Source organism: Gossypium hirsutum, chromosome D13 (genome assembly GCF_007990345.1).
Source record: "Gossypium hirsutum isolate 1008001.06 chromosome D13, Gossypium_hirsutum_v2.1, whole genome shotgun sequence".
Taxonomy (NCBI): Eukaryota; Viridiplantae; Streptophyta; class Magnoliopsida; order Malvales; family Malvaceae; genus Gossypium; species Gossypium hirsutum.
In genome coordinates, this window is record NC_053449.1 from 45,430,924 (window position 1) to 45,503,012 (window position 72,089).

General features: G+C 32.4%; 2 protein-coding genes and 1 long non-coding RNA gene across 3 annotated transcripts; 2 read left to right on the forward strand and 1 right to left on the reverse strand.

Moving 5' to 3' along the window:
• Positions 1–5,490: 5,490 nt before the first annotated feature.
• Positions 5,491–6,582, forward strand: LOC121224975 (uncharacterized). The gene has a single exon (XM_041108634.1). It carries the CDS (start codon positions 5,491–5,493, stop codon positions 6,580–6,582), a length of 1,092 nt encoding a protein of 363 aa, XP_040964568.1.
• A 13,579-nt stretch (positions 6,583–20,161) lies between these two features.
• Positions 20,162–20,850, reverse strand: LOC107894738 (uncharacterized). The gene is made up of 2 exons (XR_001683240.2): positions 20,583–20,850; positions 20,162–20,470 (listed from the first exon to the last, which is right to left on the reverse strand). It is a non-coding gene; the product is annotated as an uncharacterized lncRNA (long non-coding RNA).
• Positions 20,851–36,468: 15,618 nt separating this feature from the next.
• Positions 36,469–38,117, forward strand: LOC107895138 (uncharacterized). The gene is made up of 3 exons (XM_016820377.2): positions 36,469–36,746; positions 37,311–37,588; positions 37,850–38,117. The coding sequence occupies exons 1-3, from the start codon at positions 36,654–36,656 to the stop codon at positions 37,890–37,892; spliced, it is 414 nt and encodes a 137-aa protein (XP_016675866.2). The 5' UTR covers positions 36,469–36,653; the 3' UTR covers positions 37,893–38,117.
• The last annotated feature ends 33,972 nt before the right edge of the window (positions 38,118–72,089 follow it).

A 72,089-nucleotide genomic window follows, 5' to 3' on the forward strand; every position in this document is an offset into this window, starting at 1 on the left:
ATTGATGCTTACTGAATTGGGTGTAATTGGAGTATCTCAATTACACTTCCAATTTTTAAGGGAATGGTGAGAATTAGAATAATTATGCAGGTAATTATACCTAAATTTAACATTTTAAAATTATTTTTATAAAAGTTATAAGTATGAATACGTATGAGTATTTTAGATGGTTATGGAAAAAAAATTTATATTATAAAAATAATTTGTATACTAAAATTATAAAAAATATATTTATTATTTAAATCCTAAATTTTTTTATAGTTATGGCAAAAAAAATTATCATAAAAAATAATTTTCATGTTCTAAAAGTTTTATAATATATTTATTTATAAAAAGTTATGGTTAAAAAGTAAAGACATAAATTATTTATATGTCCGTGTTATATATTATAAAAATAATATATTTATTTATAAAAAATTGTTATAATTTTTTTATCATAACTTATTTATAAAAAATAGTTTTCGAAAGTTATGATAAAAGTTATATTGTTTATGAGAAGTGCTATGTGATGTTTGTACAATTTATACATCTTTTTTTTTTGTAAAGGTTATATATTATAAATTTTATATTATTTCTATTCAATTTACGTTCTATAAAAAGGGATATGACCTAACATAAATCTTTCTCCAAGTTAAGTTTATATAAGTTTTTATAATTAAAGTTACAGATTATTTGGGCTATATACTCAAATATTGTAAGGTTGGTGCTAATTATGAAAATAGAAAAGGTTTTCTTGCACTATATCATCGGGTATGATACCATTTGAGATAATGATGTCAGACACAAGCATCATAAACAACTCGCGAACTCTTTCTTTTTAGACATTAAGGCTTTGAAATGCAGACTAGAAGATACTTGTTCTAAAAAAATATTTCCCATAACATAAAAAAGGTTGGGTCATAGTAACATATTGAGTATTTTATAATTTCAATCATAGGTAGAATTGAGATGATCCATACATCAAATCTAAAAAATATTTCCCATAGCATAAAAAAGGTTGGGTCGTACTGACATATTGAATATCTTATAATTTCAATCATAGGTAGAATTGAGATGGTCTATACTTCAAAGAGTACATGAAAAAAAGGAAATCTTGAAAATATTAATGTAGATTCAAATTCAGATGATGATGATGAACTCAACCAATGACCAACATATGATGATAAAAAGTATATTGTAAATATTAAAGATGGAATAACCTAATAAATATGCACAAGTACAATTCCATAAAATTGTATATGGTTTTTATTTTTATTTAGTAATCATATTATCAAATATCTTTTTATACTAACATAATAAATATGATGATTTGACTTTAAACTTTTTATTTGTTTAGAAATTAACTTTATCATACTAATAAAAATTTATAGTAATTAATATTTTTTTAAAATATAAATTATATAACTATGTAATTATATTTTTTACTATCAAATATAATATATAATTATGATGTAATCACAATTTATTAGCTAAATACGTATAAAAAATTATAATTCTTTATAATTAATAATTACACTTTCATTAATTAGGAAAATTATAAAGAGTGGTATTTATTTATAATGATTGGAGTCAAAGAAAGGTTTTCGGACTAAAGAATGGAGCATTGGTATAGGGTTTTAACTTCCAATTTCCTTTGATATAACTTTTTCCACTTTACTTTAAAAAGGAAAGATTTGCATTTTAATATAAATAATAGCTTAATTGATCTTAATAATTTTGATTTTTTTAAAGTTCAATCTTGATTTTAATTCTAACTGGTTTACATTTCTGTCTGAGATCATATTTATTTATTAGAGTATGTTATATTTATTCTTTCAAATATTTCTCATTTTATTCTGTAAGCATTTTCTTATTCTATGTAGGTGATATATAAATTGTTGTCTACTATTTTAACGTTAATTTTTTTAAGGAGGTGATATATTAAAAATGAAATTTAAAATAGAAAATAATAAAATTGAAATAAATACAGCCAATAACAAATATAAAAAAAAAACCCGGTTGAATACACAAATTCTATGGAGCCTTTGTTTCAATTTTTAAAAATGGTTATATGTGATTTTCAGAAAGAAAAAAAAGAGAGGTTATATGTGTAATGGTGTATGTAATACTCATTTTTTGCCCGGCCCCTAAACTAAATATAAAAACAAAATTAAAAGTCCAAATAAACAGTCCATTTTACATATACAGCCCAGTTACAAAATAAAGAAATAAAATAAGCCCAACTCAGCCCAAAATTACCTAGACCCAAATACCAACATAACACCTAGCCCTAACGCGAACCGTTAGCCCAATACAACCCAAGTCTGAAACTCCAGCACTCAGTTCCAGCCGCCACAGCAATAGCTTCCATGCACCGCGCCGAGCAGTGCCACGTCACCGTACGGCCTCGCACCTGCAACAACCTGTAAACAGAGCCAACGACGCAGCAGAAAAGAGAAAAATTGTATTTTTCATTTTTTTCATTTTTGTTTCACTTTTTCCCGGCCTATAAAACGAATGTCGAGGCCTCTGTACAGTTTTTACAAGAAAAATACAAAAGAAATAACAGAAAGGAAATCAAAGAAAAATTGCTAAAGGTGACTTTTTTTTTCTTTTTTCTTCTCCGTCTTCTTTGATGTGTGATTACTAGTGATAGTTTTGCAAAATAAAGGAAAGGGAGGGGAGATTTACCTTTGGGACAGTGTCAATCGAAGCCTCGTTCACTTCGTCACAATCGAAGTACGGACGAGGGCTATGAGGCCAAAAACCGGCGGAGCTTTCGGCAATGGGAAACTAGGGCGAGACCCTAGCATAGGTGAGGAAAAGGGGGCGCCTCCTTTTTCTATGTTTTTGCTGTTAGGGTAACTGAGTTACCAAATTTTTTTAGTTTAAATAGGTAGTCGCACGGCGTCGTTTTGGGCTAGGGTTAACAGCTCTCGAAATGGCGCCGTTTAATCTTAACCCAATGACCCGACCCAGAAGCGGTTGAGATCCGCGCGTCATGGTCTTGGTAGGGTTATTTGCTTATTCGATCCCCTTTCTTCCGGGGCGTTTTCAAATCATTTTCTCCTTGTTCTGTGAATTTAGCGCTACATTTTGCCTTTATTCCATCTGGGTCCAGATTATGTGCAGCGTGGTGGAGAGACAGGGATTATTTCCCACTTGGTCCTCCAGGTTGTCCGCGCATTGTATTTGCTCCCTTTTTCTATTTTATTTTCATTCGAGTTCTTTCAATTCTATTTTTGAGTTGATCTGATTCATTTCGTTTTTTATAACAATTAATCTAATAACAATATTAATATTATTAACCCTAGTATTATTTGTATTATTATTAAATGCTCATTTCGTATGCATGGTAACCTATTTAGATTAATATAGGTATGTTATTGGGTATGTCGTATGTATTATTTTTTTTATCATTTTAAAATTTATTTTGTTTTTATAATTTCAAATGGTATTTCTTTCATCTTCCTTTAAATTTATTTTAAATTCGTATGTACATATATATTGTTTGCGATGGAATTTTATGCATGTGATTTATTGATATTTTTTATTTTTCATTCTTGCATGTTATATTTTTTAGTCCATTTCAAAAATTGTATATATTAATTTATCCGATATTCCATTTGATTCTTATTATTCCACCAGCATATAATATGAGACTCTTACCTTTGATATATTGTATTGTTTATATATATTTGATTGTTTGACATGCTTTAATATATGTTTAGGTTTATGAATCGTCATTTTCCATTGTATATCGTATTTTTAACCTTTTATTTTATTTGGTTTAAAAGAATTATGTTTAATATCATTTGAGTATCAAAACCAATTTATACGAGAACTTTCAAAATAAAGACAATACCCGATATTTGGAATCCCCGAGAGAATCGCGCCCTAATGTATTGGGTTCTATTTCCCCTCGTTGAATCTAAATAATCGAAAGTTTTCTTTAATCAAGATACATAAAACTCAATCTCAGGAATTCGATAAGTCGTGTCCTAATGTATTGGATGTGATACGTCGTTTTCTCGAAATGAGGATTTTAAAAAATAATAAGGGCAATATTCAATGCTAAGAACTTTGAGAAATCGTGCCCTAACGTATTGGGTTTCATTCTTTTCATCGGACTCAAAACAATTGAATATCCTTTGAAAATCTCACCACACAAGTTTTGGAAATCAAAAGACGAGCTTATTCTCGAGGACTAAAAATGCCGTGCCCTAACGTATTGGGTGTGTCATTTTGTTTTCTTTGAAATAAGAGTGTTTTATTAGTCAATTTATTCAAAATAAAAGGATCGTATTTTAAAATCTTTTCAAAATTTTGACATTAAGACGTTAAACAATCGATTCGGTACCAATCTTGGGCGTTACGAGGGTGCTAACCCTTTCTCGTGCGTAGCCGCCTCCCGAACCCGTTTTTCTCAAAATTCGCAGACCTAAAATTATTTTCAATGTGATCCGATCACACCTCCTTAAAAGGTCGGTGGCGACTCCTCATTTTCCTTTTTAAGTCGATCTTTTTTTTAATTTCAAAAAAATGGTTTCGGGAGTGAGGAACTATTCCTTCGTGAGATTTTCACCTCCGTGCAGGATAGTGGATCGCTTCCGGGATACATCCGCACCTATGTCTTCGTGAGATTTTCATCTCCGTGCAGCCATAAGGAAATGTATTCCCCTGAACCGAACTTGGTCCATTTGAGCCTATAATGGGTGAGGATCGAGGAATCTGCTGGTTCGGGTACCTCGACTTTAGAACCAAACTGCATGTAGAAAAACCTAGGAGCCCATCCTTGATCGTACTGCGGAAACCCTAGCGATTGCCCTGATAGGTGTTTGATTTTCTTACTTAAAATTGTGTTTTTGTTTCGTTGCACTAACTTATGTTTTTATGTTTGCATGTCATTTCATATACAAATGGTGTCGATTCAAGTTCGATTACTAAGTTAGAAAGCTTGGCATGGAGAACGGATTTCTTGATAAAGTAGAGGGCAATGCTACTGTCCGTGTGTGGTCAGAGAAAACACGATCGGAGAAAGGAGATAGTCTAGCCAAGGGGTATACGTCGGAGTTATTGGACTACACCCGTATCAGTGTGACGCAAAACAACCTTCAAGATTTAAAGGTAATATGGGACCATTGGAATGACAAAACTAAGCAATTGTTTAACGCAAGTTATGGAAATTTGTCATATCTACTCGACATTAAGGTAGACGGGCATTTGTTCCGGGCCATCGCTCAGTTTTGGAACCCCGCGTATGATTGCTTTACCTTTGGAGGGGCTGATTTGGTGCCCACTATAGAAGAGTATACAGCTTTGCTACGTTGTCCAAAGATCCAAGTTGATAAAATCTACTCTAGGGCCGTTAATGTTCCGACCTTTATAAAGAAGTTGATGAACATCACTGGAATGAGCGAGCAATGGGTCACGGCACGGATCAAGCAGAAGGGGGAAAGCAAATGTATCCCTTGGAAGAGCCTGTAGGAGTTGATTTTGGGGCACCCTGATATGAGGAAAGGGGTCGATACCTTTGCTCTGAGCATTTATGGGCTAGTAATTTTCCCTAAGACACTAGGGCACATAGATGAGGCAACTTCTGATCTCTTTGACCGACTTGATAAGAGAGTTACGCCTGTTCCGGCAATTTTGGCAGAAACCTTCAGGTCATTAAATGCGTGTCGAAGGACAGGGGAAGGCAGATTCATTGGGTGTGTGCAACTTCTATTGGCAGGGTTCCACAGTCAGTTTTGGCAAATTGATAAGGTTTCGTATCGAGTTTTTTCTGAAAATTATTCGTCGTTAAAGGAGATAGCAGCTACACCAAGAAGAGATGACATCTCGGAGGAGAAATGGCTACTCATTCTTCAAAATCTCCGTGAGGAGGATGTCGAGTGGAGAGTCCCATGGTTGTTTTCGGATGAAATCTTGTACCGATGTGGTAGCTTTGATTGGGTCCCGTTACTTGGAATCTGGGGAGCGGTTGGTTATGCTCCATTGATGGTGCTAAGACAGTATAGGTCAAGGCAGTTTATACTTGCGACCGAAGGCTTAGCTGAGTTCGAATTCTCATATAAGGACAATGGTTATAAAAAGAAGATTCGAGAGATAACCAGTGCATGGAACCAGACTCGACGAATGAAAAGATTAGCCATAAGCCCGACAAGGACTTCTGAATATAATGAATGGTGGGTCAGAAGAATCAATGATAACATCCCAAGGCCAAGTCATGGGGATAGTCAGTCAATAGAAGAACATTTGCGGGTTGTTCCCTCCAAATTGGAAATTATGAAGCACGATTTTGAGAAGAGAAATGCAGAGCTTGAAAAGAGGATTAAGCAGTTGGAAGAAGAAAAAATGCACTTAGGATTAGATGTAGATGTTCAAAAGTTAGAGATGGAGAAATTAAGAAAAGGAAAGAATAAGGCTGAGGAGGATTTGGATAGTTTGAAGACAGACTACAAGAATTTCAGGTTGTCAATAAGAACCGCTGGGCTGGAAAAACTCCAGAGCAATGGCGCTAAGAGATTCGGGAGGAAAGGATCAAGGCTGATAGATGGGAAAGGAAATTCCAAGAGTTTCAGACGCGAAATGGAGCTTTAAAAAGGAGTTTTTTAGAAAGCCAAAAAGAAAAATACGAATTAAAGGATAGAGTGGTTGAGTTGGAAAGATCTCTTCATCAGTGTCGAAGTCAAAATTCTATGATAGAATTAAGGGCGAGCTTGGAAAAAATCGAAGAAATGAAAGGAAGAATAGAAGAATTGGAATCGGCATTGCGAAGTTGTGAGATCCGGACTGAGTACTTGGAAACCAATGAAAGTCGCCAGAATGAGCAACTTTACCATATTCAAAATCAAGTTGAAAATAGAGATCGTATCATGGGAGAAGTCGTGGTTCAGATCCGGGAAGTAGCTGATCACTTGCAGACTTTGGCGGTACAGGCTGATGCATTGAGCGTAAAGTATGAGCTGGAATCAACTCGAGGACAGAAATTAGCTTCATTGCTTAGGAAAATTAAAGTTTTGAGCATTAGGGCAAGAGCATATATGTAACCTGTTTTATGTAAAGAATTTTGTTTTCTAGTAAAAGTTTTCTAAATGAAATTGAATCAGAATCGACGCTTCTTTGCATTCATGCATTGCATTACAATACATCGATGCATTAAGGACCATTGAAATAACCTAATTGATTAATCATTACAGTTAATCTGGAAACCAACAAAAACTCGTTAACCGAACACCGTTACGGTACCCGTGCAAAATTAAAAATTATGGATCAACGATTGGAAAAGTTAGAGCGTTTTCAAAAAGAAATGCAAGATCAATTACAGATGTAAATGAAAGAACAATTAGAGAAAATTCAACATGACATGACAGAAAATATGCTAGAGACTCAAAAGAATATGATGACTGAGCTAACGCAATTATTAAAAGGATTATATAAAGGGAAATGACCTATGATCAATGATGAAGAAGAAGACAAGACTGGACCTACCTATCCTCCAGGCTTTACGCCCCCGCATGCGCAGGTTCAGACGGAGGTGCCGCCGCATAGATCCTCTGTTTTCATAAAACCTCAACGGTTTCAGACCGATACTCCAATACCGATGAACTCTTAAGTTGGATCAGGTTCTAATCCTGGTGAAACCCCAATTAATCTTGCTATCCTAGACTTCGATGAAGTAGCTGAAAAGGATAAAGAAAAAGAAGAATTACCAAAACAGTTTGAGGAGAAATGGAAGTGGATTGAAGAGAAGTTTAAGGCGATAGAAAACACGAAAAGCTATCATGGAATAGATGCAAAAGATCTGATTCTGGTCCCGGATTTGGTGCTTCCTTACAAATTTAAGATGCCAGAATTCGAGAAATATAGTGGGACCAGTTGCCCGGAGGCCCATATTACAATGTTCTGTAGGAAAATAACCGGGTACATTAACAATGATCAGCTGTTAATACATTGTTTTCAGGATAGCCTCGTTGGGGCAACGTCTAAATGGTATAATCAGTTAAGCCGGGCCAAAATCAACACTTGGAGAGATTTGGCACAGGCTTTTATGAGACAATACAGTCATGTATCTAAAATAATGCCTGACAGAATTACTTTGCAGAACTTGGAAAAGAAATCAAACAAAAGTTTTAGACAGTATGCACAGAGGTGGAGAGAGATTGCAGTTCAAGTTCAGCCACCACTATTGGAAAAAGAAATGACGATGCTTTTCATCAACACATTGAAGGCGCTGTTTATCACGCACATGCTAGGAAGTGCCTCGAAGAGTTTCGCGGATATAATCATGAATGGCGAAATGATTGAACACGCTATTAAAAGTGGAAAGATAGATGATGGGGAGAATAGTCGAATGTCAGCTTCAAAGAAAAGAGAAGGTGAAGTAAACAATATGAACACATATAGTAAATCAATTACAGTGAATCAACCAGGGAAGATGGTTGCTAATCAGCAAGGCTCATCAAAACCAGAATCGGGGACGAAGCAAAATACTGAGAAGCCTCAGGTCACTCCCATTCCAATGACATATAAAGAGCTGTATCAGAAGTTATTTAATGCACATGTTGTTGCCCCTCGTTACTTGAGTCCTCTACAACCCCCGTATCCAAAATAGTATGACACGAACGCTCAGCGTGACTACCATGCGGGGATTTCAGGACACTCAATAGAAAATTGTACCGCTTTCAAGAAGGTTGTAGAAGGACTTATAAAATTGGGTATTGTTAAATTTGATGATTCACCCAACACCGAGGTCTATTTCCCAATCATGATGATAAGGGAGTGAATATGTTGAGCGATAGTACGAGAGAATGAGTTAAGACTGACGTCGCTGAAGTAAGAACTCCATTGAAACGGGTATGGAAAGAGATGGCAAAAATAGGGTTAGTTATTTCAGATTTAGAGGAAGGGTATGAGATGGAAAATTATTGTGAATTCCACCGTAAAACAATGCACGAAATTCAGGAATGTGAAGGTTTCAGGGCTTTGGTTCAAAGCATGATGGATAACAAGGAGATGAGGTTCTATGAAGATGCGAAAGAAAGGAGGAGCATATGCGCAACAGAGTCAGGAGCAAGGACCCCAAAAATAAATCATCCTGTGGTTATTATCTCACGCCCTAAGAGTAATGAGGCTAGGGCTCAGGTAACACCAAAAATCGTAATCACGAAACCATCAAGTTTCATATACAAGGATAACAAAATGGTCCTGTGGAATTACGGATGCAATGTGACAATCTCAGGGAAAGAAGTTGAGGGTAATATGGTAAAAGAATACCAGGAAAGGGGTTCTTATACACGTAGTGGGAAACGTTATGACACTCGAGTAGAACCGCTAAGAGAAAGGACTCTGACGGTGGAATAAAGGAAAGGGAAAGCGGTGGAATCCGAGCCATTGGTAAATGAACCAATAAAAGAAGAGGAAGCAAAAGAGTTTTTGAAGTTTTTGAAACACAGTGAATACAGTGTTGTGGAGCAACTGCACAAACAACCGGCCCGTATTTCTGTATTAGCTTTGCTCCTAAGTTTAGAAATACATCGAAATGCGCTGATGAAAGTACTAAACAAAACATATGTGGCCGAGGACATCTCAGTCAATAAATTGGATTGCTTGGTCAACAATATAAGTGCTGACAATTTTATCTTCTTCAATGATGATAAAATACTATTTGGAGGAAGAGGTTCTACTAAAGCTCTTCACATTACTACCCGTTGTCAGGGGGACACAATACCAAGGGTTTTGATTGATAATGGATCCGCATTGAACGTATTGCCGTCGTCCACTCTTAATCGATTACCTATTGACAGTTCATATATGAAACCCTGCCAGAATATAGTAAGGGCATTTGATGGAATAGAAAGAAGAGTTGTAGGAAGAATTGAAATACCGTTGAGTATTGGCCCAATTACTTATGAGGTGGACATTTTAGTAATGGATATTAAGCCTTCCTACAATTGTTTATTGGGGAGACCATGGAAACACTCAGCTGGGGCAGTGCCTTCATCATTACATCAGAAGGTGAAGCTAATATCAGAGGGTCGACTAGTGACAATAAATGCAGAGGAGGATATTATCGCAATGGTAGCGGTTGATGCGCCTTATGTAGAGACCAACGATGAGGCAGTGGAATGTTCTTTCCGGTCTTTGGAATTTGTGAACGCAATGTTTATCGCTGAAGGAAACAGGATCTCAGTACCAAAGACATCCAAGACTACCGAATTGGGTTTGCAGTTGTTGGTAGGAAGAAGAGCTTCGCCAGGAAAAAGGTTGGGGAAGTACTTGCAAGGAAGGGTTGAAGCACCCATGCTGAAAGGGAAGTTCGATCGTTTTGGCTTAGGTTACAAGCCAGATTTGAAACAAAAGAAAAAAGAAATAGAGAAAAGGCAGGAGAGAAGAAGGGCACGACTAAGCGGAGAGGAAGTCAAGTGGGAGCCTTTGACCTTCCCTCATATATCTAAATCTTTTGTGTCAGGGGGATTTATTTACCCCGAGCGAGGGGTGTCCAGAAGTGAAGGCATTGAAGGAATGTTGGAGAAAGTTCATATCAATACTATAGAGACAGTTGAAAGAAGGTCTTTCCTGGAGATCGGCCCATACGAACCTGGGAGTGAGCTAAACAATTGGACTGCGGAAGAAATACCTGTAGTCTTTAGAGCATATACAGAGTAATGTTCAAAACATTGCTGTTGTTTTTAGCCTAAGAATAGCAAGAAATCCTTTGTGAACTAGGCTTAAGTCTGAATATTTTTATCCTAATAAAATACATCTTTGCATTCATTTTGAGCAATTATTCTTTTATTCTTTCCAAGTAAGTAAATATCTTCCATTTGATTAATTGTTTCCAAATATTTTATTTATAACCTAATCATGCAAATATTTATTCATAAATTTATTCTTTGGTGTATCCTCATAGGTCCTCAAATATCAATGACATGAGTGATGTTGTTTCAAACACGGAGTCTCTTTTTGTGCAAGACATATGTTTGGAATGATCTCATGACTTTGAAAATAACGAAGACTGTGGTGTATCTCCGGACTTGTTAAGGATGGTGGAGCAAGAGGATAGGTGGATTCTACGTCATAAGGAATCATTACAAATTGTGAGCTTAGAGGAAGGGAAAGAGGTGAAAATCAGAACTGACATCACTGCAAGGACGAAATATGACCTCATTGAATTACTCCGAGAGTTCAAGGATGTTTTCGCATGGTCCTACCAGGACATGCCAGGGCTAAATACTAGCATTGTGGTACATCGTTTACCTATAAAAGAGGATTGCAAACTAGTTCAGCAGAAGCTCAGAAGAATGAGACCTGATGTTGTGCTGAAAATAAAATAGGAGGTCAAAAAGCAATTCAATGCTGGGTTCTTACAGGAGGTTAAGTACTCAGATTGGGTAGCAAACATCGTCCCTGTTCCTAAAAAGGATGGAAAGGTACGGATGTGCGTGGATTATAGGGACCTGAATAAGGCAAGTTCAAAAGACAATTTTCCGTTGCCGTACATTGACACTTTGGTAGATAACACGGCTGGCTACTCATTATTTTCTTTCATGGACGGATATTTTGGATACAATCAAATAAAGATGCACCCGGAAGACATGAGGAAAACCACTTTCATTACCCTATGGGGAACATTTTGTTACAAAGTAATGCCCTTTGGATTGAAGAATGCAGGAGCAACATATCAAAGGGCAATGGTCACCCTGTTTCATGACATGATGCACAAAGAAATTGAGATTTATGTTGATGATATGATTGCAAAATCTAGAACTGAAGAGGATCATCTCCGAGTCTTAAGGAAGTTGTTCTTGAGATTGAAAAAATTCTAGCTCAAACTCAACCCATCCAAATACATATTTGGAGCCAGATCAGGAAAGTTGTTGGGCTTCATTGTCAGTAAGAAGGGGATTGAGATTGACCTGGATAAAGTCAGAGCAATACGAGATTTGCCTCCTCTAGGTACTCAGAAGGAGGTCTGAGGTTTCCTAGGAAGGTTGAACTACATTGCCCGATTTATTTTGCAATTGACTGAGAAATGCAATCCAGTGTTTCGCCTTCTGAAGAAACATAACCCGGGAGAATGAGATGAGGAATGTCAGAAAGCTTTTGGCAAGATAAAACAATACCTAGCTAATGCTCCAATACTATTACCGCCTAGTCTAGATAGGCCATTGATATTGTATCTAACGGTGTTTGATAATTCCATGGGATGCGTCTTGGGCCAACACGATGAAACGAGAAAGAAAGAAAGGGTGATATATTATCTCAACAAGAAATTCACTAGCTGTGAAATGAAATATTCGTCAATCGAGAAATTGTGTTGTGCTTTAATCTGGGCAACACGAAGACTAAGGCAGTATATGTTGTATCATACGACTTGGTTGATTTCAAGGTTGGATCCTTTAAAATATATGATGGAATCAACTGCTTTAAACGGGAGAATGGCTAGATGGCAGATCCTGCTCTCTGAATTCGATATAGTATACGTAAGTCAGAAGGCCATAAAGGGGAGTGCAATAGCTGATTTCTTGGCTAGTAAAGCCTTGGAGGATTATGAGCCTTTGAACTTCGATTTTCCAAACGAGGATTTGATGTATGTGGCAAGTACTGAAGAAAATCCTCGAAGAGATCACGAATGGAGGTTAAATTTCGACGGTGCTTCGAATGCTATGGGTAATGGAATTGGGGCAGTCTTGGTATCCCTGAGTGGAGATCATTACCCTGTGGCTAACAAGTTGGACTTTAATTTTACAAGTAATATGGCAGAATATGAAGCGTGTATTATGGGCATTCGTGCAGCCATCGAGCAAAACATCAAAGTGCTAAGAGTATATGGGGATTCTGCATTGGTGATATACCAGCTTAAAGGGGAATGGGAAACTAGAGACCCTAAGTTAATCAGTTATGAAGGCTGGTCCGCGAGTTGGTTGATGAGTTTGACGATATCACTTTCAGTTATCTCCCACGAGAGGAAAACCAAATGGCTGATGCATTGGCTACTCTAGCTTTGATGATTCAAGTGAATAGACTTGAAGTAATGAGGCCTATTCAGATGAGTATCTATGAAACCCCGGCTCATTGCTACAATATTGAGGAGGAGAGAAAAGATGATCACCCTTGGTATCAGAGTATCCTACAATATGTGAAGAATCGGGAGTACCCTAGCCAGGCAACAGTTAACGACAAAAGAACTCTGAGAAGAATAGCCATCGAATATGTCTTAGGCGGAGAAGTGCTATACAAAATAAGGAAAGATCAGGTATTGTTGAGATGTGTGGATGCCGTGGAAGCTAAGAAAATTTTGGAGGAAGTCCATGAGGGTATTTGTGGGACGCACGCCAATGGATTCACCATGGCCAGACAGATAATGATATTTGGGTACTATTGGTCCATTCTGAAAGGGGATTGCATTAATTACGCCAAGAAAAGCCATAAATGTCAGATTTATGGAGAAAAGATGCATGCACCCCCTTCGCCACTTCATGTTATGACCTCTCCATGGCCATTTTCCATGTGAGGTATGGATGTCATTGGGCCGATATCACCGAAGGCTTCTAACGGGCATCGTTTCATCTTCGTAGTCATTGATTACTTCACCAAGTGGGTAGAAGCTGCTTCATACGCAAATGTCACAAAGTTAGCAGTTAGTAAATTCTTGAAAAAGGAGATTATTTGTCGATATGGAATGCCTGAGAGAATCATATCTGACAATGCATTGAATTTGAACAATAGCACAATAGCTGATGTTTGCAGCCAATTTAAGATCAAGCACCATAACTCATCGCCGTATCGTCTAAAAATGAATGGCGTAGTGGAGACGGCCAATAAGAATATTAAAAGAATTGTAGGGAAAATGACTGAGACTTACAAAGATTGGCATGAGAAGTTATCATTTGCTCTCCTTTCCTATCGAACATCTGTTAGAACTTCTATCAGGGCAACACCTTTTTCTCTAGTTTATGGAATGGAGGCAGTATTACCCATCGAAGTTGAAATACCCTCTCTACAGGTATTATCCGAACTCTAGTTGGATGAAGCTGATGGGTCCAATCTCGTTATGATCAGTTGAACCTAATAGAGGAAAAGAAGTTAAAACCTATTCATCATGGGCAAATGTACCAGAAACGAATGACGCGAGCCTATGATAAAAAGGTTCGCCCCAGAGAATTTAGCGAAGGAGACTTGGTGCTAAAAAAGATTCTTTCGATGCAAAAGGACTTTAGAGGAAAATGGATGCCAAATTGGGAGGGTCCTTATGTCGTAAAGAAGGCCTTTGCTGGTGGAGCTTTGATTCTAAGTGAGATAGATGGAAAAGACTTGCCCAATCCTGTAAACTCAGACTCAGTTAAGAAATACTTCACTTGAAGAAAAGGAACCAAAGTGAAAACCCGCAAAGGGCGCTTTGATTTCTAAAAAATATGAAATGATGATAAAAAATGGAGAGGCTAAGGGGAAAACCCACAAAGGGCACCTTAGGCCAAAGGGGATTTGAGTTGAAAACCCGGAAAGGGCGACTCAAATATTGATCAGATTGGAGCCTGGATGATCTTGCTTTACCTGAACCAACAAGAAAGAATATGTGATGTCTTGGAGCATTGACGGAGTACTGCAGATCTCCTAAACACATGTCAAACTCAAAAGGGCCTTTAGAAAGTTTGTTCAGAGGAGTTCAAGCTGCGATATCTGAGGAACTTCATTCTCCTATTATTAAATTTGTTGATTCTTGGAATATTTTTTCTTTCTCCCTTTTCCAAGACATACAATCTCAATCAATTTCTTTATTATCTTTCTCTACTATTTGTGATAACTTATTCATTTTGAGTTATGCTTAGAACCAACTTTATTCTTATCCATTGTTATGACCATTTTGGCAAGCATGTTGCATTGGAATAATGATTAATGGACTAATAAAACTTTCACAAAGGAAGTTTTGCATATTACTCCGAAAAATTTCTAAATAATATAGGAATCTAAAACAGGGCTATTATTTAGAACATACCAAATTTAAAGGCTAAAAATGTGAAAAGAAAGAGTCTAAATTAAGATTTTCTCTTTGGATTCTATTGTCAAATGCGTTGATCGAATAGAATAACAAGATGTCATGTTAATGATAAAACTTAAATAAACGAGTAAGCAATGATCATCAAGTAGTGGGAAAGGGTTACCTCGGAGAGAAGAGCCTTTATTTTCGCATAAGCCTCTGGTACGGTACCCTAGGAATGTGTAGGGGACCAAAGGGATGTAGATCTTGTATCCTTGATGTGTGATAAGAAAGGATTGAGGAAAAGTCATATATTTGTATCCTTGGATTACAGTAGGAGAAGGATGGTACAAATTTAGTGCCCCAATGGTTTAAACTTTAAGGTTTACAGTGGGGCCATCTGATTAAGTGATCATTCGAAGAAGCCGGTCGAGCGAGAAGGCGTTGTAGCACGTCAGTCACAAAGCCTTGATAAACTTCGAGTAATGACAACCTCAGTGGGATCATTCTCAGAAAAAAGTAAAATTCTGCATTCATGCAAACACCATTCACTCGTCTAGTTAGGAGCTTTTGATTCAAATTGATCATGCCATCCTAATCATTAGGCATAATTAGGGTCATTATACATAATCTTATCTCTCTGAAGTTACAGCAGAGTAGATCGCATCAGATTGAAAGTCAGATCTTATCTTCCTGAGATTACAGTGGAGCAGATTGAAGCTAGTAATCCTATCTCCTTGAGATTACAGTGGAGTGGATTAAAATAAAGGATCTTATCTCTCTGAAGTTACAGCAGGGTAGATCGCATCAGATTGAAGTCAGATCTTATCTCCCTGAGATTACAGTGGAGTAGATTGAAGCTAGTAGTCCTATCTCCTTGAGATTACAGTGGAGCGGATTAAAATAAAGGATCTTATCTCTCTGAAGTTACAACAGAGTAGATCGCATCAGATTGAAGTCAGATCTTATCTCCATGAGATTACAGTAGAGTAGATTGAAGCTAATAATCCTACCTCCCTGAGATTATAGCGGAGCAGACTGAAGCTAGTAATCCTACCTCCCTAAGATTACAGTGGATCGAAGCTCCAATTCTTATACCTCTGAAGATGCAGTAGGATGGAATGAGGCTACTTGAAAAAGAAGAGCACCAAAGTCCAGTACGACCGGGCAAAAATTGGTCATTTTAAAGTCTTTGCTCCATTCTCATTATACGGCAATGAACAAAGAGGGGCAGCTGTAATACCCATTTTTTGCTCGGCCCCTAAACTAAATATAAAAAATAAATTAAAAGTCCAAATAAACAGTCCATTTTACATATACAGCCCAATTACAAAATAAACTAAATACTCAGAAATAAAATAAGCCCAACTCAGCCCAAAATTACCTAGACCCAAATACCAACATAACACCTAGCCCTAAACCGAACCGTTAGCCCAATACAACCCAAGTCTGAAACTCCAGCACTCAGCTCCAGCCGCCACAGCAATAGCTTCCATGCGCCGCACCGAGCCGTGCCACGTCACCATACGGCCTTGCACCTACAACGACCTGCAAACAGAGCCAACGACGCAGCAGAAAAGAGAAAAATTGTATTTTTCATTTTTTTCATTTTTGTTTCACTTTTTCCCGGCCTATAAAATGAATGTCGAGGCCTCTCTAAATTTTTTACAAGAAAAATACAAAAGAAATAGCAGAAAGGAAATCAAAGAAAAATTGCTAAAGGTGACTTTTTTTTCTTTTTTCTTCTCCGTCTTCTTTGATGTGTGATTACTAGTGATAGTTTTGCAAAATAAAGGAAAGGGAGGGGAGATTTACCTTTGGGACGGTGTCGATCAAAGCCTCGTTCACTTCGTCACAAACGAAGAACGGACGACGGCTATGAGGCCGGAAACCGGCGGAGCTTTCGGCAATGGGAAACTAGGGCGAGACCCTAGCATAGGTGAGGAAAAGGGAGCGCCTCCTTTTTCTGTGTTTTTGCTGTTAGGGTAACTGAGTTAACAAAGTTTTTTAGTTTAAATAGGTAGTCGCACGGCGTCGTTTTGGGCTAAGGTTAACAGCTCTCGAAACGGTGCCGTTTAATCTTAACCCGATGACCCGACCTAGAAGCGGCTGAGATCCACGCGTCATGGTCTTGGTAAGATTATTTGCTTATTCGATCCCCTTTCTTCCGGGGCGTTTTCAAATCATTTTCTCCTTGTTTGGTGAATTTAGCGCTACATTTTGTCTTTATTTCATCTGGGTCCAGATTATGTGCAGTGTGGTGGAGAGACAGGGATTATTTCCCACTTGGTCCTCCAGGTTGTCCGCACATTGTATTTGCTCCCTTTGTTCTATTTGATTTTCATTTGGGTTCTTTCAATTCTGTTTTTGAGTTGATCTGATTCATTTCGTTTTTTATAACAATTAATCTAATAATAATATTAATATTATTAACCCTAGTATTATTTGTATTATTATTAAATGCTCATTTCGTATGCATGGTAACCTATTTAGATTAATATAGGTATGTTATTGGGTATGTCGTATGTATTATTTTTTTTATCATTTTAAAATTCATTTTGTTTTTATAATTTCAAATGGTATTTCTTTCATCTTCCTTTAAATTTATTTTAAATTCGTATGTACATATATATTGTTTGCGATTGAATTTTATGCATGTGATTTATTGATATTTTTTATTTTTCATTCTTGCATGTTATATTTTTTTAGTCCATTTCAAAAATTGTATATATTAATTTATCCTATATTCCATTTGATTCTTATTATTCCACCAGCATATAATATGAGACTCTTACCTTTGATATATTGTATTGTTTATATATATATTGATTGTTTGACATGCTTTCATATACGTTTAGGTTTATGAATCGTCATTTTGCATTGTATATCGTATTTTTAACCTTTTATTTTATTTGGTTTAAAAGAATTATGTTTAATATCATTTGAGTATCAAAACCAATTTATACGAGAACTTTCAAAATAAAGACAATACCCAATATTTGGAATCGCCGAGAGAATCGAGCCCTAATGTATTGGGTTCTATTTCCCCTCATTGAATCTAAATAATCGAAAGTTTTCTTTAATCAAGATACATAAAACTCAATCTCGGGAATTCGATAAGTCGTGTCCTAATGTTTTGAATGTGATACGTCGTTTTCTCGAAATGAGGATTTTAAAAAATAATAAGGGCAATATTCAATGCTAAGAACTTTGAGAAATCGTGCCCTAACGTATTGGGTTTCATTTTTTCATCGGACTCAAAGCAATTGAATATCCTTTTAAAATCTCACCACGCAAGTTTTTGAAATCATAAGACGAGCTTATTCTCGAGGACTAAAAATGTCGTGCCCTAACGTATTGGGTGTGTCATTTTGTTTTCTTTGAAATAAGAGTGTTTTATTAGTCAATTTATTCAAAATAAAATGATCGTATTTTAAAATCTTTTTAAAATTTCGACATTAAGACGTGAAACAATCGATTCGGTACCAATCTTGGGCGTTACGAGGGTGCTAACCCTTCCTCGTGCGTAACCGCCTCCCAAACCCGTTTTTCTCAAAATTCGCAGACCTAAAATTATTTTCAAGGTGATCCGATCACACCTCCTTAAAAGGTCGGTGGCGACTCCCCATTTTCCTTTTTAAGTCGATCCTTATTTTTTTTTAATTTCAAAAAAATGGTTTCGACAGTGTATTTATGAAGGAATTTAATATTATATTAAATAATCATCAAGGTTGCCTACACTTGGGCAAAACAATTTATATCTATCCAAAATGAATTAGCTATGAGATTAAGTGAAATAGTAATAATCTTTCCTATTTTAACTAGTAACTAAAGGTTCGATTTTTTTCTTAAATATAGAATAGTTTTAAAATTCATTACGGATGAAACTACGTTGATGGTAGAGTTGCCTCTATTTGTTTTCTCTTAACAATACTAAGTAGACTATAAATATCTAAATTTAAATATTAATTGGCTCCAAGTTTTCTTACTCTTAAAAAATACTATAAATTTGTAGATTTAAATATGAATTGGCCCCTATAACATTTGACATTAGTTTCATCTCTACCCCAACAAAAACTCAAAAACTCTTACATGGTGGGAATTAAATCAAAAAAAAAATTGAATTAAGAATCCATGCATAAATTTACAGTTAAAATTTCACAAAACATTTAACTATAAATTCTTTGAGATCAATGGAATTTTTATTTGTTCAGAAGCAATTTTTGCTTAAAGGGGTGAACTATTTGTTTTCCATACAGTACAAATGGTGAAGGAGATAAAAATATTAGGGTTTGAAAGGGGGTCCTTGAGGTGTCAATGAGAAAGCTTTAATCGTTGCTTTATGTTAGTGAACCATCCTGTAACATAAGCTACAAAAGACATGCACATGCACTGCCTCAACATTTTTCTTTATTAGAGGGGATGCCCAGAAACTCCTGATCTAATGTTAATCAGAACTTATCTTTTGTTATTATACTAATGACTCAATTAGCATCTCTTTAAGGAGAATTTGTACATGCCATTCATTTTGCTATTTCTTAAAAGAAGTGATCGAATGAGTAGCTCATTCCATATCAAAGGGGTAGAGTGAATCTTAGTTTTTGGCAATTGACTTTGCTTTCGGGATGTTACTTTTAGAAAGAAAAATAATTGCCTGAATTTTAAATTTTAAATTTGTTTTAGTTTTGTAAAATTGAAGACTTCGAATTTAAGTTAAAACAATCACCTCGACTTTGAATTTTAATTTTTATTATAATTTAATGTGTAATTGTATACAGGAACTTTAATTTTGTGTAATTTTATACATAAAATTTTGATTCGATCCAATTCTTATAAATTATTAACACAATTATTGATATAACAATATTTTATGTTTATATATTGCGTACATAAATAATTATATTTATCTAATATTAAAATAAATTGATGTATTTATTTAAATATATATGATTAAATCGAAATTAAAGTTTCAAGTATACATTTGAACCACAATTAGAGTTTCACGTATATAATTACATTAAATTAAAATTCATATATACAACTGGACATTAAATCAAAGTTCATGTATAATTTTAAAATTTATCAAAAAATATTTTAATTTATAAATTTTCTTGAACTATACTAATTGCTGGATGTCAAATATGTTGTAGATTTGGGTAATATGAAATCATATATAATAACCAAATGGAAGTCATAATATGAAATAAATGCAGCATTATACTGTGTGAAACATATAATCACCGGATCCAAATCCATTATTCTAAACTAAACTTAAAAGTAAAGGTGAAAACAATAGACAAGTAGCAGCCATAGAGACTACTGAAAAAACAAAGCAGAGTTTCCTTGTTCACGCATTAAGGAGAACTTGGATTGAATTTTCAAGAACTTTTGGTGGACTTCTTTTTGCCCTTCTCTCAGCCTGTTTTGTTCTTCACAAATCATTGCCATCTCTGCTTTCAATTCCCTCATACTTACCCTTTTTTTCCCTTTCCGTTTTCCTCCCTGACCCTGTGTGAGTACCCACAAATTTCACATAATAATTACATTACTTTATACTAAAAACCAAAGGAAAATAACGCAATAAGTACAAGGGTTTTTCTTGACATGGATATTAAAATACCAATTTTTTTTTGTTATCTGGATTGGTGCTGCTCCCTTCCTCCATGTCTCTTTATTTTCCTCAGCCTGGGAAGTTCCGAATGTTTTGTCTCTTTCATCTTGGCAGCCTATTTATAGATGATATATGAGGCACAAAAGTCGAGATAACGTAAGGGTTGTGCCGCACTCGCAATCGAGAACGATCGCGCGATTTTTTTATCTTGACTGGCGGAGGAGTGTCGCGATTTATAAAATTAAACCGCATCGCGAGGCAGACAGCAAATGTTTTGATAGGGCCTACCGCTTTCTTTAATATTCCTTCCTCTTTCAATGAGCTTCTACGTTGGGTAAGCTATTTAGTTGATAACCAAATTTTAGGTTTACAATCTTGTCATTCAACCTTTAAATCTTAACGATGATTAATTGTACATGTTACATCATGTTCATATTTTCATTTTGGTTATTCAATTTTTAGGTTGTTTCATTTTAATGACTCAAAAAATATTCATTTTTAAGGGATTGGGTTAAAAAAAGAAAGGATTAAAATGAAAAAACGGTAGAAATTAAAATAATTAATTTTAATATTAGTAACAAATCGGTTGACACTATTAAGGGATAAAAAATTTTAGTAATATATTTAATTAATTTTTATATTTTGAAATTTAAAATTTCAATATTGAAACAAAAATTAAAACTTTCGGCAAGAGAGTAAACAAGTACAATTTAACAACTTTTAAATTATTATTCTAGTTTTTACCATTTTTTCACTTTAATTTTTAATTTTTTTTACCTTGACCAATACTTAAAAAAAGGATATTTTTGAATGACCAAAATAAAAGCATCCTAAAAATTGGGCGACTAAAATGAAAGTGTGAACATTATGTGATGTATACATTTAACCACCATTAGAGATTTAATAGTTCTATGACTAAAAGGAAAGCACCCTAAAAGTTAAGTGACAAAATTATAAAAATTTCATTTTAGGTGACTAAAATGAAAGCTCAATAAAAGTTGGATAACCGAATAGGAATTTACCCTTTCTATAAGTAAACATTTCCATTGGTATGGGAGGAATCTTAGAATAAGCTTGGCATAACCTGCCTGACGTTGCATTATCACGACGTATTGGGGACTTTTTTTTTTTTTTTTTTTTTTGCTTTTTCTCCATCATTAGGTTTGAACAAGAAGATTGAAAAACTGAAAATCGATTTAAATTGTTGGTGAAATTGGTTCAGTTTTTATTTTATTATTATTTGTTATAAAAATAAATTTAGTCCTCAACTTTTACATATTATATTAATTTAGTTATAATTTTAAAAAATAATTCTAAAATTTATAAATAATCTTAATTTATCCTCAAAATTTACTTTTCTCTTTACCTTCCCCACCGCCACTATTCATTTTAAAATTAATATAAAAGTATTAATGTAGTATATATTGATAAAATATAAATATATCTATACTATTATTTAAGTCTTTGACTGAGTTGGTGTTAAAAATCATTGGGCACTAACTTGATTAGGGAAATTATGGAAATACCTTTCTATAATTAAAATAAGTTATATTTTTTTGAGGTACTTTAGTCTTTTTATTTTAATAAGAACCAATAAAAATATACATATGATGAAACTTAAACCCACGACAATTAAATTGATAAAATTTTATATTTATCACTCAACCAAACCTTTATTTTAATATGTACATTTTATTATCTCTATCAATTGTATATCTATACTTACTATCAATAAAACCCCTAAATGAGTTGGTGTCACAGGTTAACTAGGACGAACTTGGTAAGAAAATTACTAAAATAATCTTTTATAATTAAAATAGATCATATTATTCAAGGTTATTTTAGTCTTTGCATTTAAAAAATCAAGAAAAATATGCAAATAGTGAAATTTGAACCCGCGTCAATTGGATTTGTAAAACTTTAAATTTACCATTTAACCAAAACTTGATTTTAATATTTATTATATATTTTTAATATGCACAGTTTACTATCTACTAGTTGTATATTATAAATAATGTTGTTAATTGAGTTGGTGTCACAAGTCAACTGACAATTGATGACAAAACCATGATAAATAGTTGTAGTGCATTTAATATTGTATATTTGATATATTTATGTGTTTAATTATCATTTTACTCATAATTTAATCTAATTTTTTATTTACATATCTCACATATTTCATGTGTTATTATGATTAATTCGTTTCTATATATAATTTTAAATACACATCAATATTCTAGATATATAAATTTTACACATATACAAATGTGATAGAACTTTTAGTAACTCTTATTCCCCGTATATCTTGTTCCATTGATCCGAAATACAAAATGCTATAGTGAGGTCCTGTGTTGATGGACTGACTTTAAAAGGTCACCACCATAAAGGTAAGAATCGCGCGCCCATTTTCTATTTCATTTTTGTTATCCTTTCTGATAATGAAATTAGGCGCATCGCACGATGAATCTGTACTCTCCAGCGTAGTTGAAACGCGCCTCATATTTAAATGCTCCCCATATCAGTCAATGGTCGTCGCTCGCTGTCCCTTGTGAACCTTCGCATGTCGCACGACAAGGAAACGGGAAAACTGTAGTATAGCCGTGAAACGAATTTATTTTTTCGTATTCTATAAGTCAATTGAAAAGGTATATGCTCCAAATTTTAAAATTATTTCATATTTAGAATAAAGATCAATTAAAGAAGGAGAAATCTTTATTATATCAACTAACTTAAGTGAAAATAAATTATTAAGGGTGATAAAGAAAAGGATTAAATTAAAATTTAAGTGAAAGTTGGGTGACTTCAAAAGGGTTTGCTCATTGAACTAAGTGTTCATTAGAATCAATGGCAAAGGCAGAGGCGAGTCCAGGGGAGCTGGTAGGGGGCCCGACCCCCTTAAAATGGAAAATTATTGTTTTGGCTCTTTAGAAAATTTTAAAATTTTAAATTAGTAAAGATAAAATTACACTTTAATCCCCCTAAAATTATGAAAATTTAATTTAATCATTTAAAAATTATGAAGATATAAACTATTAAAAATTAAAAATTCATTTCGGCCCCTCTAAACAAAATTTTTGCTTCGCCCTAAAGAGCAGGTAGAGGCCGGTCACCTTAAAATGAAAATTTTTCCATTTTAGTTCCTTTATAATTTATAAAATTTAAAATTAGTAATGATGAAATTATACTTTTACCTCCTAAAAACGATAAAAAAATTGATTTAATCTTTTAAAAATTATAAGAACATAGACTATTTAAATGATGAAATTACATTTTTTTTAATATTGTAAACATATAAAATTTAATTTTTACTCCAAAAATTTTGGACCTTCTTGTCTCTGATTAGAATAGTTGAGTAATATTATCTAATAATGGACGCGTGGGAAAAGGGTGACTGCATGGGATAATGAAATGTAATTATAAATATGTATATGTAAAGGTGGCAAATAAAGAATGAAAGGCAAAACAATGGTTTGACACATATCCCGTTTGCTTGTAAGATTGTGAAGCCATGCAAGAGAAGAAAACGTGAAGTGGCGGTGATGGCGTGTATTATTGATAATTCTCTGGTAGGTGTCAATATTCACAAGTTTTCCTTTGGATAAACATCACCCACTGAAATTGTAATTCCATTGAAGCTACTAACTTTTTTATTTCACAAATATAACCTTGTTTTTGTTGGGGTTGTATATACCTTTTTATTCCTTCTCACTATAACAAAATGGTGTTTGGAAACCCTATGGTGCATTGCATTTTTGCAGCTGCACCTGCAATTTTCAACTGCGGTAAAAAGCCCCACTGGGCAAACAAAAACTCCTGTGCCGTATCCCACTTTACATTTATAACTTCTTTTGGTATACAGATAAATTTAGCTTCTAATGTTTATTCTTTTTTAAAGTAATTTTAGTCTTTAATTTTTAAATTTTAGTTAAATTGTTTAATTTTCACTTAAAAATGGACTAAATTTTAAAATTTTAACGGTATTGATGTGACCATAAGCTTGGTAGTCTATATATAATTCAAAAAATTCAAAAAAAATAATTAAAAATTATTTAAAATTTAAAAAATTTAAAAAAATCATAAAAACTTTTAGAAAAATTATCCATGTTAGTAGTGAAGTGTACAAATTTTAACAGTTTAGTCAGTTTTTCCATAAAAAGTAACTACGTTGACTAAATTTTAAAAGTTGAGTGCCAAGATATCCAAAAAAAAAACAAGAATTAAAATGAAAAATAAATAAATGTTAGGGGATAAATTTATGTTTATATTTTTTTTATTAGTATATATATTCTCACTTAAACATTATAGTTTCATTTGGATCCAAACACATATTTTAATCTCACTATTATATAACGAATCGTTACCATTTCTATAATTTTTAATCTCATGAAAGCTAATCTCATTGCACATTCAAAGAAAGCAACTAAAGTTAAAGTGTAGGCTGAAGAAGGAGGTAAGTGCTCCTTTTGAATTTGACCTATCATTTAGGGTCTGCTTGATTGACGGAATTGATTTTCCGGAAAATCATTTCCAACTTTTTCAGCGTTTGATTGGCGGAAAACATTTTCCATTTGGAAAATGAACTCCAAAACAAGGGAAAATGGGTTACATTTTAGGGAAAATGTCTTACCCTTTCAATTTTCGTAAGACATTTTCCGTGCTCTCCTCTCTATCGCCTCCTTCATTCCTTCCTTCATTTCCGGTAGAAAACTGCTTCTGTTTATCGATTTTCCAGTAACTTGTTTTTTTAATTATTCAATACTTGTTTTTTTAACATAATTACAAATAATTTATTTGATATTAGTTTTTTTAATTTATAACGATTAATATTGTAGCTTAATAATTGAGTATTATTATAAATAAATCATTGCAATATATGTAAAAATAATTTAAAATATAAAAATTTATTAATATATATTAATATATGTAAAAACAACTTTTTCGAAAAATATTTTCAAAAAATCTGCCAAGCAGCAGAAAATATTTTACACAGATTCAATCAAACACCAGAAAATATTTTCTAGTAAATCATTTTACAGAAAAGTAAAACATTTTCCAGAAATCATTTTACGGAAAATATTTTACTGGCAATCAAACAGACCCTTAATGTTTAAGTCGAGTGAATGTGAATTTCTAAATGATTGGGTGGTAACCAGAAGGAAATCCATTATTCCAAGCTAAACATAAAAGTGAAGGTGAAAAGAATACAAGAGTAGTACCCATAGAAGTTCCAAATGTTGCCTCCATCTTGGTAGCCTATATATAAGGGACGATATGACATGTATATGCATGGTTTCGTCGCACTCGCAGTCGACACGGAACGCGCGATTTTCTTCCCTTCTTATAAAATGAGACCGGGGGAGTCGCGCGATACATAATTTAATCGCCCTTACTTTAATAATATTCTTCCGTTTTTAATGAATAATACAGCTTGTGTTACATTCAAATGGGAGGATAAGCTTGCCATGACCTGTCCCTCGTTGCTTTATCACATCATTGAGACGTGCTTTTCTTTTCTTTTTTCGGGGTTTTTTCCACATATATCAAATACAAAAAAATTAAATAAATAACAAAGTAACTGTCGGCTGCCGACTTTGAAGTGCATCTTTTTTTTCTTCTTTCAATTTCACGCATGCAATCGTGGCTGATTTGTGTCTGGTTCTGTTCTTTTTTTTCAGAAGAAAATGGCGTTGGCCCCTCATAGAAGAATCTGACATGAAACAACAAAAAAATACAGAGAAAACACAAGGAAAAGGCGAGTGCAGAAGAAATAAGACTGTAGTTTTTATTTCTTCTATTTTGCAAAAGTTACACCGATAGTTGTGAAGTGAATATTGAAAGCCAATCACAGTACAGAAAAGATGGTATGTACTAAGCGCTCCACGTAATCTTGTATCTCATTTTAATTTTTTCATGTTATTAATACATAATTTTGATAATTTCTTTAATCTGAATTCCGAACCTTGAACTTTAAACTCGAATCTTGAACCTCGAACTCGAACTTGAACCTAAACTCGAAACCTGAACCATAAAACTCAAACTCAAACCTTGACATGTGGTTCAAGGCCCTTTGGTTTAAGTTTGAGTTCAGATTCAAAGTTTAGGATTTAGAGTTTGAGATTTGAGGTTTAGGTTAAAAAAAATATCAAAATTATGTATCAATAATATAAAAAAATTATTAAAATATCATTAAACAATTAAAAAGAGATACGAGATGATGTGTCAACCCTATTCATACCATCCTTTCCTATCGGGGTAAAAAAGATTGCATGAAATAAGAATATTATTAATTTCTAATAGTTTTATGTTACATCAATAATTTTATTTCTAAATTTTAGAATTTTCAGTTAAATTTAATTTTTTCAAGATAAAAATAATAATGTAACATAAAACTATTTTAAAAAGAACACAGATAACGTAACTTCACTATTTCGTACCATCAAAATCTAACGCATCTATTTTTACAAAACCCACCACTCAAACTACATGCGCCAATGTTCTTCAAAGCATTCATTTTTATAGCCGCCTAAACAAAGGCTCTTTTTGCAGTTTCAACTGTTTGTCGGCACAACAACAAAAAAGTGTCAGGTTTTGGATTGTCGGTTGTCACATTTGGTGAATGTTAAGAAGGATGTCGATTTAAGGAATTTATGACGTGAATATTTTATGTTAAAAAGGGGTGGTAAAAGATTTGTTTTTTCAGTGAAGAAGAGACAAAGGGTAGTGATTTTATGCTTGGCTCAAAGGCCTGAGGCCGCGACGAGGAAAGAAACAAAGGAAAGGAGTGAGAGTAGTATTAGGAAAGAAGTTTCGAAATGGTAAGTTCAATAATGGTGATGGTGGAAGAGGAGGAGTTTGGACCAATTATGAAGTTTGAGGGTGTAAGATGTTATGAAGGAGACAAAAGCTATGGGGGCTAATCCTTCAGACATGATGGAGGGAGCAAAGATTGTTGGATTCGTAAATTGCGTCTCCTTCCCATAGAGTATACATGGACCGTTCGCGAAACACCAATCACAATTTACTCACCAACGCATGCATGAAGATGGAAGAAAAACGAAAAAAAAAAAAAAGTTGGCAAGGTTCCAACCAACTATTGCAGGTAAGACTCGACTATAGAGTTATAGTTACTAAAAGGTAATGTGAAAATGAAAGTTAGATAGTAATGATATGTATTAAAGTTAAAACAAGTTTATAATAATGAAAATAACATTAGGGTTTGATAAAAATAAGAAAATTGTTTTTGGGTGTGATCCGAAAAGAGATCCGATATTGCTATGCTATGGTTTCCTCAAAATAACGTTTCCTCCAACTCCACATTGTGGGCTCCACTCTTCAATAAAATCCCCACAATAGCAAGAGTAGCGCGATTCCTCCTTTTTCTTTTCTGCTTTCTCATTATCCCCACCAAAAGTAAACCCCATTATGAAGGGAAAAAAAACACCCTCATTGAGCTTATCCCCACTTTCAAATGATGCATGCTGCAATAGCAGTCCCATTGTAAATATAGCCATTAAAACAAGGATTCATCAAACACCTTCCTTTGGTACGTACTACAAAAACTAATTACTTTGAATACTATGGCAAAGTGACATAATCCTAAATTCATAATTAATGCCAACAAAAGCAAACACAAAAGATTTAAATTAAAATGTAAGCTAGAAAATCATAAATGAATCACCACACTCACTTCATCCAAGTTTTAAGATTCCCAGATAAAGACAAAATCTTGCAGAAAAAAAATGGTGCTGCTAAAGGAGAAAAGTTAGGAACTGTATGATCAATAAAGCAAAATGCGATGGAATTTTCGAAGAAAGGGGAATTTAAGATGCTAAATTAGTAAGCAAAGTTAATAGATTAGATCGCAGGTATATTATCAAATATTAATAGCTCAACATATCACCACAAAAATTAAGATCGTCCATCTAATTTAATCAAAATTACAGTCAACCCCAATCCAGAAACCACAAACAGAACACATAGAACAAGTTAAAATGACAGCATCTGAGCTTCCTTCTCTATGTCATGTTTCCCATAAGGACCATAATAATCATGAGTTGCATCCACTCCACGAACCTTGTAATGTTTATACTCACAATGAACACCATAACTCCCATGTACTTCCATTAAAGATATGTGACTCAAATCATTGTTAAATAAAAATACAAGTGACAAGATAAGGGAATCTATGAGGGCGAAGGTTGCTGCCCATTGTAAATGCCTAATAAGCAAGATACTAGATTGGGGTGCGGTACAGTCCTAAGTTGTGTAAAAAGTAGGAGAAAAGATGAAAAGTTATCATCTTTTCACCAAGTCTAAACCGTCACTCACCCCCCAAGTTCCATCAAACTTTTCATTTATTTTCCTTTGTGTCCTCCCTCCATTGTTGAACCAACCAAACTCCAAACATTTCTTTTTCTTTGAAATTTCTTTAGTAAAAACTATATTAAAGGCTAGTGAGCATCTTAGTTTCATGAAAGAACCCCCATAGCTGTGTTAAAGAAGGGAAAAAGTAAGAGTTGGGGTTTTGGTTTTCAAAGAGTTAATGTAAGAGATGAAGAAATTATCATACCAAACATGTTTATTTTCATAATCTAGCACAAAAAAATTATTTGATTTTAGTTTTAATTTATAAATGTTACATGCTTGTTATGAAAATTGAAGAGAAAGAAAAGAAACGAGGGGACCTAATTGAAGAAAATGGAAAAGAGAAGGTTAATGAGTGAAGGAAGAAACAGATATTTCATCTCAACTTTTGTTGTAACTACTACAATGATTTAAATTTATTTTCTTTAAATGTTTATGATTTTAGTATAGAAATTATTTATGATAGAAATGTAAAATAAATAAATATAAATATTAAACAAATGATTAAATTGTGAAATTATGAAATATGTAAAGAAAAGGATAGGGGAAGAATATGAAATGATAAAATTCTTTGAATACCAAGTAATGATTTTGTGAATGAAATATATGTGTGAAAAAGGTATTATACATGAGGTTTATTTATTAAAGACTAAATTGTTTAAAAAAGGGGAAAATGTGAAGTATATTTCCATATATATTTATTATGAGGAGTTGAACTATATTCTCATTGAAAATAACTTTTATCAAATATTTTTAAAAAATCTGTTAAACAACAGAAAATATTTTACACATATTCATCCAAATATAAAAAAATGTTAACTTTTCCAAGAAAATAAGTTATTTTACAGAAATCATTTTCCAAAAGCCATTTTCAGTGAAACAAACAAACCATGTGATAGTTCAAAGGTATCATGATTTAAATACATTTTTTTTATATATGAAACAAGTTTTAATAAAAGGATTAAAGTAAATTTTACGATTTTTTATTAAAATAACCCTAAAATTTTGAATAATTATAAAAATGACCCATTTTTTTTTATTATGTACGTAAATGACTTAAAATGAATAGTGAAAATTAGTGGAGCCAAAGAGATTGGGGCCACTAACATGCCACGTCAACCATTAGGATTAAAAATTCAATTTTTCTAGTGGAGCCATAGAGAATGGCACCACCTGTATAAATACCAAAGAAATACTAGTATTTATCAATAATTGGGGGGGCTAAAAAAATAAATAATGGTGGTGGAGCCATAGATAATGGCGCCACCACTTTAATGTGTCAGTTTTTTTTGTGTTTTTTTAATTTAAAAATAAAAATAATATTTTATTTGGTGGAGCCATAGAGAATAGGGCCACCCCCTTCTACAATTTTTTTGCATAGTTTTTTTTCAAATTGTTTTTTAATAATAAAAATTAATTTTTTTGTGGTGCCATTGAGAATGGCATGGCAACCATAAAAATGAATTTTTTATTTTGGTGGAGCCATTCTCTTTGGCATAACCACCTTGATGATGCTACATATATAGATCTTGTTGACATTCTTGTAACAGTTGAACTGGAAAAGAAGAAAAGAGAGAAATTATTGTGTTTAGTAGGAGAGCTCAAAAATTTTGGTGAAGATGAATAACTCGATGTTTTTGGTGTACGTTTTACTTTATGGTGAAATTGCATAAGGTAATGTTGGTTGTGTATTTCAAGGTTGGCAGAGAGTAAGGTTGTGATTCAATAAAATTGTGAAGCTAGAAGAAATGAAAAGAAAGATCAATACGAAAATAGCTATTCGTTGTGGACGGACGATGTCCAAATCATTTTACAAGTTTCCAATCTCTACTGATCCGTTAAAATTTTGTGAGATGCAACTTTTAGCTGATGATGACTTGAGCACTATGATGGAAATATGGTGATCGATTGGAAATGAGGACCCCCAACCAGTTGAGTTATTTACAAAGTTAGTTGACTTAAAGCCCATTAAGAATGTCAATCCAATAAGTCAACATTGCGGGTTTGACTTTGATCTTAATGTCGAATGGATAGGTCAATTAGACTGCGGAGGGATATCGTAGATACTCGAAAATCCAAATTGTGATGGGAGTTCGTATAATAACCCTATCCCTGGTCCCTATCCACAAATACATCTGAAGGTGATAGGCACCGATGCAAACATTGAAGAAGGGTCCAATAATGATGAAAATTATGATCACAACATTGAAGATTTTAGTGACCTCAATCTTGATGAGGTTCCAGATGATGTCAATGATGAAGGCACGAAAGAGGTACAAAATGTTTATGCCCTTTCTTTCAATAACTCGAGTCATGACATTATTTTATGAAATTACCTTAGGGGTGACATGTTGAGTGTAGATCGAGATACAATGCATGCACTTGAGTTCCTCGAATATGTCGATATAGTTCCTACTCACAGATTGGCATCAAATTCGCGGTTGGAAGAGTTGTATATTGGGCAACAGTTCGAGAATAAGGCAGACTGCGTGTTTTTCATCAAATAGTATAACATGAAGATGTTGATTGATTACAAGGTCACAAAGTCTACACTGACATTATATGTTGGGGAATGTTGGAGAGCTGATGAAAGGTATGGCTAGTGAGTTTGAGATGTATTTATGAAGAGGACTCAACACTGGCAATTACAAAAATTAGAAGGGCTCCATATATGCACTATCACACGTATGACGCATGACCACCGGAAACTAGGATGCCAAAAGTATCTGCAACTACATCAAGCCACTAGTGTAAGATAGCCTAACCATTCCTGTGTCAACATTGATTGTAGACAAGCAAACCCAGTTTCAGTATAGAATGTCGTACAAGGAAAGCATAATGGGTGAAACAAATGACCATGGAGTAGTTGTACGACGACTGGGATAAGTCATACAATGAACTTTAGGGGTGGATTTCAGCAATGCTAGAGTACGTGCCAGGAACTGTCCTGGACTTGCAAACATTGTCTTATAGAGGCCCGAATAGGGAACTTGAACCGAAGAGAAGAGTTTTTCGCTAATTGTTCAGGATATTTGATCCATGTGTTGGAGTCTTCTCCCATTGCAAACCTCTTGTACAGGTTGATAGAATGTGGCTTTATTGAAAATACAAGCAAATACTACTGATTGCAGTTGCATAAGATGGTAATTGAAATGTACAATCGATCGCCTTCACCATCATAGAGTTGAAGAACTTCGAATATTGGGAATTTTTCATTAAGAACTTATGAAAGCATGTTACAGACAAGGAAACATTTGCATTGTGTCTGAGAATTTCCAAGGGTCTTGTTGTTCCAATTCGGTGATCTGAGGTTCCGTCCGTCTACTGTATTCGCCACATCGCTGTCAACTTCCACAAGGAGTATAAGAAGAAAGATTGGCACAAACAAATCGCGAATACGGGTACAAATATCATAATTAAAATTATATTTGTAAATATTTTTATTCCATTTACTAAAAGGAATCGTAAAATGTTATATCGAAATACATATGCAGGGTACGAGCTGGAACCATACTAATTCAGGCATAAGCTGGCGAGGTTGGAGACTGATATGGCGGGGTCCTATCCTTCTCTTAGGCAGTGGTTGGGTAGCATGGAGCTGTGGCAATAGGCTCAATATTTTGATTATGGGTACTGATATGGTCATATGACGACCAACCTCATCGATGCCGTTAATTTCGTCTTAAGGAATACGTGTCACTTACCAATTTTATCAGTTTTCTCAGCTACATATTATAGGCTAGCAACTTTGATCCCAAAAATGGGTTTGAGAGAATCAAAACAGATGGAGGTTGGACACGTGCATGTCAAATATGTTAGGAATGCTATGGAGGACAACGCTCAGAGGGCGAGGTTGATAACTGCAGAACTATATTCCCAAAACTTGAAACTTTTCGGGCGATAGAGTGTATCGATCGTTGCACGGGGATCCTGTGTATGCATGTGGTTACAGCGTGTGCAACATTCAATTTGAATGTCAAACAATATATTGACGATGTGTACACACTTAAATGTACATTGCGTATTTGGGGTAATGAGTTCCCCATATTGTGGGATGTATTGACATGGGAATTGCCCCTGCCTGCGTTCGAGATATTGTCAGACAAGTCACTACATAGGAAACTCAAAGGTTGACCAACCACGATGAGGATTCATGTGACATGGATATTAGAGAAGAGCTCGAACCAAAGCGTTGCACCATATGCAAAATAGCCGACCACAATTGGAGCAAGTGTCCTTATCGAAACGTTCATACTGGCCAATCTTCACGGTTTGGAGGAAATTAAATTATGTACCTAATGTTTTTATGGTTTTATGGAAATGAAATTTGTAATCATGGTTGATAATTTGAAAATGATATTTTCTCTAAGTTTAATTCAAAACTATTAATGTTTAATTTTAGCTAAAGTCTTTAGTGTTAAGTTTTTATTTAAAATTAACTTATATTTTTAATCAATTATAAACACATATACAACTTTTAATACTTTAACACGATATTATAAGTTATACAAAAAAATACATAAGTTGTGGAATTATAAATCAATTAAACAAATATGATATAACAATTGAAATTTACAGGTATCAAAATTGGAATGAATTAGGAGTGGTATCGTCATTCGGGGTGTAGCGATTTACAAGTCTCCTTTGATGGTGTGAATTTTGCGTGTATTGTACACATTAGGAAGATCTGACGCTGGAATGAATGTGGGCTAAGGTGGGATGGAGTACATAGTATCATCAACATGTGTCGATCCAAACGCATCAAACATTATTGGTGATTATGGTTGTTGGTAAGTTGAACTACAACCACCCATCTCCAAGTAATATGCATTGCTCTGGGACCCCTACCCAAAAGCATCAACCCTTTGGTTCGATGAAGTGTGTGTGTTCGGATGTTGGTCATACGAGTCGAGCTTCGCCACAGGTTGACTTTCTCGTTTGTAGTCATGATCCAGTACTACCATGAGTTGTCTAGCATATAAAAAAGGGTGCCATCGGGCCATGTACCATTATATGTATTCCTATAAGGGACTGAAGTCAAACATATAGGAGTGCATCCTAGGATGCCTCTTGTATCAGACATTTCATAGTGCTATATAACACTGATGTTCCACAGCCCAATCCACTCTATCATTTCCCCTTTTGGTCTTACAATGGACATCATCAAATTGTTGTGGAATGCCCGACACAAAATGTTTGTATCCAAATAGTTGCATAAGCTGATCGGCGTTGTACTACTCAACGATTGAAAAATTCAACACCAACATGTTAATGCACCACATATTTGCTTTGACGCGAACCCACTATGGAATAAAGGTCGCAACATTTGGTGCGAAATACAACATCCACAGTAACTGCACAATATAATAGAATGGGTTATTTAAATGAGTCAAGTAACATGTTGCAATTAAATAAGTTAAATCAATGTTAATTAAAATAATATATTACTTTCTCTCCAGCAAACGCCTCTATCATCTGGTGGTAAATAATTAGTGTCTTGCTCGCGCCAATTCTCGGAGATGATTCCCATTTGAAACCGGAACAAACACGTTAGCATTTAATCCATAAAATATTATATATCCACACTTATGAGTCGTTAAATGTTAAGTATAATTTTGTCTTTACCTATTTACAAGTGGCCATATATATTATTGGTGCCTAACAGTTGCCAGAAATAGCATCCTATACAACACCCAGGAATGCAGTAGTACCAAACAACCAACCATGTTATTTGCCCTGTGTTTTGTCGCTTGACAAAGCTTTGTTTTTATCAAGAATATTTTTTTAATATTATTTTTAATCCTATAAAAATATTAGAGGGACCTACTTATATTTTTAGGAGGGATATAATATATATACAAAGGAGAAAATTGCAAAAATCTTAAAGATTGGGAGGGCTTACTTATATTTTGGGAGGGTCATAGTGTAAATTTACAAAAGACTAAATTGAAAAAAATTAAACTTTAGGGGGCCATAGCCCCCCTAGGCCTCGACGTGGCTTCGCCACTGGCTATACGATACCCTACTGTTACTCACCATGCAAAAGCATATTGGTCACCTCTAACATAATAATATTAAAAAAAATTCTTCAACTTAAATTGAACTGCCATTGGGATTATATATAGGCATTTGATTACGCCAAATAGAATGGCTCAACCAAATAAAATATCGATTTTAATTTTAAATTAAAAAACACATTTAAAAAAATTGACACATGACACTGGTGGCTCCATTCTATGACTCCACCAAATAAAACACTATTTTTTTTAAATTAAAAAAAGGGACACATTACAGTGGTGATGCCATTCTCTATATCTCCACCACCATTATTTATTTTTTAGCCCCCTAATTATTGAAAAATACTAATATTTCTTTGGTATTTAAACATGTGGCGCCATTATCTATGACTCCACTAGAAAAATTGAATTTTTTAACCCTAATTGTTGACGTAGCATATTGGTGGCGCCAATGTCTTTTAACTCCTCTGACTTTCGCTATTCATTTCAAGTTATTTACCTACCTAATAAAAAAAAGTGAATTATTTTTATAATTATCTAAAATTTAGAGAATTCCCTGCAATTCACACCAGGATTTTAACTTCTAGAAGTGCGTGAGAGTGGACGTCCTTAATCCTTTTATTGAAAAGGACAGGGATTTAGCACCTCACCGTCCTCTCTTCCGCCTTCTTCCCCAAGTTTATTATTCATTCCCAGTTTGGTTCTTGGCCCACTATATAACACTCCTTATGTTCTTACTAAATTATAATTAGCCATTTTCTTACTTCTGTCTTTTTGTTTCTTCATTCATCTTCTATGTGAGCAACAACAATACTAATTAAGTCTCAACTGCCCAATTGAATATTTAAAACATCATAAGAAGAAGGATTTCTATCCATAACAATTTATAAAGAAATAAATATATATGTCTTTGAAAGCTTTCCAAAAACAAAAAAAATCTCAAGAATTTTGGTTCCTTCCGGCTTAACTGCAGCAGATACAATATTGAAACGTTGAAGTCTAGAGAAGAAGAGTGGGAGAATCAGAAGAAGGTATAGCGCCCAAATCCTAACCGCCATTTTATACATTTTAATTTTTAACATTCAGCCCACCTTCTTCCTCCTCCATCAGCCTTGTTTCCTTTTCTCCTCTTCTCTATTGTTTTTCCTTTTTTGGCTTTGGATAGGAGCATCATCGCCGGTGATCTTACGCTGAAATAGATATCCTCCATTCTATAATATTGAAATATGGTATCTATTCTCTAGAAGGATTTTCTATAGTTAGTATTATATAAAAATCTTCTAATAATCATACTGTATTTAACTTAAAATATTTATGATTTTTAATACCAACCAAACCATCTTTTATTATATCAATTTTGTTTATACTTGTTGTGACTGTATTATTTATATGGTGTGTATCTAATTTCGGTGCACAATATTTTTGAAATTGGGGTAAAATAACATTATCTTTATTTCGAAAGAAAAAATAATAATTGAATAAAATGAGAACAAACCGGATCATCCGAATGAGAATAACAACATATGTTCGGACAACTATTAACGAATCGCTCGACTTTGACCAATCAACCTAGGTTTCGAGAGACACATAACTCTATCTCGGGCGATATCTTTTGGTATCGTCAGCTACTTAAGTATTTATAATAACTTGGGAGGAAAGGTGTCATCACATCAGCAGTAAGGAGGACAAGTTAGTAGCGATGAACCCCATGAATCTTAGCCGATGCAGATCTCCCCTTGCCCTTCCCTTTAATAAACTCCATTCTCGCTCTTCCCTCAGAAATCATCTACAGGTATATAAAGTTCTCAGTTATCTTGTCTTGTTAGGGTGTCTTTGGATGTGCGGTGCATTTATTTCTAGTAAAGTTAAAAACAACGGCAGTGATAAGATTAATTGTTATAACTACGAGGAAAAAGGTTCCACCGCACCACAATCACTACCCATTCAAAGGGTGTCTTAGTCGCATTCAAAAATGGATAAGAAATATATACAAGTTACAACATATATTGTAGATCTTGTTGAGTGTTTTTCTCTATTTTCCTCAGGTAATGGTATCTGTATATTTATGTGATATTGATATTGTTCATTGACATAACATGTTAGGTAGGCTTCATGCATATAGACACGTATTCTACTTTAGACTCAACACGTGTTTATACGGTTTTATGCACATGTAACTTCGCAGGAGAGCAAACTCGACTTGTAAGCTTGGCCTGTGAGCTCACTAAAATCAGACCCAAACCTATTCAGGTTTTGGGCCGATGATAGTAATTATCCTAATAGATCTATTTATTTTAAACTATTAGACTATCCACATAGAAATGAGTAGAGTTTATTAACATGGATTTTTGGGCAGAGACGAAAGTCCAAAAACATTCGGAAGCGCATGAAAAGACTACGATCAGATATGCAAGAAATAAGTAGGGAACAAGGGAAGATCAAAGAAGGGCAAAGACAAGTACGAGAAAAATTTGAAGCCGTTGAATCCGAATGCGAATTGCTTCGGAAGGAGACTAACATCATAATGCAGCAGAGTATGAGCACACAACTCCGCCTTGCTTTCATGTTACAAATCTTGAAAGCAAGAGAAAACCACGACCTCGACCAGGCTGCCAAACTCACTTCCGCTCTTCGGTTATTTTCCACGCATAACTCTTAAATTCATTATTATTATATTTCTCGTAATGCAGCATTCCCGTTGCCATGTCGTGTCTTTCAATTATAACCAATACTATTAAATGTAATAGATATGGGTAATATTTATTATATATACACAACCTCAACGTGATGCAACCGAAACTGCATCTATTACCGTAATTTATATCCGAAAATAGTATAATCCCTTTGCTGGCTTGAGTTGACTTCTTTTTGTTGGGCTTGTGCGATTGATGACAGGGAGCTGATAGCGAGAGAGAATCAGCAAAAGGAAACTATGTGATTAAGAAGAGCTGCTGTTTGTATCTTAGCATTAATATATTATATGTTGGTGAGAGTGATCAACCACGGTGCTTCTATTCTTCTGGTCTTCATCTTTTATGCAGTGTTTGCTGTGTGGTGTTATCTCGGTTCTTTGTGTTTGTTTAGCAGTTGTATTCTTAATTGTACCCTCATGTTTTGCTTGATCATCTTTTCTATCAATAAAATTTGCTTAGACTTCCCATTATTCTACTCTTATAAATTTCATAAAGTAATTCCAGCAACTATACGTGTTTAAAAGTATTATAAATAAATAATGAAACATAAGGTATGAAAGTAACAATAATAACAATTTAAATAGATAAATATTTGATTTAAAAATATTAAATCACTTTTTTTTTTTGAATTAGTATTGAGTTGACTTGTAACATTAATTAAATCAATCATATTATTAATATATAGAAACAATTTGTGTAATCAAATTTAAATATATATATTAAAATAAAGTTTTGATTAAAGTGATAAATAAAAGATTTTATAGATACTGCTGACATACATTCAAATATTAACATGTTGTACACTTAAAAAATAGTAATTATATATATTTTTTATAATTGGGGATGCGAAATAGGGTTGCTTGGGATCAAACCCAAACTCTCATGCCATAAAGCCAAGAGATTGTTGGCATTATATTATTGGAAGTTATTTGGTATACTATTGGAGTGAAGTTTTTAGACTTCACAAATAAAATCAGGAAGCTGATGTGCCCTATAGGGTATAGTAAAATATTTTTAAAAAAAAGAATAGATTGTTCTGCCGGTGTATCCAATACTCACTCTTATATTATATTATATTGTATACAAAATTTATATATCCGTATGAAAATATAAAATTAAAAGTTATAAATATTTAATATCCAAAATTTTTACACGCCAAATAGGAAAACGAATATAAAAATATTTTAAGAATCTAATAACTTATAGTTAGTTGTATTTAAAAACTTAATTTAATGATAATATTTTATTTTTAAGTATAATTATAGATGATAATAATTGAAATTGATTTAAAAATCTAATAAACGAAAAATAAAATAACTTCAAACTCTATTACAGACTGGTACATAATGATTTTAAAGTGTTTAAGACGTTTTCAAGTTCTTGTTATTTACTTTTACTAATATAACTTATATCTTGGCGTTGGTTCAGGGTCAAACTTATATACCAATTAGAAAGTTCAAACACATGTACGATATTGATAACTATGACATAAATTCTTGTATTTTTTTGGTCATTTTCAATAAAGCTTGCTTCACTTGTTTGAAGTTGTAAAAACCTCATTTGTTCTATATTCAACTTGGTGTTTAAACCGTATGTTTATTATAAATGAATCATTCGCACAACCATGTAATAAACTCTGGTCCTGTGGTCATGTAAGAATGAAAATTATTATAAATGATTATTATTTATACTAATGATAAAATAATTTATCCCAAATAAATGACCCTTAACTAGATTCAATTTTCATAATTCATACAATGCCAATAAGAATATATCATTTACTCTTGATTTGAGCTACGAATTTCATTATTGCAAGTGATGTCATGTTACCATGAGAGCACACGTTCCAATATATTAAAACACATGAGTTACACACTTATGGTCATTCATTTAGGATTTAAGTCACGTACACTATGAACTTCACAAGTAAATAAATCTATAAATGGATTTAGGATTGATTCAACTCGGGTCGTGTCTAATGTATTGTCAGTCCAGAAAATCACATTTATGTCTTTTTCTCTGGGAGTCAATCCTACTCCAATAGCTAAGACAAACTATCTCCCCCAATTGGATCTGTAGACGACATAATAGTCTGCTATTAATTGAAATATTTGCTCAATCTGATTCTATGGACTATGGACAATTGAGATGACCTACTAATATAAGTTATCTTCTTGCATTATAATTTGTCCGTAACTTAATATCAATTAAACCTTACGTAGTCAATGAGACAATATTTACTTATACGAAAAACCGTTAAGGATGGTATAACTTAAAAGATATTATTTAAAAAATTTATTTTATTTTCCGGCACAAATGAATTAAGGAATAATATAAAAAATTATCTTAAATGTGATTAGTTTTATGAATCAAAACTAACAAATTTATAAAAACATAATTTGATTCTTTAAAACATATAGGTTAAAAAAGTAAAACGTTGTATTTTTCTTAAAATACTTTATATTTTAGGATTCATGAATGACGTATGTAAATAATGATATTCATTAATGTACATACCGCAATTCATTCATTAATTCAACTGCCAAGATTACATTGCAAAAATGTTTTATTTAACCAAACTCTAGCTTGCTACCTCATAACTCAAATCACAATACAAACCTGTAATTTGGATTTAAATTTATTTTTGTGATCAAGAGGCTTTTGAGAATAAATTCCCACTTAACTATAATTGGTTTTTAATTATATTAATTTTCATGGCATTGTGTTGAAAAATATGAGACTAGTAATTGTATAAGTTATTGTACAAAGAGTTTAAGCACTCAACTTGTTCAAGTAAGAAATTATTTTGAAAGTGCAATTTGATATTAAAACTGTCTATGTTGTGATTTTATTTTTTGAGTTCATAGGGGTGAACTTAGTGGTGAGAGTATCGATCTTCAATGTGTAAATGTGAGATAAATGGTCATGAACTGTGTGATAGATTAGAATCACTTGTTGTAATTGTTGAAGAGAGAAAATATTTCCAACTAAGGTAGGCTTCACAAATATAAAAAAACCGAATGACGTAACAATTTATTTGTATTCAATTTATTCATGGCTTACGGTTTAGTGCCAACATCTCTATTACACCTTCCAAACACTTAACTTATTTTGGAGCAGCAGTTTTAAAACTTCACATTGAAATACAAAATACAATACCAATGTAACATTTAAAGTTTTGTGTAAGAAAATGTGAATGGATAAAATCAATTTCCAAAATTTACCCATTCGAACCCTTAAATGCTGGTAACATTTTATGGTTAATATAAAATGGGTTTTATTTAATCATCCAAATTAAAACCAGGTATTAATTGTAATTTTTAATGGGAAAGAGATAGTTATCATCTAAAATTAGGTTTCCTCTCACCAATGATATGCTTCTTTTTATTAGTTACACCGAACTTACATATTGAAACATATCCTGAATGAGTTGTAAAGTTGGTGGAAATACATTTCAAATTTTAAACTAACATTGACCTCACTTTAAAGTTTTAGTGAACTCAAATTACGAAGTAAGTTGCGTGACTATCGGAATCAATTCACCATTCTATCTGTGAAAGCAAATCAACATTCACAAATACAATCAATTTTATCGTTGCCTTCCCACAGTTTTCCGCACCCAACTTCTCTATCTTTTCCACTACGCTTTTTTTTTTTTTTTGTCCGTTCGCTTCTTCACAACTTTTTTAAACAAATCTATTCTTCCAATAAATTATTTTTTTAGAATATAAACTATATAGATAGTCAACTATTAAAAATTTTCATATTATCCTTTTAAAATATTTTTTTTTGCAATTTAAGCACTCACGTTACATAATCCTGTTATTTTGGCCACTCCTGCTAAAATCATAAACGGCAAGCTGATGTGGTAGTTCAAAATATTGATATTATAATAAATTTAGCCCTCATCTTTTAAAATTATATCAATTTAGCCATAAAATTAAAAAATTACCCACAAAATTTATAAACATTCTCAATTTGATCCTAATTTGAAAAAAAATCAAAGAAATATATAAAATACATAAATATTTTCAAAAAAAAATAATAATAAATTTAATTTTTATATTCATAATAAATAATTTTAAAACTTTTTAAAAATTTAGTAATTTGTAGATATTCTTTTACCAAATTTAAGAATTTTTAAGAATTATTTTAAAGCTTTTCAAATGATGATGCCTTCGCATGACCTGCCGTGGATGATTCAGCCATGTTCCTTTAACAGCATAAAGACTGATCTGGGAATACTGACAACGTGAGATCCTAATATGAGAGGAAGAAAAAGTTGAAGGCCCAAAAAAAAATGTATACTTTAAAGACTATAAATTGTAAATTAAGCCAATATAAAGGCAAGGTCGGGCGATGGATCGCAAATGATGCGCGAATACCAACCAAAAAACGTTCGACCAACAACACGTTGATTTCTACTATTGGAATATTTATCTTTTTTCTTTCTTGTTGTATGAAAAGGTTCCAAAAGCGAAACTTAACATAAACGTTAGTGTGCAGAAAAGTAAAACAATGAATCATAAGAGTTAAATACACCTGTTCGTGGGTCGGGTCACCTGGCTCGGCCGAAATATGGCAGGGTTTAGGTAAAAATATAAGCTCGAAAATTTGGGCTTGAAAAAACTAAAGCTTGTTTAAAAAACAGTCTGGCCTCAGGTAAGACATTTTTAGACCAAACCCGACCCGAATTCACTAAATGACAAAAAAAATTATTTTTTAAATATTATTTTCTTATTTTTTTCTCCCTATTTTGCTATCATTTTACTATTATATTGCTACTATTTTGTTGTTATTGTTTGAATATTGTATAAAATTTATTTTATTGTTAATTTTATTATTATTTTAAAGACATTTGTTAATTTTGTTATTATTTTAGAGGCATTTGCTTGTTAAGTTGTATCTATCTTAGTGTTATTTAAGTATACATATTTTTTAAAATTTATTTTCAATTTGTTAGGAAATATTTATTTTGGTGTTTTTAGTATTTTTGATGTATTATACATATTTTAAAATTATATAAAAATAATATAAAAATTAATATAGGCAGGTCGGGTCAGGCTTGTGCAAAATTTTAGGCCCATTTTTGGGCCTGACCCAAAAAACGAACCTAAAATTTTAATTGAACCCAGCCTAGCCCATGCACTAGACTTAAACAATGAAGAATTTCAGATACACGTTTATCATATCACGTAAGAAATTTAACTTTCTAGTTTACATATTAGTTTTCTTATTTCTACAATGCACAAGTTTACTTATTTTATAAAATTACTTATAACCTAAACAACCAGAAACCTATCAAATTTTAAGTAAATTTAAATAATTTAATGTTTCTAGATGGTAATGTTTATAACTATTATAAAATAAATCATGTGACTTTAAATAATTTAATGTATGTAGATGATAATATTTATATTAATATCTTAAAAAATCAAAGGCAAGACACAATTTTTTTCAATAATAGCTATTTTCCCACCATGTGTAGAACAATAAAAATAAAATATTTTCAAGATACAACACGATTAAGAAATATTATTCGCAAGATATAATACAATGTCTTTTTCTTGACCAGAACAATTCTTCTAATACGTTTGAATGGAATAATTGCACCTTTGAATTAACAATACAAGAAATTAAAAGTTTGTATTATATATTTTTGTACCTAAATATTGAATTGAATAATTGCACCTTTAAAATTGAATAATTTCAAAAATCACTCAAAAGGAAAAAAAAGTTTTTATTGTATATTTTTGCACTTGAATCTGAGGCATATATACACACACCACGAAAAGGTGACTAAGTTTCGTTTCAAAAAAGATAATAACACAAAACATCGTTTCAGAAAAGTCATAACCTTTTGGTGGCTAGGTCTATTGTATTGGAATCATCACCATTCAGTTACAAAATCTTAACCTTTTGGTGGCTAAGTACACTGTATTGGAACCACCATTCATTTGCAGGCTTTTCATTCAAAATCTTAGTACTGTATTAGCATAACCATGGTAACTATATTGGGTACAAAATTTTAGTATTGTATTGGAATCATCATGGTAATTGTATTAGAATCATTATTCATTTGCATTTACAAAATCTTACTATTGTATTGGAAATATCATTTCTTTGCAAAATTTTAGTATTGTATTGAAATCATCATGGTAACTATATTGAATCACCATCCATTTGCATTTATAAAATTTTAGTATTGTATTGGAATCACCATGATAACTATATTAGAATCACCATTCATTTGCATTTACAAAATTTTAATACTGTAAGTATTGTATTAGAATCACCATTATAACTCTATTAAAGTCACCATTCAAAATTTGAATATTGTATTGATAGGAATCACCATCATGGTGAGTTACTACAAAATCTTATTTTCAAAGTTTAGGAAAGTTTTGAGTTATTTCCGAACCAATAGAAAGATTGTTATTTCCAAATGTGTTTAGTATGTTCATTGGGACACGGTAGGATTGTGGTCGTTATGGATGACATTTTGAGATATTAAAATCATAATGGCTTCATTGGAGAATTATGTGTTGGATCTAGTGCCCTAAATGTAGTATTTTCTTCTATGTACACTTTTAATTTATTTGAATAGATTGGTTTAATAACATTATTTATGAATTACACTAATACCATTTGTATATTGTCCTCATGTTGTTTTTGCATGCAAAGAAAAATGAAAGCAAATATTAGCTCACTGGTTATCTAATGATTAACTAATACTAAACGATATTACATTGTTGAATCGTAATACAGAAAGACAACTTATATTAGTAGATGAACTTAATGATGTCCTTAGTCTTATAAGAAATGAAAAAACTGATTGAAAGAATATTATGTCATCTATCAAGTCCAATTAGGGATATGATTTGTCTTGGGCATCGAAGCAGATGACTCCCAGAAGAGAGACATGGATGTTACTAATTGGACTGATAGTACATCAGACAAGACCCAAGTAGAATAGATCCTGAATTCGTCTATGGATTTACTCATTTTTGACTTTCATAGTGTGACATACCTTAATCCTGAGTAGATAATGGACTATGTATGCAAAACTCGTATACTTTGATGTAAGTAAATGTAACACCCAGTTTTGGCGGATTCTAGGTTATGGTGCGTAGTTTCAAAATAGTTTGTGTGGCGAAGTAGTGTATGCCCAAATATATCTTTTAGCATAGGATGGACGTATTCCAATCTTTGTGTAAGTTAATGATAGTTCTTTTCTAGATTACTATGTTAATTGGAAAATGATAACAACAAAGTAAAAGGTAGTTATGGTATGAGTTCACCCCAGAGATATAGTGCGCCTGTATGTCTGAAGTACTATTCAAGTTCTTATATAAGGTTAATCTAGTTAGGAGTCAACTAGATTGTATAATTTAAAATATTGGATTTTCAATTATTTCATTCTCAGATTCTATAGGCCATTATGAAAGACAAGCTTTGAATTCAGGTGACACATATTGAGCTCTTATAAGTAAAATTTGATTATTTATATATGTGTTTGAGATTAAAGAGAGAGGGTTGTTCTTCTTCTTCCTTCTTCTAAATTACTGCTATTTGATTCTTTTGGAACCAAAACATTTATTTCTTTTTTAAGCTAGAAGCTGTAATTTTGGATCTCATCAGTAAATACATATCTGGGTAAGTAATTTGTCTTTGCATGTACGTTTGTTAGAAGTGATTGAACAGTAAGATAAAGATATACGGCTTTGCATGGGATTTCCAATGTTAGTGATGATGATAAAATGTATGTGAATAAGTTTTAAGGGTGTTTCTGTGTTCTGTAGCAGTGTTTGTTGCTAATTTGCTTGATGGATGTTTGGGTTAGAGTAGAGCAGTTGTAAGTGAGTGTTAGTTGAGTTGTATGCTAACTCTTGCATGTCTACTGTTCATATCAAGAAAATACCTGTAGGAAATTGTTTGAACTATGAATATAAAACTATGAAAATTATAGTATATATATGGGTAGTGAATCTGACAAACTCAAGTATGTGATGATTAGTGTATGAGTATTGAAATGTTAAAGTATGGTTGTATATATATGTCTGGAATGTATGCTATGAATTGTATGTTCTGTTGGGTGTATGTTAGTGAATTAAAATGTTAGGCTTAGATTGTGTTAGTGCATGGAGAGTCTGTAAAATGAGTCTATATCTAGTCATTGTGGTGATGTTCGATGAAGTTCGTTGGCACAAAAAACACAAACTTTGATATTGATCTCTAATAGAAAATTCCATGCCATGGCAATCTCTGAAAAAAAGAACAAAAGACGGCGTATTTCGTCGAGGGTTCTTTGCATGTCCCGAAACGATGATGGGCAAACCTCACGTGATGTGAGTTTAGGCAGATCCATATAGCAAACACGACATCTTGAAATGTCTAGATGGCATTTTAATAGCCTTTGTGGCGAGCTCTGAAAGGATGACCTTTATCGCAAACTCCGAAAGGATAACCTTTATGGTGAACTCTAAAAGGATGGTCTTTATGGTGAACTCTGAAAGAATAGCCTTTGTGGTGAACTCTGTTTAACTGCCTTTATGGCATAGCCTGATTTGGAAGCTCTATGGGGTGTTCTATATGATTCTTTAAATTACAAAGTAAAAGTAGTATGGTATCAGAAATCTATAAGTTACATGGTAAGTACTATATAAGGCTAAGATTTGACTGAAGTTAGTGAATTGAAAAGATACAAAGAAGAAATGATATAATATTGAAAAGATGATTTTGGTTAAAGGTTTGTATATATATGTTTGAAGATTGTATCCACCAACTGTGTTTGTGTTCATTCATGATAGGTGATTGTGCATTGGTTTTGGGTTGAGTTTACACATGTAATGATATTTTGAGTTGTATGAATCTCTGAAGAGGAAATTGGTTAGGATATGTGAATGTTCTGATTGAAGGATATAAGTAAAGAATCGAAATCATCGATGGGAAACAGATGAGTTCAGAGTAAGTATGGTTACTAGCATCTTTAAAAGATCAAAAATCAAGGAAGTATTTGCCAGAAGTAACGTTAAGTGTTAAGAATGGCAAGATCGTCATTATGATTCATCAGCTACGTTGTGCAAGTATTACTAAGGTAAATGGTGTTTTTCTCACTAGGTTCTTATGAACTTATCTTTGTGTGTTATGCTTTAGGCTGGATGATGTAAGACTGCACCAAAAGGGATGGTGCCAAGACTACACCTATGAAGTAGCGTATCGGGTTATTATGCATACAAAGCATTCTTGGCCGTGATTAAGATTCAGTAGTACTACGTAGAAGTCTATACTTAGGATAAATGTAATAGTTATGATAGTAGATGATAATTTTTGTAATTAAGTTACTCTACTTATCTTTGTATATGCCATTGTTGTTTATGCGATCAATAGAATTAGTAAATAATTGTGGTATGTAATAATAGTCTAAATTTGTGTCTGTATTTGTATGGTAACACTTGATATCCGGTGAATCGGATCGGGTTGAGGGCGTTACATTAAAAGCCTGAGTTCAAATAGATAATGAAGCAAAAATTGGTGCGTTAGCATCATTCACAACAGTCAAATTCATAGCCTGAGACATGGGTAAATGATATCCTCTAATTAGCATTACATGATAGATTAAAAGTAATCCTGATCACAGGTTGTTTGTCTTTGTGATAAATGACTTAATTACTAGAGGTAACTTCCCCATCTAAAAGGCCTTTAGAGGATCATAATTAGAGTAAGGATGAAACGAACATTGAGGATGTTTTATTTTTCAGTAACAACTAGAGGTAACTTCCCCATATGCCTATTTTTTTTTTGAACTTATCCTTTTGGTTGATTGAATGTGGGTTTGGAAATAATAGAGCTTCTAACATGGAGTACAATAGGATTAAGAATTGATGTTAAATTTTTTTTCTTTCAAAGTTTGCTATGGTGCTACAAATTTTATATATGATGTGTTCAAGAAAAAAATTGGAGTCAATTTGTAAGGAAAGGATTAGTAAATTATGTTAAGATGATGATTTTGATTTTTTTTCTTCATTGCATTAAAGGTCAATCATGTTGGATTATATCAATATGAAACAAGGTATTAATCAAAGGTACTTCATATTAGAACAAGGTATTAAGAAATTTGAGGGTCGATTTCCAGAATGATCATGATTTCAATCTTTGTTAATAAAATGCTTCCTATGGATGCTAGGTATCAATCGACTCACAACAATGGACCTTCACCTCTAAAGAGGAATTTCTTTAAAGTCAATTATCGACTTTGTTTGTGGTGCAAGGTTACGATGAAAATGCAACTTACTTGTTTGTTCAGTGGTTTATCCAACTTTTAGGAAAAAATTCACTTGGCGGGGCTTAATATAAAAGAAGTCAAATGACATTCATTCAGTTTTTTATTTATGTTTTTCCTATAAACTTATTTGGGATTTGTAGGAGTTGGTGGATTATTTTTTATGCTACAACAACTTGATCTCTATGGCTTAAAAGAAATGACTTGGTTTTTTTTATAGGAAAAAATCTTCTATGGAGGATTTATGATTCTTAGTTAAACTTCGTTCAATGATTTAGGTGAAGGCAAACTTTGAGAAATTCCTTTTGTGGAATCCAAATGGTGAGAAGAACCAAGTGACTATGTTGCCTCTGATATCAATAGTCTCCTTTGGAATAAGGTTCTCTCAAATTCAATGTAGATGGAACTACAAATGAGAATCTTGGCTCAAAAGGTTGCAGGGGAGGGGGTGTTGAGGAATTATAAAGGTGAAGTCTCATATTTATTCTCGAGACCTTTGCAGCATGCAAACACTATTTTAGCGGAGATTTTAGCCATCAAAAAGGCTTTGGAAATCTCGGCATTAATGGGAATTAGTGCCAATGAGTGGTCAAGTCAAACTCTGGTTACAACTATTACTTGGATCTTGAATAAGATTAAAATACCATCAAACTCTCGTTACAACTATTATAGGGAATAAGATTAGCCCAAGTTTATGTAACAAAATTTGTTGAGGGGAAGTATTTGAAATGTCGTCCTCCAAGACCAATAGATTCCTTAAAATGTTCGGTATTGTCTACGGTTGAGGTTTTCTCCAGACTCTACAGAGAGCCTAAGTTTGCTTAAGAGACAACGAGTTCAATAGACTAAGAGCACCTAGTTAGAATGGATTGTGCGTGGCACATAACCACCTACCAAGGAAATGTGAACATTTACGCCTGCTCTGGTTTAAACTTACGCCCTCATATGGCATTATTGGGCATCTAAGGTACCACTTGATCTAGCTGAGGCTGCTTGACGAGGCAACATGTAACACCCCCTAACCTTAAACCGACACCGAAACAAAGTTACGGAGCATTACCGGACATATCAGAAAATTTACGAATAATTCACAAATAAAATAACATAGTATAATTTAATCATTAATCCCTATAATGGATCCTCAAGGCCCAAAACATGTATTAAAAATGGAACGGGACTTGTTCGAGTACTCCGAAAATTTTTCGTAAATTTTTATTTTTAACTCAATATAACCCCTTTATAAACATCTAACCTTTCCTGCAATTTTCAAACCGCAACCAATTCAAAACCAATATCACAATTCATACAATTTCCATATTCAACCTACTTAATTATGCCTACAACATCGATTTAACAATTTAACCTATGAACCTTCATAATATCAAACAAAATTAATTAATAAACTTCATTCAACTTTCTACTTAACTTGGTGCCAAAGTACTAAAGCATTTTATCAATTTTCTTACCATTTCATTTAACCATTTAAACATTGTAAACAACTCTTTACAACCAAAATCACAATACATATTTAAATGACCTTTACAACTCCTAAGTACATGCCACTTTTACCAAAAGAGAAAATTACATCACCAAGTTTATGCTGAAGCCTAGATTGATCTAGATGCTAAATCGGGACCTTTGACGTCTACTGACCTGCACACGGTAACAACCGTACGCCGAGTATGTCTATACTCAGTGGTATTACCATAATTCAAATTATAAAAACTATAATAAATAATAGACATCAAACATGTAACAATACAAGTCATATGTGCTAATTTATACTTTAATTTCATATCTCAACAATAGTCTTTCATCAAATGGTAAATCTTTAATCAAATCATGAACCTTTGGTTCACGCTTTCAATCTCATATCTCAGTTTCAATTCACATTTCAATTCATAATTCCACTTTCTCATACTTTCAATAATTCAATTGATCAAATTCATTCGATTTTCTCATTTCATTTATTCAACCCTATTAACAAGGTTCGGACCTTGGTGGATACTCGGATTCCAACCAAACACACCAGAATGATCCACCCAAACACACCAGAATGATCCAACCAAACACACTAGAACGGCACCCAGTGCCTCATCGGCAAAGCCAAAGAATCACTAAACTCTTCCAATCCTATGGCATGCCAACTATATCCAACTTAGTCCGACTAGTTAATAGGGTATTCCAATTCTCAATTCAATTTCACTTTCATATCAAATTCACTTTCAATTCAACATACAATTCAACTCAATACATTTCCCATTTCAATCCACATGCAATTCAATTTCAATACATATTAATTATGTAACTCAATTTCATATAATTTAATAATAAACTTACCTCATAATTTACTTACCAACTACATAACTTAAATATAACATTTAATAGTAAATAATTTGAATTATAGTAATACAAACCCGAATTTTCTCGGTTAGTCCTCGATAATCTTCTCTTTTCCCTTCTGTGCCGATGCCTCTAGTTCTTTGCTAGCTACGAAAATTAAAATAATTTACACTATTAATACAATACTAATTTATATTAAATAATTGAATTTCTATTCAATTTCTACCTTAATTTCAATTTGGTCTTAATTAAATTCACTTACTCTTCTATCTCAATTCATACTTTATTTCTACTCAATTTCCTACCAAATTCAACTTAATTATCTAATATTCATGAATAAACCCTAATTTCAAATTTCTTTAAATTTAGTCCTTCTAACACAAAACTTATAGCTTACTTTACAATTTAATCCTTTTTTCAATTCTAACTAGAAATTCTATCAATCAAACCCCTAATTCAACAATTTGTTCAACATGAATTATGTTAAAAAATCTAAGAACTTTCAAAATTTTAACTTAAATTCAACAAATCTTTGTTCTAAGACTTCCAAAACATCAAAATTAAAAGAAAAAGGACTTGATTGACTTACCAAATTAAAGCTTAAAGCCTCAAACCCTAGTTTTTCCTTCTATTTTTCTTTATTTCTTTTTCCTTCCCCTGTGTCGAAAGTTCTCTGTTTCTTTTCTTCTTTGTTTCTTTTATTATTTTACTTTATTTATTTTATGTATTAGTTAATAATAATACATTATTATAATATAATAATAATATTTAATTCATAAATATCTTTTACTTAAATTATAAGAAAACATTTTATTTTATTATAAGTGTGTTTTTATATATTTTACACATGTTTAATTTAATCACCATACACTTGTCTTTAATTTAATTTATTCCATAATATAATAATTATAATTATAATTTATCAAAATATCTTTTTAACTTAATTTTTAAGTAAATAAATAATTATAATACAAATGTATATACATATATTATTACATATGTACAACTTTATCACCCTACATTTGTCACTATTTGATTTAACTTATAATATAATATCATAATTTTAATTAATATAAATTAAATTATCTAATAAAATAATAATATTCATTATAATTTATTAAGATATTTATATAATTAAATCATAAAAATCTAATATTTTTATGAAGTAATTGTCGACTCAAATTCTTAAATAGGCTTAATTGTCTATTTGGCCCCTTTTATTTTCTATTAATCTATAATTCAACTTTTACCCCTTATTCAATTTAGTACTTTTTACTAACTACTCTTAATTAGGCTAAAGTCACCTAATCAAAGCCTTATTAAACACATCACTAGACTCATAGATATTTCTAGTAATTATTTACGACCCCATTTCGCTAAGACGGAGGCTCGATAATGTACATTTCTGATGCCCGTGAATTTTGGGTCATTACATTTCTCCCCCTTAATAAATTTCGTCCTCGAAATTTACCTGAGAAGAGATGAGGATATTGTGCTCTCATAGTTTCCTCCGATTCCCAAGTTGCTTCCTCCACATTGTGATTTCTCCACAATACTTTTACTAGAGGAACCCGTTTATTTTTTTAACTTTTTCACTTCTCAAGCTAATATCTAAACCGGCTCTTCTTCATAAGACAAATCCAGTCTAATTTCAATATCTTCAGTGGGATAATATGAGAAGGATCTGATCTGTATTTCTGAAGATCTGATCTATATCTCTGAAGCAAAGAAACATGAAAAACATTATGAATCTTCTGTAACTCTAGAGGCAAAGCTGGTCGATAAGCAACCGGTCCAATCCTTTCTATAATCTCAAACGGTCCAATATAACGTGGACTCAATTATCCTTTCCGGCCAAATCTCAAGTCCGCATAAGATTTATGTCTGTCGAAGGCTATTTTCAGTCTATCTTTAATCGTTTTAATCGTTTCTTCTGTCTCTTGAATTAACTCTGGCCCGACTATCTTTCTTTCGTTCAATTTTGTCCAACATAAATGTGACCAACATCTTCTACCATATAAGGCTTCATACGGAGCCATTTGAATACTAGATTGGAAACTATTATTATAAACAAATTTAGCCAATGGTAAATAACGTTCCCAACTTGATTCAAAGTCAATAATACAAGCCCATAACATGTCTTCTAAAATTTGAATCACTCGTTCAGACTATTTGTCGGTTTGCTGATGAAATACAGTACTAAAATTGAGTTTAGTACCTAGAGAGTCATGTAATTGCCTCCAAAATCACAATGTAAAATGTGGATCTTGTTCTAAGATTATTGACGTAGGAATACCATGCAATCTCACAAGTTCCCGGATATAAATCTCAGCAAGCTTCTGTAATGACCAATCGGTTCTAACTGCTATGAAATGAGCTGACTTCGTATGTCAATCAACAATCACCCAGTAGCATTCTTTTTACTCGCTGACAGTGGCAATCCCGTAACAAAATCCATAGTAACACAGTCCCATTTCCACTCGAGAATACTAATAGGCTGCAACAAACCTATCGGCACTTGATGTTTTGATTTTACCCGCTGACAAGTTAGACATTTACCGACGTACTCGACTACATCTTTCTTCATTCCTGGCCACCAATATAACTCCCGTAAATTCTGATACATCTTCACTTCACCAGGGTGTAAAGTAAAAGTACCATAGTGTGCTTTTCGGAGAATCAACTCTTTTAACTCAGATGTAGTTGGAACCTCAAACAATCATGTTCATCAATACTAAAATTTTCTACTATACCATTCTGTACCACATCTTTTCTCTTCACCACCTTTTCGTCTTTTAACTAGGCTGCTCTAATCTGGTCAAACATTATCGGTTTAGCCCTTAATTCAGCTAACAAGCTTCCATCATCATTAATTCTAAGCCGAACGAACATTGCCTATAATTCAACGGCAGCTTTCCTGCTCAATGCATCTGCTACTATATTTGCCTTCCCCGGATGGTAGTCTATAACACAGTCATAATCTTTCAGAAGCTCAATCCATCGTCTTTGCCTCAAGTTCAACTCCTTTTGTGATAGAAGATATTTAAGACTCTTATGAACAATATAAATGTAACATTTCTCACCATACAAGTAATGCCTCCAAATCTACAACACAAAAATTACAGCAGCTAACTCCAAATCATGTGTCGGGTAGTTGCGCTCATGTGGCTTCAACTGTTGAGATGCATAAGCTATTACTTTTCTGTCTTGCATCAATACACAGCCCAAACCGCTCAGAGAAGCATCACTGTATACAACAAAGTCCTTTCCTGACTCCGGTAAGGTCAGAATTGGTGCCTCAGTTAACATTTTCTTTAATGTCTCAAAACTCCTCTGGCACTGATCATCCCAAATGAAAGGAACATTCTTTTGTAACAGCTTTGTCATCGGCAATGCTATTTTCGAAAACCCATTAACAAATCTCCTATAGTATCTAGCTAATCCCAGAAAAATACGTACCTCAGATACATCCTTTGGTGCCTTCCATTGAAAAATTGCCTCGATCTTCTTTGGATCAACTCTAATCCCATCAGCAGACACCACATGTCCCAAAAATACCACCTCTGACAACTAGAATTCACATTTACTTAGCTTCCCGTACAACTATTTTTTCTGTAGAATCTGTAGAACTATTCTGAGATACTGATCATGTTTTAACTCTGTCTTCGAACAAACCAATATATCATCAATAAAGGCTAGCACGAACTGATCTAAATATGGCTAGATTCATCAAATCTATGAAAGCAGCTGGAGCATTATTAGTTAACCAAATGGCATCACCAAAAACTCATAATGACCATATCATATGCTCTGGCCGATGCTCTAGCCTCTGACTGCTGAGTAACTATGTCATTGCCTTTTCTTGTACCTCCACCTCTGGAAATAGAACAACCTCTGCCCGAACCTCTACCTCGAGCAGTGGATACTGATCTTTGTGATACTGCTGGTGTAGTACTTTCACCTTTCGGGCAGTTTCTGATAAAATGATCTGTAGACCCACATCGGAAGCATCGTCTACTTATTCTCCAACATTCACCTTTATGCTTTTTCCCACAATGTTTGCAATCTAGAATATCAATGTCTCGAGAAGGGCCTCTTGCACTACTAGTGGAAACTATAGTCTGCATTTTTTGGCTTCTGTCACCTCGGTCCGATCTAAAACTTGGCCTCTAACCACTTCGAGATTCTCTAGATCTTTTTGGCTAAAGATTAGAACTAATGGTTCCAGTTCATTTTTCGGTGAATCTAGCTATTTTTGACTTTTTATCCAATCCCAGAACTTGCTCTACCATTTTTGCTCTTTCAACCAAGTCTACAAATACTGTGATTCGATGGGATACCAACTGTACTCTGATTTCATCTCTTAAACCTCGTAGGAACTGCTTACAACCGTCGGCCTCTATCGGTATAAACTCTGAAGCATATCAATTGAGTCTAGAAAATTCTCGTTTATAGTCTACCACTGATAGATCATCTTGTTTCAACATCAAGAATTCTTGCTTTTTATCTTCAATATATAATTCCCCAAAATATTTCTTTTGGAATTCCTTCTGAAGTAAATCCCATGTTACCTATTCTGTAGGTAGATGCCGTATTATAGATTCCCACCATAAATAAGCTTCACCTTGCAGTAGAGAAACAATACAGATTAGACATTCTCAGGGGGTACATTCCAATTGTTGAAGTACTCTTTTAGTTGATTCCATCCAATTCTTTATTGTGGATGGATCGACTCCTTTTAGACCCAAGAATTCAGTGGCACTGTATTTTTTTAATTCTTTTATTGGGGCAGTAGCAGTCCCTACTACTTTTTGTAAGGCATAAGCTGTAACAGCCCGAATTTAGCTAAATCAGAATAGTGTTTTTGAAACCACAAATTCGAGGTCATAAAATTATTTTCATATTATTTTTGGTGTTTACAGCATGTTATTTGATATGTGTGAAAATTTCGTGATTTAATTTTACCGATTGGTTAGTTAATTTGATAAAAGGACTAAACCGCGTAAAATGCAAAAGTGGCATGCTAATTGTTTAAGTGTTCATTTGCTATGATTATGTAACACCCCTTACCCGTGTCCGACGCCGGAACAGGATACGAGGCATTATCGGTCTTAAACACAAGCAATCATACAAAAACGGGCCATAAAATTTCATTCAATTTGAAACTATTTATACATATGCATACCATCCCTTATAAGGGCCTACGAGGCCCTATACTGTAACACCCATAACCCGTATTCGTCGCCAAAACAGGGTTACAAGACATTACCATATAAAACACGACTCAAAATAGTCATATTACACATGCTTTAAAATCCCACCATTCGATACATATATACCTCTTACTCATATCATTCAAAAATCAAATTATAAGATGACTCATCACATTACAAATTCCATGCGCATACATTAAGACATCCAAGCATTTTTTTTTACTTCTTAAGCTGAATATCAAACATAACAATTCATACTTCTATTCATGTGCATAAAACCAAACAATCCATATCGCTCGGCTTATTGTCCATTAGAAAATGCAACATAATCAATTTCACCAAATAGTCAAGTTTAGCATATAAACATCTTAGCCACAAATGCATTTAACCTTATCAAATATGCACCATTTTTTTAACTCAACTAATAAGACATACATGTCTAACTTCCCATTTAAGTACAAAACATGTGTATACTTTGCCATTCATCTTATCTTCTATTTGGCTAGCAAACTAACCATACAATTTACACCCAATTCATGTGCTAATTATTAAGCCTAAAATATGTATAAATCATGCCATTTTCCAAGTACTTTAGCCGATTCAAAACATGCCAATTCCATACAATATAAATCATGTCAAAATTTCTTATACACACCCAAATCAATTTATTATATATATATATATATCTGGTCATGCAAATTAACTTCTATTTAACATTTAAATCACATACAACCTTTGCCATCCTATATTAAGCCTAAACATTTCATAAACTTAAAAGAACACATACAATGCAAATATTTCATACTTAAGTCAATTACCATAATCGATCATACCACTATGTATACTTATAGCACATTTTGTAATTCAAGCATTAAAACCATTAGTCCTTTACATACCGAATTATCAAATAACTTATCAAAGACATATATATATTTGTTTACATTTCATCAACCGAATGTATATAATAATATATCAATTTCCATTTTCAATCCATTTCACCAATGTACTCATGCCATTACAAATTTACTCAAATTAACTATTTCAATTTACCAAATATTCATAGCATAACATAGTCCACGCATAATGAATACAACCAAATTCAAAATTAACATATAACTAAGTACTTAACTACATGATTTGATCACCAATGTCGAATCACAAACTAGATTATGACCATCACTTATATTTACATCACATAAATCGAAATAACCATGATTTCATCTTCAATATATATCGTATTTTACCTATTTAATCAAGCCAAATATCGATACCATTCCATCACACAAATTAGACCATAATTCATGCTTACAAATTAAGCTAATACATGACCGAAAATCACTATCATTAGCATCATTAACAAACCACAACCATAACACATCCATCATCCATATCAAGCTTACCAAAATAAAATAATTATAAACCATACATATGTATAGCATTACGTCTTACCAAATTCATGTACCAAGTATACCCCACACCTTTGCTATGATCAAAATTACTTAAACCTTGGATCATTAGCATTAGATCAAGCCATTTTCGCATGGCTGAATATATATACAAAAACTAAATTAAAACTTGCCTATACATGCCACATAACCAAAAACTCAAAGCTTTAATTTACCGAAGCGATAACCGAATAGTGTGATGACGACTCCAACGACTTCTAACCCGAGCAAGGCCTTGGAACTCTAAAAACATAGGAAAAACACACAGAGTAAGCTATTACAGCTTAGTAAGTCATGAGCAATTAGATAACTTAACAACATTTAATTAGTTACAACAAAATCAAATAATGTTTTCAATATTCATATCCATTTCCATAATCGAAAAATACATTTATCAAACACATACTATACATCAAATCCATATTTAACCGAATACACATAAGTTTAACATTTGGCCGAATATATATATAATGTCATTCACATGTACAGCTCTCATTTTTAACCTCATTATTACATATCAATTTTGACCGAATATAAACTACATTATCAACTCATTTTTTAACCAAATTAAATTATACTAGCATAATCATATTTAACCTCAAGCTTAACGTTTCATATAAAACATGTGTTTTCTTAAGTGAATCTTATCTTAACCGAATGTATATGTATATATATTCAAAGTGTCATTCAATTCAAAGACATAATATCATTATACATCCGAATATATATTTACGCACATATACATATAATTTTGAATCAAAATATAACATCATATGCATATACATAACATATGGCCGAATATACTTCACCAATGTACATATGTTCACATTAGTAACTTATATAATTTGTATCACATACCAACTGGCCAACTTACCTTATTTTAAATAGGTAGTCAACTAACTCATACCTGATCGTTTTAGCTCGTTTTACATCTTCGATCACAACTTATCATATCCTGTTGAACCATTCGGGATTTAATAGGATACTCAGATAATCACATATATTGAACAATGCCAACATCCCAGACGTGGTCTTACATGCTATCTCATATCGATGCCACTGTCCCAGACAGGGTCTTACACGAATCAAATACGATGCCAAATGTCCTAGACATGGTCTTACACGTACTCACATATATCGATGCCATCGTCCAATACGTGGTCTTACACGTAATCACATATAACGATGCCATCGTCCCAGACGTGGTCTTACACGAGAACACATATCGAAAATCCTATCTCATGACATATGTATCCTAGCTATTCTTAAGGTTCGTACGGGGCTTTCGAACGTCGTAACTCGGTCAAAACGAATTCATAAACATAGCTTCCAAGCTTATTTTCATTTGGTTAACACATGTATAATTTCACATATTTCCTTTCAGCATATAAAATTCATATTTAATTAAAATAAACAATATATATTTACTTATAGACTTACCTTGGATATCAACGGGTATATAGAACGACTATTCAACTACTATTTTTTTCCCCGATCTAAGTCCGATTTCTTTTGTTCTTGATCTATACAATTTAAAATTAAGCTCATTTAAACACAATTTCATTCAATTTAATCCAAAAACACATAAATGACCAAATTACTATTTTACCCCTGACATTTTATACTTTTTACAATTTAGTCCAATTTGCATAAAACACAAAACATACAAAATTTACACATACCAAGCTTTGGTCGAATATTCATTATGCCCATACAAACCCAAAAAATTCATTTATCTCACATTTAGTCCCTCAATTTATTATTTTTTTCAATTTAGCCCTAATTACTCAAATTCATCAAAATTTCCAATACAAAACATACTAACCCAAAACATATCTTCAATAATTCATCATTAAACATCACAAAACACAATTATTCATCAATAGCATAACTCAAAATATTCATCAAAATTAGAAATTGAAGCATGGGTCGGGTAGTATTCGAAGCAACGATCTCAAAAACGTAAAAATTATAAAAAACTGAAACAAAACTAACCTTAAATTAGCTTCAACAACGGCCGAATGTATGAAATTTTTCTTCTTCTTTTTTTCTAAGTATTTTCGGCTAGTTTATGGAAAAAATGAATGACCACTTTCATTTTATTATATTATAACATATAATATATTAAATCATTTACTTAATTAACCTTTAATAATAAATATAAAACATTTATATAAATAAGTCAAAACCGTCCACTAACTTAAATTATGGCCAAATTTCAACTTAAACACTCCACGTTAAAAAGACAAATGCAATTCGGCCCTTGCACATTAAACTACTAAATTTTCATTTTACGCGATTAAGCCCTTTTATTAAATCGGACATCTAAACGATAAAATTTTTAAACGAAATTTTAGCACATACTAATTCACACATTATAAACATCAAAAATAATTTTAAAATATATTTTTTTTACTCAGATTCGTGGTCCCGAAACCACCGTTCTGATTAGGATCAAAATCGGGCTATTACATAAACATATGTTAGAAGTGATTCAGAACTAAACCGGAAACGTTGGAACACTAAGAAAATTTTCATGTTTTGGAGGGTCACACGCCCAGTGGCTCGAGACACTCCCGTGTCCTCAGCCCGTGTAACTAGCTGCTTATGACGTCATCAACAAATGAGGGTCCCATAACTCATCATGTATCATGCAAATACAACTTACATCACAAGACTTTGACATATAATTAATATATATATAGGCTTACAACCAATTAGCCAATATAAGCCAAGTTACGTGGCTACACATAAGCCAAACCTTTAACCATCACAAGCCAAAACATTTGGCCAAAACATAATAACTCATACGCAAATGACTGAGTCCCTATACATTCTATAAACTTAAAATTCTTGAATATGTTGATACCGATCAATAGCTTGATAGTGTGATAGAATCTCCGATGATCTCCAACCCGAGCTAGTATCTGTGACACTATAGGAAAAAGAAAGAAAGGGGTAAGCTATATAGCTTAGTAAGTTGGTATGTAAATAATAAGCAATCTATTAACATGCTTTTACCAATCCTCACAATATGTTCTCAAGATAATACAATCATAATTGCACATAGTTCCACTATTTACTCATGTTCACATCAAGCTATCTACCCGAGTCATAGTCACTAAATTATTTATATCTTGCACTATGGAACTCCAAATTAAGATCCGATTGATTTTACTAAAACTATACTCATATATCTTCTTACCATAAAATTTTTATAATTTTTGGTTTAGCCAATAAGCACAGTTAATTCTTTAAAGTCGTCCATGTTCTGCTGTCTAACAGTTCTGACATTTCTTTTCTAAAACTTAATTATCTCTTAGTACAAGATTCGGATGATGTTTGCGTTTATTTATATTGAAAATAGACCCATTAAAAATTTTAATCATATAAATTATAACCCATATTTATTTTTATACAATTTTTAATGATTTTCCAAAGTTAGAATAAGGGATTCCGAAATCATTCTGACCTTATCTCGTAAAAATTCCAATATCTCATAATATGAGATTCTTTTGCTTACATGTTTCATCTATGTAAAACTAGACTCAATAAGATTTAATTTCATGTCTTATTCAACCTCTAATGTGATTCTCACAATTTTTGGTGATTTTTCAAAATTATATAACTGCTGCTGTCCAAAACTGTTTTATTGCAAATTTTACTCTTTCAGGATTTCTTTGTATTAACATTTATTTCGACACACATAACACCAAAGCATATCCATAACTAGTCATTCCAATAGCTAATCATTATCATATATTCACATGCCATTCATTGGCCAATTTCACCTATACATCAACAAAAAAGGCTTAAACATATCATGTTTCAATTTAATTTGGCCTAAAAGCCTCACACATTCATCAATCAATTTTACCACATATTTCTACCTCATAAGCATAGACCTATAATCACAAGGTCATCACAAGATCATTCTCATAAGTATGACTTACTCATTTACATTATTGCCAAAATGCCAATATACATCGAGTTCATTACTTATGAATTTTTCGTACATACTTGTGGAAAAAACTCGTACATAATGTATCATACCAATGCCATGTCCCAGACATGGTCTTACATGGAAATCTCGTATCGATGCCAATAGCCCAGCTATGGTCTTACACAAAATCTCAAATCGATGCCAATAGCCTAGCTATGGTCTTACATGAAATCAAACCTCGGAAGTCCTAAAATCATGACATCAATATCCAATACATTTACTAAGGTTCATTCGGAGCTTTCGACTTCGTAATTAAATCAAGTCATGCATGAAACTAGTCATCCAATGCTCAAATCAATTCAGCAATATATATCCATATATGAATCAAATTTGGCAATGTATATCTATATACAAATCAATTCGTCAATGTATATCCATATACAAATCAAATTTGGCAATGTATAACCATATACAAATCAAATTCGACACTGTATATCTATAAAAAATTCAAATTTGGCAATGTATATCTATATACAAATCAAATTCGGAAATGTATAAAACATATACATTTAAATTCAAAAATATTTATTTACTTATGAACTTACCTCGTACTCAGAATTGACGAATCGGATCGATTACTCGATAATTTTGCCTTTCCTCCGATATAATTCCGGATTCCTCTTTTCTTGATCTATATGTATTCAAAATTAACTCATTTAATCATATAATAATTCAATTCAGTCCAAAAACACATATTTAAGCCAATTTACACTTTGGCCCTAAACTTTCACAATTCTTACAATTTAATCCCTATTTCATAAATACACAAAATTCATAAAATTCAACAAAACCCATGCTTGGAAAAATTACCATAGTGCCCCTAGAAGCCCATATTTCACATTTATTCACACTTTTAACCCCATATTTTCATCTTTTCATTATTTAATCCTTAAGTTACATTTTCATCAAAAAATCACTTTATAAAATATGAAAATCTAACATCAAATATTCATATTTCACCATTAAACATCAAAGAGCACAAGCTCATCAATGGAAATTATCAAAATCTTTAACATTTTTGAAATCAAAGGTACGGGCTAGCTAGTACTAGTTTCAACGATCACAAAAACATAGAAATCATTAAAAACAGAAAAAAAAATCACTTACATGCAATAGGAATTATGTTGGCAAAACCTTAGCTTCTTCAATGACTTTCTTTCCTTTGAAATTTCAGTTGAAGATGATGGAAAAAGATGATACATTTACTTAATTTTACTTAACTTGTCATTTATTTACTAATTTACTTTTATAACCTTTAAAAACATTACAAATTTCAATAATGCCAAGCCATCATATTCCAATATCAAAATAAATGGTCTAATTACCATATAAGGGCTTAAAATTTAATGTTGTATAGCTATTAGACACTTTTAGCTTATAGAACACAACTTTTACGCTTTACGCGATTTAGTCCTTTTTTCCAAATAAAGCATCCAAATAGTAAAATTCCTTTACGTAACTTTCACACATTTATAATCACATGTTTTAAATACTAAAAATAATATTAAAATAATTATCTTTGTAGGATTTGTGGTCCCGAAACCATTGTTTTGACTACACCCAAAATCGGGCTGTTACAGATTGATTAAATGTGACGTCCTTATGATGTGATTAGACTATAGTTAGTGGATAATGACATAAATGGCCATCCATCATATGATTTTGTAATGTTTTCATTAATGGCATTAAAGTAACTTTGTAAATAATGTTATTAAATTAAACAAAAACATTATTTTGTTCATCTTTTCACCACCATTGCCGAAAATAACAAAGAAAAGAAACTATTTTGAAGCTTTTAGGTTCAACACTTTAAAGTCTTGATTGAGGTATGTTTTGAGTCCGATTTTTGATGATTTCTATGTTTTTGATATCGTTGCTTTGTATTCTATCTAGCCCATGCTTTAATTTTCGAATTTGATGATGATTTTGTGCAATGCCATTGATGAATATTCAAGCTTTTTGTTGTTTGATGATGAAAAATAAATATTTATTGATAGATTATTATATTTTATTTAGTGATTTTTTATAAAAATACTTATTATGGATTAAATTGTGAACTTTGTAAAAGAGGGGTTGAAGTGTGAAATAAATGCAATTAATGGGCTGTTAGGGACCTAGGGAAGATTCGGCTATGCTTTGGTATGATGAAAATTTGTGTATTTTGTGTAGTTTTGAAATAGGGACTAAATTGAGAAAATGTGAAATTTTAGGGGCTAAAGTGAAAAATGCCCATTTATGTGTTTTTAGATGAAATTGAATGAATACATGATTAAATAAGTTAAATTTGAATTTATATAGATCAAGAAAAAAAGAAATCGGATTTAGATTTGGGGAAATCGAAAGTTATCGAGTAGTCGATTCGATCCGTTCGTTCTGTATCCGAGGTAAGTTCATATGCAAATAAATGCATTTAAATTGTGTTAATTATGTTTGATTATCATTGAATTGTATCAAATGTTAAAAAGATGAAAACGAGCCAGAATTGACAGAGTTACGATGTCTGAAAGTCCCGTATGAACCTTAGGAAGAGTATAAGATACAAATGTCATGACATTAGGACTCTCGAGTTGTGATTTTGTGTAAGACCATGTCTGGGACATTGGCATTGATATGAGATTATGTGTAAGACCATGTCTGGGACATTGGCATCGTATATGATTTCGTATAAGACCCTGTCTGGGACAGTGGCATCGATATGTGATAACATGTAAGACCATATCTAGGATATGGCATTGTATGTGATATATGTGTTTTCGAGTATCCTTAACAATTCCAAATGGTTCAACGGGCAAAGTTGATACGATACGGAATGGGTATAAGAGATGTAGTAGGCCCAATTTGCCCGGGCCTAACAAAAGGTCCATTTTACAAAAATAAACCCAAACCCAACTGCCCAAATTTCCTATGGCCCAAAACTAAAAAAAACCTAACGGCCCAAGTGGCCCAAAACCTAAACTCTTCAGCAGAAATCCTAGCCCCCTATTGCGCCGCACCTAGCTCCTGACAGCCTTACCACCGCCAACTACTCTGCTATCACCGCTCCTCTCACGTCAGCGCCGCACCAACTCCACTTGCCACCGCCCCCACTTGCACCTACAGCAGAAAAGACAACAATAATAAATGAAAACTTTGTAAATGGCTATATAAGCCATGAAAAAAATTGCAAGGGAGATTTTCTTGAAACACAAAAACCGATTCAAATAAAAACAACAAAGTTCAAAGGTGATTTTTATTTTTATTTTTTTGCTTTTTTCGAAATTTGTTATTTAAAAAACATAACAAAGGGGATAAAAAACTCACCGTCCTCTGAATCACCCTTGGTTCGTCGGAGTTCTCGTCGGGGAAGGTGTCGGACACCCTTCAAAACGCAGAAAACCAAAGGGTTTCATCGTCGTTTTGAACTACGAAGTGTTTTTTTCGATATTGTTATCCCTAGATTCGTGTTCTACACAAAATAAGGGGTTTAAAAGGTTTTGGGGCAATTTTCCAGCCATCGTGAACGGCGGCACTATCGCCGGTGACCGACGGTCACCACGGTGGCTGATTTTTAGATTTTGGTAATGCTCAGAGAGAAAATGGAGAGAAAAGGAAATTTTTTTTAAATAAGGATTGAAATGAATTTTCTGAAAAAAAATTTTGACTTAAATAGGCCTCCAAAACAACGCTGTTTTGGGCAAGCCTCTCAGGCACAAAAATGACGTCGTTTTGGCCTGACCCGCGAGCTGACCCGACCCGCTCCCTAGGATCCACGTGTTTTTGATCAAAAGGGTTAATTTTGCATTTATCCCTTCCGCTTTTTTATTATTTACAATCAAGCTTCTTTCTTTTTTTTTTATTTTGCCCTATAATTTATTTCGGCTTTCAATTTGGTTCACCTTGAAGCTGTGCGTTTTGGAGGGTGGGGATTATTGCCCATTTGGTCCCTCCTTGTTATTCGTGCATTCAACTTGGTCCTTTTCCTTTTATTTTTTTATTTGCCCCAAATTTATGTTTATGTTCGATTTGGTCCCTTTTTTGTTATTTTTACTATTTTATTATTAAACAAATTAATTTAATATTATTATTACTATTACTATTTTCCCTTTTTTATTTATTTACTCATTATTATTATCATATTATTAGATTAATAAGTTTTAGCATTATTATTTCTATTATATTTTTTATTTTATTTACTTAAATATTTTACATACATTTATTTTATCATCCATTTATTTATATCTTTTTATATATTTTCAAATTCTAGATTATTTATTATTCGTATTATTATTAATATTATCATTATCATTATTATCCTTTTAATTTACATGATATTTATTTATTCATTTGTTCACTATTAGTTTTTATTTATATTTTAGTTTTTTTACTTATTACTTTTTTATTTTTTTTATTAGCTTGTTTGCTTTATTTATTTTATTCAATTTTTGTCTTTCCCATTGTCTTTCGTATTAACGCATTTATTATTCTGTTATGCATATTAACATCGTACTTTATTTCTACCAATTCGTGTTACATTAATCATTACCCAATACATAAAATTTTTTAATAAGCGATATGTCATATTTTGAGATTCGAAAAGTTGTTCCCTAACTTACGGGGTTTCGATCCTCTCAATAAATCCGAATTCACGAATCTTTTTTTTAAACATAAGTTTTAATAATCTCGGGAATTAATAAAAGATCGTGTTCCAACTTATGGAATATGGTCTTTTCTGAAACCGAGATAAGTGAATATCTTTTAAAATTGTAATTTTTCTTTTGGCATGTATTCTTATATCGGGAATTTAAGACATTTTGTCTTAACTTACGGGACGTAATTCTCTTTCTCGATTAACGTGAAATATGTTATTTCTCAAAAAAATTCAATATTTTAGCAAAGAATCGTATTTTAAATCTCTTCAAAGTTTTCAATTCTCGACACTAAGACACTAATTAATCAACTAGGTACCAATTTTGGGTGTTACGAGGGTGCTAATCCTTCCTCGTACGTAATCGACTCCCGAACTCGTTTTTCTGAATTTCGTAGAACAAAATCATTGTTTTAATAAATCAAGTCGTTTATTAAAAACAACCAATTTTTTGAGGTGGTCCGATCCCATCTCGTCAAAAAGGATTGGTGGCGACTCCCATGTTCGTTTTCGTTTTCAAAATCAAAGTCGACCCCCTTTGACAAAAAAATAGTTTCGACAAGAGAAACGATTCAAGTATGTATGAAATTGATATGAACTTTGAAAGAAAAAGGTAAGTGATGTTGTTTAACGAGACAAAGTGAATTACATGAGAAAAGTGTTTATATATGTGTTTGAGACTAGTTATATTCGGCTTAATTGAAATAAATTATATATGTTTTTATGACTATTTATTTGCTTATGACTTACTAAGCTTTTGAAAACTTACTTTGTGTATGTTCTTTCCCTATTTTATAGATAATCGAAGCTAGCTCGAGCTTGGGGATCGTCAAGAATTGTCGTCACACTATCATCGCTATTTGGGTACTTTAAAAGTTTGTACTTTTGACATATGGCATGTATAGGCTAGTTTCGATATGGTTCATTTTGATTTGTATTTATGTAGCCATGCGAAAATGGCTTGATAATGATGCTAATGTTTGTGTATATTCGGTCATGGTATAAGCTCATTTTGGAAAGTATGTTTCATGGTATATATGTATGGTGTATTGGTTATATGTTTTGGTTGAGTAATGATTTAGTTGATGGAATATGTGTTTTTGCTATAATGCATATGTTCCCATAAGCTAAGTTATGTGTAAGTGATTGCTTGCATATTGGCTGTTTAGGTACGATTTATGATGGCAAAGTACAAATATATTTTATAATTTATTGGATGGTTATCTAGGTACAGACATAAATGGTAAATAAAGTATGAGATTTTGGTATATGGTATGAATATATGTATGTTTTGTGATGTTGTATGCATTTGGCCAAATTATTAGAGATGTCTTATTGTTTATATGATTGATTATGCGAAGAATGAAATTGGTATAATTAGTATAAGATATAGTTGAGGTTTTGGTATGATTTGATTTGGCATTTGTGTTTAGTATTGGCAGTTGCTAATTTGGTGAGATTAACATGCAAATTTGGTATGTTCTATTTGGGCAAAAAGTATTTAAAAATGGTTGCATGATTATGTTACGAATTGAGCATATATTAAATTAGTTTTGGTTGCTTATTTGAATGAGATAAATGGTATCGAAATGTGATGTTGAAATGGTATTATATGTGTCATGGTCATTGATGTTTAAATGTTGCAGATGTATGACCGAATGCCTTGTGATGTGTTAAACTAATTATGTTTATTTAGCTATAGTTTTACAATGTTTAATAGCACTATGCTCGTTTTAACTATGTTATGAGAGTATTTATGATATTAATTACAATATGATAATTGTTGATAAATGTATGTATTGAACCGTGTTATGTTCTGTAACCCCTTTCCAACGACGGATACGGGTTAAGGGTGTTACATCAACAATGACTCTTAATAATTGAGATCCATCTCTATCTCTATCATTTCCCTTATCTACACTAACGGGTTGATTTCTCATCGGGTTTATACTAGATGTTACTGATTCAGTTTCATCTAACTCGTATGATTCCTCATCTTTGGTGTACATTTCTTAGTCAGTATCATTTATTCATTCATCTGACATCTTTAATCTATAAAACAGAAACAAAAAATAGGTCATCATCCAAATCCCAACTCAATTTCGACTCAACAATGACATGTACTTTTAGACTCACTTCCGAGCTCGATTTAGCCCAAGAATCGGTTAAACCTTAATAGCTCTGATACCAACAACTGTAACACCCCCTAACCCTAAACTGATGCCAAAATAGGGTTATAAGGCATTACCGAATATATCAGACAATTTACGATTAATCCACAAATAAATAACATACATATTATAATTTAATGATTAAGTCCCTTTGATGGACTTTCGAGGCCCAAAATACGTATTAAAAGTGGAATGGGACTTGTTCGAGTACTCCAGAAATTTTTCGTAAATTTTTTTTAAAAAAAACTAAATATAACCCCTTTATAAACATCTAATCTTTCCTGCAATTTTCAAAATGCAACCAATTCAAAACCACTACCACAATTCATACAATTTCCATAGTCAACATACTTAATTATGCCTACAACATTGATTTAACAATTTGACCTATGAACCTTCATAATATCAAACAAAATTAATTAATAAACTTCATTCATCTTTCCACTTAACTTGGTGCCAAAGTACCAAAACATTTTATAAAGTTTCTTACTATTTCATTTAACCATTTAAACATTGTAAACAACTTTTTACAACCAAAATCACAAGACATATTTAAATGACCCTTACAACTCCTAAGTACATGCCACTTTTACCAAAAGAGAAAATTACATCACCAAGTTTGTGCTGAAGTCGGGATTGATCTGGATGTTGAACTGGGACCTTTGACTTCTACTGACCTGCGCATGAAAACAACCGTACACTGAGTATGTCTATACTCAATGGTATTACCATAATTCAAATTATAAAAACTATAATAAATAATAGACATCAAACATGTAACAATATAAGTCATATGTGTTAATTTATACTTTAATTTCATATGTCAACAATAGTCTTTCATCAAATGGTATCACATATCATCTATTAAATCTTTAATCAAATAATGAACCTTTGGTTCAAGCTTTCAATCTCATATCTCAATTTCAATTCACATTTCAATTCATAATTCCACTTTCTCATACTTTCTATAATTCAATTGATCAAATTCATTCGATTTTCTCATTTAATTTATTCAACCCTATTAACAAGGCTCGGACCTTGGTGGATACACGAATTCCTACCAAACACACCAGAATGATCCACCCAAACACACTAGAATGATCCAACCAAACACACTAGAATGACTCCCAGTGCCTCATCGGCAAAGCTGAAGAATCTCTGAACGCTTCCAATACTATGGCATGCCAACTATATCCAACTTAGCTCGACTAGTTAATAGGGTATTCCAATTCTCAATTCAATTTCACTTTCAATTCAACTCAATACATTTCCCATTTCAATCCACATGCAATTCAATTTCAATACATATTAATTATGTAACTCAATTTCATATAATTTAATAATACATTTACCTCATAATTTACTTACCAACTACATAATTTAAATATAACATTTAATAGTAAATAATTTGAATTATAGTAATACAAACTCGAATTTTCTTGTTTAGTCCTTGATAATCTTCTCTTTTCCCTTCTGTGCCGATGCCTCTGGTTCTTTGCTAGCTAACAAAATTAAAATAATCTACACTATTAATACAATACTAATTTATATTAAATAATTGAATTTCTATTCAATTTCTACCTTAATTTCAATTTGGTCTTAATTAAATTCACTTACCTTTCTATCTCAATTCATACTTTATTTCTACTCAATTTCCTACCAAATTCAACTTAACTATCTAATGTTCATGAATAAACCCTAATTTCAAATTTCTTTCAATTTGGTCCTTCTAACACAAAACTTATAGCTTACTTTACAATTTAATCCTTTTATCAATTCTAACCAGAAATTCTATCAATCGAACACCTAATTCAACAATTTGTTCAACATGAATCATGTTCAAAAATCTAAGAACTTTCAAAATTTTAACTTTAATTCAACAAAACTTTGTTCTAAGACTTCTAAAACATCAAAATTAAAAAAAAAAGACTTGATGGACTTACCAAATTAAAACTTAAAGCCTGAAACCCTAGTTTTTCCTTCTATTTTTCTTTATTTCTTTTTCCTTCCCCTGTTTCGAATGGTTTTTGTTTCTTTTATTCTTTTACTTTATTTCTTTTATGTATTAGTTAATAATAATTATTATTATAATTATAATAATAATATATTATAATAATATAATAATATTTAATTCATAAATATCTTTTACTTAAATTATAAGAAAATATTTTATTTTATTACAAGTGTGTTTTTATATATTTTACACATGTTTAATTTAATCAACATACACTTTGTCTTTAATTTAATTTATTCTATAATATAATAATTATAATTATAATTTATCAAAATATTTTTTTAACTTAATTTTTAAGTAAATAAATAATTATAATACAAATGCATATGCATATATTATTACATATGTACAACTTTATCACCCTACATTTGTCACTATTTGATTTAATTTATAATATAATATCATAATTTTAATTAATATAAGTTACATTATCTAATAAAATAATAATATTCATTATAATTTATTAAGATATTTATAAAATTAAATCATAAAAATCTTAATCATAAAAATCTAATATTTTTATGAAGTAATTGCCGCCTCAAATTCTTAAATAGGCTTAATTTTCCATTTGGCCCATTTTATTTTCTATTAATCTATAATTCAACTTTTACCCCTTATTCAATTTAGTACTTTTTACTAACTACTCTTAATTAGGTTAAATTCACCAAATCAAAGCCTAATTAAACACATCACTAGACTTATAGGGATTTCTAGTAATTATTTACAAACCCATTTCGCTAAGACGGAGGCCCGATAATGTACATTTTCTATACTCGTGAATTTTAGGTCATTACACTACACGTTCAATAAAACGATAGCGCCTTGTTGGATCGGATCATGCATAGCGCACACCAAAAAATGTGGACATTTGTGTTTGGTAGGGCTTAAATTGTGGGGCATCTATATTATCACCTTATTTTGACCTTTTATAACTTTTAAAAGTTCTTTCTGAATTTTATTTGAGTTTTTTTAAAAATTTTTCTATAATTTTCTATTTATAAATTTTAAATCATTTATGTAAGACGAAATAGTCTTATATCAACTAATTAATATACAAGTGTACAAAATGGATTGACACATGAACCATTAATAGTTGTTGAAAATATATTACTGCAAAACAAAACCATTAGTGCTAACAAGAAACTAAACTGAGTGTAAAATAAAATAGGAATCACTGTGTTATGGAACAACCATTACCCTAGAAGAAAATTCACTTTGATCGATGTAATCGTGTAATGAACGTTGCCCCCAAAGTTAACAAAGTATTTCAATATTCATACACACGAATAAAAAGGTGGAACACAATTGACATTACTCTTTCGAAAGAATGGAAACCAAAAAAACAAAAGCAGTTGATTGGAAACTTGATCAGAAAACAAACTGGAATAAATCAATGAAACCACACTAGGTTTAATTCTCAAGAAAGATTGGAGGGGTCACAGACAATCCCTCTTAAAACCCATTCTGTTGGAAAAATTACATTTTATGGTAACTTTGAGGCATATTCTCAATAGGTAAAGGTGGAGATTTGAATCATATTTTTATGGTTTCATATTCTACTCCATGAGACATTTACAATGGTATATCATATGCTCAAAATGGTTTAGTGATGAATGAAAAATTGATGCTCAAAATAAGCTATTTGGACATTTTGTTAAGGAAAAATAAAAGGCTTAGATCCCACATTAGTTAAATACCAAGTGTGGGATATGTTTATACATGTGAACTCTCTTGAAGGGTAATTAAATGACTAAGCTTGTAACCTTGCCTCGCATGCAGGGGGTGTAACACCCATTAACCCTAAACTGTTGTCGGAACAGGGTTACAAGGCATTACCAAATATATCAGACAATTTACGATTAATTCACAAATAAATAACATACATATTATAATTTAATGATGAAGTCCCTTTGATGGACCTTTGAGGCCCAAAATATGTATTAGAAGTGGAACGAGACTGGTTCGAGTACTCCAGAAATTTTTCGTAAATTTAAAAAAAAAAACTCAATATAACCCCTTTATAAACATCTAACATTTCCTGCAATTTTCAAATCGCAACCAATCCAAAACCAATGGCACAACCAAAATCAATTTATACTCAAATACACTTATATCATAACCAATTCATTAACATAGTAATTTAATAATTAAACATTCATAATATCATTCAAATTGACTAATAACTTCATTTATTTTCCATTCAAACTTAATGTCAAATTTTATAAATATACTCTTTACCATTTCACTTAAAACTAAGTTCAAAACATTACAAACCATCCATATTTTATAACCAAAGTCATATGACCTATATATATGACCTAGGTACATGCCACATTTACCAAAAGGA

Excerpts from the sequence above, each read along its gene's own strand:
- LOC121224975 (XM_041108634.1), top strand. The coding sequence starts at position 5,491 with ATGAGGAAAGGGGTCGATACCTTTGCTCTGAGCATTTATGGGCTAGTA.
- LOC107895138 (XM_016820377.2), top strand. The coding sequence starts at position 36,654 with ATGAACCCCATGAATCTTAGCCGATGCAGATCTCCCCTTGCCCTTCCC. Across the intron at positions 36,747-37,310 it reads CCCTCAGAAATCATCTACAG|AGACGAAAGTCCAAAAACAT; the intron begins GTATATAAAGTT and ends ATTTTTGGGCAG. Across the intron at positions 37,589-37,849 it reads AAACTCACTTCCGCTCTTCG|GGAGCTGATAGCGAGAGAGA; the intron begins GTTATTTTCCAC and ends GATTGATGACAG.